Below are 72,089 nucleotides of genomic sequence, written 5' to 3'. Positions count from 1 at the left end.
CTCGTGGTTTTCCTCTTATCTCTCCCAACACTCATTCACTGTCTCCTTTTCTAATGATACCTCCTCCCCTCGTCCTGTCTCGGTTGGAGTCCCCCAAGGCTCTTTCCTTGGTCCCCTTCCATTTTCTCTTTATACTGCATCTCTTGGCAAACTTATTACCTCATTTGGATTCCACTACCACCTGTACGCTGATGACACCCAGATATATCTCTCCTCCTCGGACCTCTCCCCTGCCGTCCTGCAACATGTCACTGCTTATCTTTCTTCCATCTCTGACTGGATGTCCTCCTGCTTTTTGAAATTCAATCTCTCTAAAACTGAGCTCCTTGTCTTTCCTCCTCCTAATACTGATCCTCCTCTTTCGCTCTCCCTTCAAATTAGTGGTATCCTCATAATTCTATCCTTGCAAGTGCGCTGTCTTGGCGTCATACTTGATTCTGGCCTCACCTTTGAGCCTCACATCCAGTATGTTACCAAATCCTGTAGATTCCATCTTAAAAACAAAGCCTGCATCCGCCCCTTTCTTACACAAGATGCTAACAAGGAGCTTGTCCATGCTCTAGTAATTTCCCGCATGGATTATTGTAACCCTGTCTTCCCAAAAGCTGTATTGCCCCGCTACAGTCTTGTAACATATTCCTCTTCACCTTGCAGCATCTGCACCCAGCGGCCGTGCGTCTGTATAACTGACTCTTGTAACATGTTGATGGACGCTGGCCACTGTGGATCAATGCCAAATTATCCGCCCATGTTAATGGTGATGTCGGAGTGCGCATGATGGCACGCGAGAGACGCGTGCGCACGTTTTGGGGACAAAGGCCGTTTTTGGCCAATCAGAACTGTAAAGCACTTATTTAAACTCAAATTGACTTTTCTTCATTGCCCTGTCGTGGTTTCCCTAGTGGTTGTCCGAGAGTGTGTTCCTGAGCATTTATTTCTGGTTTTTGTCTTTGGCTTTGTTTGACTTCCCTGTATTCTGTTATCCCTGACTTCTGGCTTTCCCTTATCATTGTGTCCCATTCTGTGCTATTCAACCTCGGCAAGTATCCTGACTATTCTTTGGTATGTTAAGTCCGGCCATTCTAAGGCCCAGTAAGACATTACCTTTTAGTCCTAGGTGTGATATAAATTCTACGTGCTGGATCAATCAGTAATCCTGACATGTCTGTAATGAATGCTGCCACCAGACTGATTTTCCTCTCTAGTCGGTCCTCTCACACCTCACCTCTCTGTCAGTCCTTACATTGGCTTCCCGTATCCTACAGGAGTTAATTCAAAGTGCTAACCCATACATATAAAGCACTGAGCAATTCTAGCCCCTCTTATATCTCTTCTCAGATCCATAGGTATGCTCCTTTTCAGTCTCTCCGCTCTGCCTGTGACCTTCTCCTGTCCGATGCTCGCACCCGTACGGCCAACTCACGCTTGCAGGACTTCTCGCGGGCGGCTCCTTTCCTATGGAATAGCCTGTCTACCGCCATCGGACTCTCCCCTAGTCTTCAATGATTTAAGAAGTGCCTTAAACTCATCACTTTAGGAAAGTCTATGGCCTCAGAGTAACCTATATCTCACATACCTGTCTCTTGCTCTCTCCTAAGGGCAGCACTTTCTCTCTCCTCCAGCTCTGCTTCACTCCCACCTTATTTGATTGCTATTTCCTGTCCTAATGTGTTTTATACCCCACCTCCTATAGACTTTAAGCTCGTTTGAGCAGGGTCCTCTTCAACCTATCGTTCCTGTAAGATTTCTTGTCATTGTCCTATTTATAGTTAAATACCCCCTCTCATAATATTGTAAAGAGCTACGGAATCTGTTGGCGCTATATAAATGGCAATAATAATAATGTGTTGAGCTATTTCAATTGCTTTTGTTTGATATGTTTATTTCAAACAGCCAAACATCTGTAGATTATAACAATAAACCTGATTTTCAATGGGGGTTGAATAATTTTGATTACAACTGTATTCCTGGCACTAGCATAGTTAAACTAGGCTATTTCAGTCAGATGTTCTCATAGAGACCATTAAATTTACATAGCACAGTGTTTTGTGCACTAGCCTTTCAATTGTTTCCTGTGGGAAGTATTGGATTGCCACCTGGCCATGGAGGGAGCTCTGCATGTTAGGTCCCACCCCATCGGTTTACATAGGTGGAGGAGAGCACCATCCAATGCACTGTAATCAAGGAAGTGAATTTTTTTTTTAACCCTTTATTTTCCACTGGGTGGGGGTGGGGGGCGAGGGGAGAAATGAGGGTGCCAGGGAGCACTATAGTGTTAGGAATATTTAGATGATGATAATGCCACACATCCTTTATCTATTTCGGACAATACCTGTCTCATTACCCAAAAACCTATTAAAAAGATTTCAGATGGACTTAAATGCTCATATCTGGAAAAAGAAGCCCCGATGGTCGCGCAGCATTGCGGGAGGCCTTGGCATCCCAAGTGCTCGCGGTTACTACAGAGCAACAATCCTTGTACAGGACATGGACATACTGACAAAATAAACAAATAAAACCCATTTGGTTTGCTTTGGAAAACTCATATATTTCTTGACTCTCTGGCAGATTAGCTCTAGATGAATGCCAAACCCAAATCCCCCAAAAGTCTATTTTGTACTAAATTCCTAATTACATCATGGAGAGCATGGAGCACAGGTATTAAGCAATTCCCAACTTTACAAAATTAATTCTCCCTAACTCCCACGTTCACGTACCTAAGGATAAAAAATATCCTTCACTCTAAGCGCATACCACATGAGGCTCATGCTCTCTTTTTGAGAAGCATTGTTTCCTACAATACAATTGGAAACCTCAATGAGGAGGTCAAGCTGCCTTATATGCTCAACTGGGAAAAAGTGAATTGCCAAAATGCCGAATTTCGGAAGTGCCGAAGTGCTTCGGATTTCTGAAAAGTGGCAAAACAGAAGAGGGTTGGGGTAGGGTTAGGGGGTTGGGGTAGAGATAGAGTTAGGGTTAAGGGTTGGGGTAGGGTTAGTGGTTGGGGTAGGGTTAGGGTTAAGGGTTGGGGTAGGGGTTGGGGTAGGGGTTGAGGTAGGGTTAGGGGCTACCTCTAACCCTACCCTAATCCTAAACCAATCCTAACCCTAACTATAACCCTACCCCTAACCCTAAACCAACCCTAACCCTACATTTACCCGAAGTCCCGAAGTGTTGAAGTGCCAAAGTTCCGAATTTCAGAATCCCGAAATGAATATTTTTCCCATGCACATCCCTAATCGGTTCCTTCTGACATGTTCTGGGACTGCTCGTGCCTGACTTAGTTCTGGCAAATCAGACGTAGTAGATATGGCAGTAGGAATATCCATTCCACGTCTTCCAGAATACATTTTACTGCATTTGTCCCAGACCTGGAACACCTCCCCAACAGAGCACTGGTACTTGACCTCCTCATAGCAGCGAAGATCTGCATTGCTTTTCACTGGAAAATTGTTTTTATCCCCCCCCCCCCACCACCACTCACCCTTCCCCACCAGCTCCCAGCCCTCAGCCCCCACCCTTCCATAAAGAAGCAATAATAAGAACTGATTCAGGGCAATGCTGCAGGTCAAGCAAGAAAATGGAGAAGATGGCATGCTACAAGGGATCAATACTTATAAGACTTCTTCTCCTCAATTCACCAACTAACCCCTCCACATCCCAACTAGGCTTTCTACCTCACTTACAAAAATTTCACTTAAAAAAGAAAAAGGGTGTTGAAGTTCTGTGTGTGTATCCTCTCAATCCTTTCAAAATGAATTCCAGAGCTACATGTGGGAGATAAACTGGCTTCTTCAAAATTGCAGGTGCAGTGCGACACAAAATAAACTCTGTAGAATATTACTATGTTTCTATTTATATTCTTAGTAGGCATGGATGTCTAATGGGTTAAAAAGAACAGACGGTACTTTGCTATGCCTTACCATTAGAACTCTGGAATGTGGTAATTGGGGGTCTTGTCCTTATATGGCTAGGGTTATACTCTGATGTCATTATGGTCATATCCATATAGAATAATGAACAAAAGGACCACAAGGTTGTTCTTCTTGTCCAGCTGTCTAACTATGTAGACCAAGCATGTCAAACTCAAAGGCTAGACTGGCCAAATAAACAAGGTTTATGTTTATGTGGGCTGCAAAAAACAAACTTCAGTTTCCATAGGTTTATTTAGAAAAGTACAGTGTAAAAAAAGTTGTCTAACTGACACTGGATGTCCTCGTGCTCGTAGGGCTTCAAAATAAACAAAAGAGCCAATTTATTTTAACCCCTTAAGACCGGAGGGCGTACAATTACGCCCTTTTTTAAGCGGCTCTAAAAGCCGCCGGGCGTAATTGTACACCCTCCGTTTTTTTTTTACTTACCCGGTCGCCGGCGATCGCGGTTGGGGGGACTCCCAGGGAGCCTCCCGCGGCACGTCCGCCCTCTTCAGCCCCCCCGGGCCATGTGAGAGTGAGGTCCTTGCGAGGACCTCACAATTACATGGCCGGTATAGCTGGCTGCAGCAATGCCAGCAGGGGGACTGCCTGTAATGACAGGTAGTCCCCCTGCTGGCTGGAAATAAAATAAAAATAATTAAAATAAGTGTAAAAAAAATAAATGATATACTTAGATCATATATATATTATATATATATATATATATATATATATATATGATCTAAGTATATATATACACAAATACATACACACACATACACCGTCTAGGTGTATTTTACTATTAATATATATGTATAATTATATATATATATATTAATATCAAATTACATGTAGACTGATACTGATTAAATATATATATAATTAGTGTTATATATATATTTATATATAATATAAAAAAAATATGTAAATACGTAAAAAAATAAAATTAAAAAAATAATTACAAATAAATGATTAAAAAATATATAGATGTGTGTTATTTCGTTCTAACTGTATTGTGATATTAATATATATATATATTTATATAAAAATACACGTAGAACGAAATAATATATATATCTATATACATAAATATATACGTATATATCATTATATATATACCTATATATAAATAAAAATATGTAAAAAATTATATATATATATATACGTATATATACACATATGTATATATATACATATATTAATTCTACACATATATTTATGTAATATTTTTACATAATTAGATATCCTAATTAATTACAATTAGCGGGACCTGCCTGACAACCCATGCCGAAAGTATAGGGAATTTAATTTGCTAGCACTATATATATATATATATTTTTTTTTAATTCTTTATTTTTGTTTGTGCAAGATTTGAACAGTTTGGCTTGCTACGCCACAACAGCTGTAGGAAGCCTTTCAATAGCAAAACATTACATGGCATGAGAAAAAACTGTGCACATTTTTTAAAGGTTAGAGGAAACAAGATTTTCTTAGATTACACGTTAACCCCTTAATGACCAAACTTCTGGAATAAAAGGGAATCATGACATGTCACACATGTAATGTGTCCTTAAGGGGTTAAACAGATTAACATTTCTATATGAATAAGCTTATTCGTGGGTTGATGCTAGCAGGGTCATTTCTTACAGAGGTACTACGCTGTTGTTTTGATCGTGTTAGAGAGGGAGATGAATGGGATTCTTAACTACGCTTTATGAAGGAACAGGGGAAACAAATTGGCAGTAGCTTGATAAGTTCTGGATCCGTGTAGCCTGTTTGCTAAACTGGCAGCCTGTCGTGCCAGTAATATGCAGGGCCGATTTAGGGTGCTCGGGTATGTTGTAGAATTCTAAACATGCTGAAGGGTATTATGAGTGTAAAAGCTCAACACTATGGGGACCTTCACCTAGTAGGTGGGCACAGGTTAAAGACAGTTCGCTTAAACAATACTAGCAATGCTAGAGCTAGAAAAATAACAACATTTCTTATTTTCTCCCATTTTTTTCATATTAAATAATGTTTCATAGCTAAATATTTGATATTAAATGAAAGCCCTGTTTCCCCTGAATAAAATGATAGGGGCGCTACGAGGGTGAGGATAGTGGTGGCCACACTTAGTGGACTGCTGTAATGGGGGAGGCATACGGATCTCGGGCCGGTGTTAGCTGTTTTCCGTGGCCGCTGGTAGTGAGACTTGAGGAAGTCGTTCTCCGAGCGGGGACACTACGAGGTTGAGGGAGGTGGCTTTGGTCACATGAGTAAAGGAAAGGGATTACTGTTGAATTTATTTGAACTGTGATGCATGCACTGTATTTTAATTGAATTGTTGTTTTAATTGGGAGTCATTCAAACTCCTGTGTCTGTCTCTACTTTCACTTTACTTTTACTTTTTACTCTACTTCCTGTGTTATTTACACTTTCCACTCCTATTTCTCTTGTGAGAGAAGTGATTGGTCACACACTTCTCACCTCGCTCCAATCCGTGGCTACCTCGGGTAGGCGGAATTAGTGACTAGTCTACGTTTTGGGAAGACGCACTTGGGGGGACCCACCCTCTCAAGTGGCAGTCGAGCATTGTAGACACTCTGTTTCATTTTCCTTCCTCTATATCTGGGACGCCTTTTATAGGGGGAATGGGACAGGAATTAGGAAAGCCCAGTAAGGGCTGGTTAGCGTGTGATCTAGTTGAAGACAGAGAGGGAGAAGAAATGGTTAAGGGAATTGAAAAGATTGCTAAAGTGTGTAAAATTGCTGTGCCTTCATGTGGTAGATTACAGCCAGAAAGCTGGCGTAGATTACTGACAGAGAAGAAAGGCAAGCTTGCAGATAATGATTTACTACGTACTGCAGAAACCTGGTACAAAGAAGCAAGAGCTATTCAACAGGAAGGTTAGGTTGAGGAAGAAATAGATCACAAAGGTGTAAAATTGTATGTATATCATAATAATTATGTTGCTGGGGCATTCCCTCAGCCAGCGCCCCAAAATGGCGCCCAGAGGATGTTTATCCCCAAGGTTCAGTCAGCAACGAGTGACAGCCAGCTGACCATGTTCCCCACTCCCAATCCTCCCATAACCCATCCCGTCATCGCCCCTGTTTGTCCGGTCCTGAATTCTGATGGATCTTTATTCTCCCCCCCATCATCCCTAACATCCCCATCATCCTCATCCATCCCTACACTACATTCTCTGTCTAAACCCAACATTTCATCCGCCATTCCTTCTCTACGCTCTCTCTCCGTCAATAATCTTACCCTCCCACTTGCATCCACCCAGTTCCCTAACCCCTCCTCACCCGCTACTGTCAATCCCACTACACCCACTCCGGCTCCTCCTACTACACCCCCCTCTGCTAATCTCTCTCCGACCTCTCTCCTGCCTATTCCTCCCACCGCCCAAGTTCCCACCCCTTCAGCTTCATTTCCATACCCCGGATATTCCTCCTCCTTTCCTAATCCCTGCCCAACTAACCCGCCCTCCCCAGGTTCCACCTCAGCCCCTGCCCAGATGACCTGGCCATACCCCTTCCCTTACCACATGGCCCTGCCCTATCCAAACCAAGCCTACTTCCTTTCCCAAGCCACTCCCCAGACCCCGTTCACTCCCAATCCAGTACAATCTACCCCGGATGTGCCCACATCCAACATGGCCGCCACTACCTCCCTTAACCCTAACGCAGCTTCCTTTCACGCCTCCAATATGGCGGCCCCCAGTTATCCAGCTCCCCTAATGCCGGTACTTCCCGGTGACTACTTATCCCAAGCTCATAATCCACTGGCCACCCCGGCATCCGGGATTCCCGCATTCCCCCCGGTTCTGACACCTCAAGCGGCCCCAATGCCCAGAGGAGTCCAGGTCACAGACGAAGATGAGTATGAGGAGGCCGACTCTCATGGATACCGGGGCTCACCGGATGCTACGGGGCCTCCGCCTCGCTGTTCCCTGGATGATCCTTTCGGACATACGGGCCGGGGGGATCAGGCCCCTCCTAAATATGTTTCTTTTAATCCTACTCAGGCTAGTGCTCTGATGAAATCACTCCCTGACCCAGAAAAGCAACCTGTGCCTTTTTACCGAGGGGTAGTTCAAATTCAAAAGACTTATTCCGCCGCATGGCGTGATTTACTGAGCATTTGTGCAATCAAAGCTGATTGCATACTGGCCCAGCATTGCCCGCCACCTCAGCACAGATTTGCTTATAAGTGACATTGATTACCCCTCCGGAGTAGCATTCTGCAACCAGCTAAAGGAATGGGCTAAGGACAAACTTGCAGATCAGGCTGCTGGCCTTACTGATATTGTACAGGAAAAAGGAGAATCAGTGGAAAAGTTTCATGCAAGACTGTTTCAACTGTTTACAGATTTGGGATTTGATCTCACAGACAAGATCCATTCTCAAATGCTGTCTGGTTCATTTGTCCAAGGTGTCAAAGACTCCATACGCAAGGGAATCATTGCTGCACGCCCTGAATATAAAGTAGTCCCTCTGGATACCTTACTCCTAGTTGCTAGGGGTCTGGAATCTGCCCAGACTCCTAGAAGGCCCAATTCAGCTCCTCTCATGGTGTCCCGCCCCGGGCCTGTCCCAAATGGCACCAAACCCGAGGATGGATTTTGCTTTAATTGCAAAGCTAAAGGACACTTCAAAAATGATTGCCCAGAACCCAAGAAGGTGTTCAAGCCTGCTCCTGGCCCCAAGGCCACAAAAACAGTTCCAATAATTGAGGAACCAGATGATTAGGAAATTGGCAAGCCTGTGTCATCAACCCCTGTCATGGCAGTGTCTTCAGGGGATAAGGGGGGGGCACTTGCCACTGTGACTCTACCCATTGAAGGACAACCTACTACATTTCTTGTTGACACAGGTGCAGCCCGAAGTGTTCTACGAGAACAAGATCTGCCAGACCCATCATTTCTGTCAAATATTGATGTCTCTTGTGTAGGAGTGGATGGCCTACCAAGACACAGTCCTTTAACAACTCCATTACGAGTTGGCAACTACCCTAGCTTGCTTGCTCGTTTTGTGGTATCCTCCACATGCCCCATTAACCTGTTAGGCGCTGATGTCCTCTCACGCCTGCAGGCATCTATCATCTTCACTCCAGATGGACAGGTAGAGCTATCTACCCCTCTATCTGTGTCAGACACCTCAGCCTTGTGCTCCCTGCCTCTGATGCTCCATTTAGAAAATCCCCATGAAGATGCAAAGGAACTGAGGTCCAATTTCCCGGATTCACTAAAGACACAAGTACCTGCAAAACTGTGGTCCTCAGGCCCAGAGGACATAGGGCACCTAAAAGTTCCACCTGTGGTGGTAAAACTCATTCCAGGAGCAAAGCTACCAAGGAAACCACAATACCCTTTAAAACCAGCTCAAGCTGCAGCTATCTCAATTCAAATCAAAGTGCTCTTGGAGAAGGGTGCTCTTGTCAAGTGTGAATCAAAATGCAACACCCCATTGTTTCCTGTGAAGAAAAAGACTCCAAAAGGTGAACCAGAGAAGTATAGAATGGTCCAGGATCTCCGTGCAGTGAATGAAGCAACAGTCCTGGACACCCCTATTGTACCAAACCCACACACTCTGCTCTCTGGGGTCCCACCTTCTGCAAAATACTTCACAGTCATTGATCTGGCCAATGCCTTCTTCAGTGTACCCCTGGATCCAATTTGCCAATACCTGTTTGCCTTCACACATGAAAAGCAACAGTATACATGGACTGTCATGCCCCAAGGGGCACAAAACTCTCCAAGTCAATTTGCAAAGGCCATGTGCTCTATCCTTGATCCGTGGCAATCAGACCATCCAAAAGTTGTCCTACTCCAGTATGTGGATGATTTGCTGCTCTGTGGAGATGACATACCTGTCACGAACGCACCCTACTCCAAGAGTGTGCGTGACGTAGTTGTGGTGGTGAAAGGGTTGAAGTACACTATTTGTCTGCACTAGACCGGAAATAATGACAAAATCCCCCTTTTTAACACCACCCACACTTAAACATAATAATATAACTATTACTATCTTAACGCTGCCACCACCAAGACAATTTATAAATGGGGTGCCTTGGTCCCCCAGGTAAATCAACAATAAAAACCCACCAAATATTACTTAGCACAGTATCTATGTAATTACAAAAATACTAACTAGTCTCTTCAGGTAACGTGATTCTTAACCAGACAAAGGTAGAACTTAATAAATGAATGTTTATTATGAGCAAAAATAGTCACAGTGCATATACAAATATATGGTAAACAAATTATTTACACCAATAACAGATAAAAACAAAAAGGATAAAATACAGAAGTCCTTATTACTCACTTAGGTTTTTCAAAGTACAACTTCTGTCCAGGGGGTCTCTGGCAAGGAAAGATGGTGACTCACTCAAAATTAGATCTTGGCCCCAAGCAAGTACACCACCACCCTTCAGGATCACAGGAGATATACCCTGTGGAATTATCACACCCCACCCAGGGGCGTACCTATAGTGATTCCTAGTGACCACCTCCTTTGTTCCAGAAACAGCAAGCCAAATATAAACTTTTTGGTTTTATCTCCTCTACTGTACCTGCCACAGAAATAATAATTGCCTCTATGAATTTGTTATTGTTTTCCCATTCCATAGACATGTTGCACGCCCCACCTGCGATCCAATAGGACAGACATCACAATTCCTGTCACACGGTTTAAGTTGTGCAACTCATGTTTAGGCTTAATTAAAAGACTGGGCTTGTCCCATTCCAAATATAATAAAAATTAGGCTTTATTATTATTCTGTGGGGTAAATATGAATGTTTTTGTCCTTCCTTTGGGTATGATACTGGAGCAAAGCTAAAATGGTATTTACATTTCAAAGAGTTTTACTCAGCACTTAATGGTACAGGCCAAATGGATGAAGAGACATTCAGACTTTTCCCAAGTGTAGAACCTCACACCTTGCAGAGCCTTGATTACTTCACATCCATATTAGTAAAACCCTTTGAACCTTGCCATGCCATCCACACTTCCCCTTCTGTCATCCAACCTCTGTGGGGGTTCCAGCTTCAAAATATGTAACCCCTGTTGACCTCAGCAATAGCATCCTTTTGTGCCATTTACTACACAAATGGCATTAAAGGATTATATTTCATAATGTAATACTAAATTATGCACCCTTGCCGTGACAATACCCACAACAGAAGAATGTTCAATTAGTCTCCTTTGCTATTTAGCAGACCAAGGATGCAAAGCTTCACTTCTCAAGCTTCAATTCTGTCAACCTACTGTCATCTTCCTTGGCCATTGTCTACCCCCGGGTACTAGACATCTCACTCGTGACCGAGTTAGAGCAGTACTGGATATTCCACCTCCAAGGACTTCAAAATCTCTACATGCCTTCTTAGGCCTCATTTCCTACTGCCGAGCATGGATCCCAGAAGCCTCTCTGCTCATGCAACCACTCTATGATGCACTCAAGTCAGACCCATTCTGCCTGACCATTGAAGCACAAGATAACTTCTGTACATTAAAACGTGCCATTGCATCTGCTCCTGCTCTAGGCCTATCAGACTATACCAAACCCTTCAAGTTATTTGTCTCTGAAAGACAAGGCCACACTACAGGAGTCCTTACTCAAACAAATGAATTAAGAGGCCGTCAAAGGCCTATTGGATTTTTCTCCTGCCAGCTGGATATTGTGGCCAGAGGGACCCCTTCTTGCCTTCGGGCCGTTTTTGCAGCAAGAGAACTCATTGAAAGAACTGCAGACCTGGTCCTTGGCCACCCTCTAGTTGTCTTGGCCCCTCATGACATCTCTGCCATCATCAACCAAGTACAACTCAAGCATGTGTCTCCTGCAAGACACCTACGTCTTCAATGTCATCTGTTACCTGACAACATTACCATACAAAGATGTCAAGTTCTCAATCCGTCCACTCTTCTCCCACTTCCTGAGGGAGGTATCCACTATGGGTTTATCATGGATGAAACCTACATCTACCTTCTTACTGGTACCATCAAGAGAATGCATCCTGATTTATCCTTTCATGATGGACAAACACCTCTCTGCGAGGGAGCAGGATATGCCTTCTGTACTATGTGGTACAAGTCAAACATCACTCCTGAACCTTGCTATGAAGATGAGCTCTATCATCTGGTGGAGGTGAAACTCACTGCACAAGACTTCTACTGTGACTCTGAAGGCAACAGCATGGTCCTGATTCTTCTACCTTCAGAACTCAAATACTTGTATCGTCATTGGGACATTGCCGTCCCACATGTCCCTGTCACCAAGCTGAAAACAAGATCATGGAATGATCTTGGACCCATGGCAAAATTATGGGCCACCATGAATGAATCACAGCTACAGGAAAATGGCATTGTCAGATACCCAACAATTGACCATCTTGAAGCATGGCCACGCCACTTCCTGGAAAATTAATTTCAAGATCTGGTCATAGTGAATGACTATGACCCAGAGACACCTCATGACTGTTTTGAACAGATGAAAATGGAGACAATACACCTACCAACTGTACATGAGGATCCATTAGCAGATCCTGATCTCACTCTGTTTGTGGACGGTTCAAGGTATGCTGATGAAGAAGGAAAATACCACACAGGATATGCCGTAAGCACAACAAATGAAGTTATCAAGTCATCATCTTTACCGCCAACAATGTCTGCACAAGAAGCTGAATTGCAAGCCCTGACTTCAGCATGCAAGATCTCCGAAGGAAAACGTGCCAACATCTACACAGATTCAAGATACGCTCTGGGTGTGGCACATGACTTCGGACTAATTTGGAAAACAAGAGGATTTCTTACCACTGCCGGTACACCAGTCAAACACAGTTCTGCAATCAAGGAACTAATGGATGCCCTCCTACTCCCGGAAGAAGTGGACATTTTGAAAGTAAAGGCACATGGGAAATTGGATACAGATGAAGCAAAGGGCAACCACTTAGCTGATCAGGCTGCTAAGCAAGCAGCAAGAAAATTGCAGGAAGTGGATGAAGAAGTGTCCGGACACGAAGAAACTCCTATTTTTACCTTGCAGACTCTTCCTACTGACCTAAGAATTCTACGGGAACAGCAAGCTACAACTGCCCCTGAAGAAATACAGAAATGGAAGAAGAAAGGAGCAGTCCTAAAGGATGGAGTATATTACAACAACTTTAGATTCTGCCTTCCTAAAAATCTTTATCCAGCAGTTGTCCAATGGGCACATGGACCTGCACATCTATCAAAAGACTTAATGGCTGCCCTCATACAGAAGTATTATGAAGCACCTGGAATCACAACATTGATCAACAGCTTCTGTAGGGCCTGTGTCATTTGCGCGAAATGCAACCCAGGAAAACCAATCAAAGTGCCCTTGAAACACCTGGCTAAGCCTATGTACCCATTCCAGAGAATTCAGATTGACCACATACAAATGCCCAAGAGTGGGCCTCATGAATATGCACTAGTAATAGTGGACATGTTTTCAGGCTGGCCTGAAGCCTACCCAGTAACCAATATCACTGCAAAAACAACAGCAAGACGTCTGCTTACAGATATTGTATATAGATTTGGACTTCCAGAAGTCATTGAAAGTGACCAGGGCCCAGCCTTTACAGCAACAGTGACTAAAGAAATTTGGACTGCTCTGGGAGTGACCCTAGCTTTTCACACCCCTTACCACCCACAAAGTAGTGGCAAAGTGGAACGCATGAATGGCACCCTAAAAGCCAGAATGTTAAAAATGTCACAAGAAACAAAGATGCCCTGGCCAGAAAGCTTGTCAATAGCTTTATTCAGCGTTAGGCACACACCTAGAGGGAAGCACTCACTATCCCCATATGAGATTCTATTTGGGACTGCACCCAGACTAGGTTGTTATTACCCTCAACAGTTACAGCTTCAAACTGATGTTTTAGTAGATTATGTAACTGAACTTGCAAGTGCCTTGAACAAAATACATGCCCAAGTTTTCTCTTCAATTCCAGATCCCGAATTTGATACCCACAACCTGCTTCCCGGAGATTGGGTTCTGGTCAAGAAATTTGTGCGGAAACATACCCTGGAACCAAGATTTGACAGACCATTCCAAGTTCTCCTGATCACTTCAACCTCCGTCAAGTTGGCCGGCAGGCCACATTGGATCCACGCTTCCCATTGCAAGAAGACTCCTGCAACCGGGGGAAGCAGATACCGCACAACCATGTACCTCTGGTACATCATCTCCTTAATTAGCCTAATTAAGGCTCAACAAGTAGCCATTACTAAAGATGCCAGTGGGTATACCTTCTGGTACAATTCCTCATGTACCCGTGTGGCTACATACACTTTTGATTACTGTGACATTGTAGACTGCCCATTTCCTACGTCACAAATTCAAACTATCTATAGAGATATCCCACATGTAAAGGACCCCTATGTTTGTGTAGTTGACAAACAATGGGGGCATAACTGTAACCATTGGGGGGCTGCAGGGTGGAATGCTGGGCCTGCCTGGGGTTACAAACCCAAAAGTGCCTTATCTAAGGTAGATGACCATGGTAGATCCCTCCTCCAAAGAATGACCCTAAGGAAGCCTGGAGGAGGTACACCCATGAAATGAATCCTAAACATAGAGCATCCCAGCCCAACGGATGCAGATCAGTATGTAATGGGAATGTATTGGAAGAAAGGTTCCTATAACAAATTGGGGCACTTCTACCTAAAAGATATGTGCCACTCTCCAGAGTGGCAAGGGGCCACCCACATGGTCCCAAATCCATTAAAACCACACATCCAGTCCTTTAAAGACATGATGGCCATCGCTAACCCTACCTTTGAAGATACTATGGCCGCTGAAACAGGTTTTAATGATGTTAATTTATGGTTAGAATGGATGAAATATAATGCCAACAAACATAACAGAACCGCATGCTATGTGTGTGGTGGTGCCCGGCCTCACCTTGGCACCGTACCTTTGACTTTGCCAGTAGATATAGAAGAATGTGTTTTGAGTCTTTTTGCCTACCACTATAACTTTAATAGGTCCCTCTGCGAAGCATGGACAGTAGAATACCCTCTCCTAACCAAGGATGTCAAACCCCCAGATGGTGTTACAGTTTACAAATGAAACTACACCTGTTATGCCAATTATGATGGAATTGGTAAGTTCTTGGGTAACTTCTCCAAAGGGTATTGTGCCACCTACAGAACTGTCCCTATGTACCTGTTACAATTCCATACTAGGTCATTAGGGGATATTTACTGGTTGTGTGGGGATTTACAGTTAAGATCCAGGATGGACAAGGAATGGTGGGGGAGTGTACTCTGGCTAAAGCCATCATGCCTATACATATTATCTCTGACACACACCCTGACATACATGAGTCCATACACACACCAGCCAAGGTTAAGCGTGAAGCCCCAGTAAGAGGCAGTTTTGACCCTCACATTTACATTGATGCCATTGGGGTGCCTAGGGGGGTGCCTAATGAATTTAAAGCAAGAGATGAAGTTGCTGCGGGGTTTGAATCACTTTTTACCATAGTTACTGCAAACAAGAATTTAAATTGGATAAATTACATTTATTACAACCAACAACGCTTTGTTAACTACACCAGAGATGCCCTCCAGGGTTTAGCCGAACAGCTGCATGCTACATCTCAAATGTCCTTCCAGAATAGAATGGCCTTAGACATGATTCTAGCTGAAAAAGGGGGCGTATGTAAAATATTGCCCGACACCATGACCTGTTGTACGTACATCCCAGAAAACACAGGTCCCAATGGTAAAGTTACCTTGGCCATAGAGAAATTAAATAAGCTCTCTGAAGAGTTAAAAAGGAATTCTGGGATAAAAGATCCCTGGGAAAGATGGTTTGGTTGGATGACAGGATGGCAAAAAGCTTTAATGCATATTGGTATGGCTCTTCTCGTTTGTTGTGTCCTCCCTTGTCTAAGAAAATTTCTGCAGAAGACTGTAGACCAAGCGGCACCAACTTTTGCACACCTGACAGTTGATGACCAAGATTTCCAAGATTTCAACTCACCCTGTATACCGCTGCAAACTATCCCTTTTACTGATAAAGTGCAAGAGTTCTAGGTAGGGAACCAGCTTAGGGACAGCGTCCGTCTCTATGGAACTGACTGCCATGCGGAGATGTGGTGGACAAGCCACCGCGGGTTACCAGCGGAGTGAAGAGATTTCCTGACCGTATTGACGGATGTGCTGCAGCCTGTTAGGGAAAGGAAGGGACAGAATTGCACTTTGCAATAACACCTAGCTAGCGGTCACTGGGTTTCTGTGCCTTTGGGCTAACACATCTTCTGATATTAACAAATAAAGTTTATCTTTTTTAGAATCTAACATTTCATAGGGGGGACTGATGTAGAATTATTAAAAACCTTTATTGATCCTGTATTGAATTTTTGTACTAACTCCATTTTAACTACATTACATGACAGATTTTCCTAACAGCATTTAGAATAGAGAATGTATTTTCTAGAAGGACATGACTAACACCGGAATTATCAAGTTCCTGTAATATGAAACAAAGTATACTATAGCTAGGCCATGAGAAAACTGCTCTAATGAAATGTTCTTTCATAAAAAAGACCCTGAACCTGACCCCGAGTCTGACATCACTAACTACCCAAAATGACGCCCAAGCCCCCCTTCCCACCGAGTAAGCCTCGTGCTGGGTAAAATGGCGCTTGAGCCATCCGTCCACACCCGTGTCCAGAATGACGCCACCTCCCAGTGGGAGGACACCTAGTCAGCCACTTAGTACTTGAGCCAATTGATAATATTGATGGGTGGACATTGACATAGCCACTTAACACCTAATCCAATTAATGATGTTTATTTGTTGTTATCTTGATATTCAATGATGATGTAACTTTGCTCTTATAAGGGTCTGCGAGCCCGCTTTTAACCAGATGCCATTAAATTTTCTCGAAGTGCTTTTAACCTGAACTCTGTGTGTCAGTGTGAATTTACTTCTGCGTATACGCAATTTAATCATCTCAGATTTGGACAGGAACAGATAGACATTTGAACATATTTGTTTATTTTTTTAAAATAATCTACATCAATTGTATAGTTTCGCCAAAAGGCGCAGTAATAGTTATTTAGTGACTGGTGTAACAGCTGCTGTGTGTACGGGAATTCCCTGAGTGTTTTGTTTTGTGCGTTTCACTTAGTAACTGTACCACGTGGCGCTGTTGCCAAGGGGAACGGGTGTGACCGTTGGAAGTGTGTTTGTTTTGCTTCTGTTGGAGACGACGCTCCGTTGTTAAGTATGGGTGCGTCGGATTCAAAGATTAATAATCCCTTAGAATGTATGCTAAATAACTTTAAAAAGGGATATAATGTGTGTGATTTTGGGGTTAAATTGGCTCCAAATCACCTGACTACCTTATGTAGTAGAGAATGGCCTCTGTGGTAATCTGTCTTGATTTAAATCTAGTGGAGCGTGTACATGTGGCTGTATCTATTGTGCTTGAATTCTATGACCAGTTTCCATATTTTGACTGTTAAACAGTTTGTGTTACTAGATGGTTACCAAAACTGGTTTGTCCATCCCCAATGGAATCTGACCCATCTGACCATCCCTCAACTAAATTCTTTAGCAAGAACTGGTGCAGCTGGTATGTCCACCTGTGCTCTATTGTCCCTGGCTCTCAGATGCCTGTCCCCTTGCTTTAAGCCCTCCTATTTCTGTGCCTACCTACCCCCCCCCCCTCTCCAACTGGTTCTTTGTACCCTGAGGCCCTTTTTGGTGGAAGGGTATTTTAGTGTTTTTTTTTTATTATTGTTCAGTTTTATTATTAGCAGTCAAAATTGTGAGGAGAATTCTTAATAACAGTAACTGAGTCCACTGAATCAGATAATTCTCAGCAATTACACAATACCATAACCATTGACTATACCATAACCACTGACAATACCATAACCACTGATAATACCATAACCACTGAAAACACCATAACCACTGACAATACCATAATCACTGAAAACACCATAACCACTGATAACACCATAACCACTGATAATACCATAACCACTGAAAACACCATAACCACTGACATAACACTATAATTACTGAGCCTTGTGTGCCTTTAGTAACAGTAAATTAGTTTTGAAATACAACTGGATGAAATGGTCAATGGTATAGGACGCTGGAATACACTTTTACCATTTTTGGTTACTGGTCAGGCTCCTCCTAGCCCTGTCCGAAACATTTTGTTAACCGAGTTACTGACCAGTAAAATTAATTTATCCATTTCCACCTACCTCACCACTCCCCGACCGGAACCTATGACTAAACAACCCTATCTAAGTCCCACCCTAACCTGACAAATGACCGGTGCCCTCCAACTTTGACATTTACAAATGCCACTGCAGCTTACCCCTGGTCCACCACACATTGATATTAATGGTCAATTACAGTTGGCAGACCCTGTATTTGTTTATGTCCCTTTCACCATGACTGATCTGTTTAATTGGAAGACCCATAATTCCTTTACGAAAGCCGACGAGTCACCTAGTGCTTTCTATGAGAGATTGCTGGAGTCATATAGATTATATACTCCTTTTAATCCAGAGGCCCCTGAGAACTCTCGAATGAACAACTCAGCATTTGTCAGCCAGATCCAAGGTGATATCAAAAGAAAATTGCTAAAGTTAAAGGGATTTGTAGGAATGTCCAAATCACGGTTAATGGAAATTGCAAGTCAGGTGTATATGAACAGGGAGATTGAAACAAAGCAGGAGGAAGAACGTAAAATGAGGATGAAGGCAGATATGCTAGCTGTAGCTATCATAAGTGTAGATAGACAGGGAAGGGAGGTGAATAGAGGAAGGAATCACTGTGTGTATTGTAGAGAGGAAGGATATTGGAAAAGTGACTGCCCACAGAGGGAATATAAAGCAAGTTATAGATAAGACAACAGAGAAGGTTACGAGATGGTTACAGAGGTGGCTATAGAGAAAGTCTTGGAGGGAGTGACAGTAGTAACAGAGGAGGTGTTCAGGGAAGTAGATACTATTCCCCTACCCAGAGATTAAGGGATAGAGAAGATAGAGATTTTGCCGGTCTGGCTGACACTGTCATGGAAGACTATTGATACCGACTGGGCTCCATCCCCCTTTAGCCGAGTGCAGCCTATGGTCGATGTATCAATAGAGGGAAAGAGGAGCTCTTTCATGATTGACACTGGTGCTGAGTACTCTGTGGTAACTAACCTAGTTGCTCCTCCTTCAGGAAGACTATAACTATGATAGGAGCTACTGGGAAAAGCGTCGCTAGACCAATTCTCAGGAGTCATACTTGTATTCTAGGAGGCCATTTTGTTAAGCACCAGTTCCTTTATATGCTGGAGTGTCCAGTTCAGCTTCTAGGACGAGATCTATTATCAAAGCTTCAAGCCCAGATAACTTTTAAACCCAACGGATCAACGTCTCTGAAGTTTAATAGATCACCAGGCATAATATCAGTATCGGTGCAAAGGGAAGAAGAATGGCACTTCTACTCTATAATAACAAATACAGACCCTAAGAGTGATGAATCCTTATTTGACATTTCAAGAATATGGACAGAGAATAATCCTCCAGGACTTGCTCGCAATATTCCACCAATACACATTGAATTAAAGATTGGAGCGTATCCTGTAAGCCTTAGTTAGTACCATATATTATAGAGCGCTAAGAAAAATATACAAACCTATGTGGATAAGTGTGTAAAGTATGACATCCTAAAATTTTGTACCTCCCCTTGGAACACTCCATTATTACCTGTTCAGAAGCCGGGATCAGATGAGTATCATCCTGTACAAGATCTAAAAGCAGTTAATAATGCAATAGTCAATATACACCCAGTGGTACCCATCCCCTATAATCTGCTTGCTTTAATACCAGGTGGGGCAACCTACTATACCTTCCTAGACCTCAAAGATGCTTTCTTTTGTTTCTGGGTTACTGCTGAAAAATTATGTATGGGCATCTACCTTCCATACTCAGTAATTTAGGAGGAGATTTATGTCAGTTTGATGATGGAATTACTCGGCTGTAGGTGGCTGAGTTGAGTAAAACTATGATGAAGGTACAGAAATAGGTGCAAGATAGGTTACCTGTGAACATATATCCACCTGTTCATTCTTACCATCCAGGGGATCAAGTGTGGATAAAATAATGGAACACTGTTCCATTAGGTTCCAAGTGAAGAGGTCCCTATGTTGTTCTTTTATCTACCCCAACAGTTGTAAAGGTTGTAGAAGTGACTCCGTGGATTCATCACTCTAGGGTAAAAACAGTGGCAGATTCCTGACAAGCTACCATAGATCCAGAGAATCCTTGCAAGATCCGGTTGAAGTGTGTGACCCAGTTGGATTAAAAGTGTTTTTTGCAAAGAGAATATTGTTAAAAGGGAACATCAACAAAGATCTACAAGTAGGTGTTTTGATGGCCACAATAAAGCCTGACCACCTACCAACGTTAAGCCAGAGGAAAAACCTATGTGAAGAAAAGTGAGGATCAGGAAGGACTCCATTCCCTGCAGCCCTTACCCCCTGGAAGCTGAGGTGCCATCGCACGGTCGAAGAGTCAGGACAAAGATGTCAGGAGTGATGTGTTTGATAATGTGTATATTTGTGTTTTTTAATTATTCAGGAAGGTAGAGGTACCGACACACCAGGCTGTGAGGTTTGCATTAAGACTACGAAAACAGGCAATCATATTTCCCAGACCCTTATTTGGCATTCACAATATGAGTGTTAAGGACATGTATCTAAGTGTAGATACTTGAGTATAGATTATAGTGTATGCCATCTAAGAGCAGGAGAACCTAGGTGTTTTAGTCCAGAGTATCAACCCCGTACAATTTGGTTGACTATTCGGAATGGAGACTCACAGGGGACCCTGATAAATAAGACCATACTAGAAACCGTACATTCTTCAGGTGTTCTGCTATTTGATGCATGTAAGGCGATATCAGGTGGTAGGAAACCGTGGAATGTATGTGGTGATCTTAAATGGGAAAGAACGTATGGGTCTAATGATAAATATATTTGCCCCAGTAGTAAGTACAAATATATGGATCCAAAGTGCCCAAACAAAGATATAATTATTGTCCGTATTGGTCCTGTGTAGGGTGGGCAACCTGGGGACAGACAGTAGATAAGGATATGATCGTCACTAAGTTGCCTACCAAGCCATATTGTAAGTCTAGGGAGTGTAACCCAGTCCATATACTTATCAATGACCCAGAACGATTCATAGATAGGTTTGGGAACTTATTTGGGTTCCAGATATATGGAACAGGTTTGGATCCTGGGACAATATTATTTATATGAATAGAGACCGATACTGTAGCAACCCAGACTCATCAGGTCTTTCATTCCTTCTATGAGGAGATGAGTGTGGAAAATAAGATCCCCCATAATGCGAAAAACTTATTTATAGATCTAGCCGAAAGCATTGCTGGTAGTCTTAATGTAACCAACTGCTATGTGTGTGGAGGTACTAACATGGGAGACCAATGGCCATGGGAAGCAAAGGAGGTAATGTATTCCGGTTCTGAGACAGTTGAACAGTTAATATTTTCTCAGACTGATTATCAAGTGAGTGTTAGAGGTAAATCTGAGTGGCGATTAAAGACCTCCATTATAGGTTATGTTTGCATAGCAAGGAAAGGAATAATGTTTAATACATCTGTAGGAGAATTGACTTGTCTAGGGCAAAAAGCTTATAATGATAGTACAAAAGATACAACTTGGTGGTCAGCTTCAAATGTCTCAGAACCACCGAATCCGTTTACAATTTATACCAATTTAAAGGATGTGTGGTTTGACCTATCTGCTACATCTAGTTGGAAAGCCCCAGCAAATTTGTACTGGATCTGTGCTAAGAAAGCCTATTCGGTGTTACCACAGGACTGGGGAGGGGCATGTGTATTAGGCATGCTCAAACCATCCTTCTTCTTGTTGCCAATTGAAACAGGAGAGACCTTGGGAGTTAACGTTTATGATGTGAATCATAAAAAGAAGCTAGCATCCTTGAATGTAGGTAGCTGGGAAGATAATGAGTGGCACTGGCTACCTTAGCGCACTTCATTGCCAATAGGAGGGATGTAATATGTGAGGGAACTGGTTAACAGCCAAACTGTATGCCCATGAAGTGTTATTGTATTCTAATACAGGGATTCAAGCCTCATTCTACCATTAGGCAATTATGGATTCCTCTATAAAGCACATAGCCTTCTTACCAGGTAAACCAGTTGGGCTGTTGATAAAGTCCTCCATTCACTTCCAGTGCAAATAGAAGGAGGTGTATGTGGAAAGTTCAATCTCAGCAACTGTTGTCTGCACATAGATGATGAAGGGCAGGCAGTGGCTGATCTCACAAGCCACATGGCTAAACTGACGCATGTACCGACTTAAGCCTGGAACGGGTACAATTCTAGTAGTTGATTTGGAAGGAAAACAGCTGTGCATGTAATGGCTGTTTGCAAGTATGAACACTTAGCCCAGAGAGAATATATTCAGGATGAGGAGTGCTGAAGGAATTTGTAATGATTCTAAGATGCTTACGAGGTCTGTTCTGATTCATGGCAACTTGAGGTGTAAGTAAGCGATGATTAGGTGATGCATCTGGAATTATTATATATATCAGAAGCATCAAAGGGGGGAATGTGGTGGAAGCTCGGTAGAAATTAAATTTAGTAGGCCGAGATTTCCATGTGGCATATGTGTATGTTGGTGTATCAGTTAGTCAGTTACACGTAGCTAAGATACAATCAACAGTGTACTGAGCAAGTGCAGGAATGCAGGAACTGAAAACACTTCCCCTCCTCCATTGTTCTGGGTGAGCCATGTGGTCTAACAGGTAAGGGAAGTTAGGCTTTGTTCAGCTGATTGGGTAAAGAGTATATGTGGGTAGAGTTAACTATAGGAGGAGCTATATGTCTATATCATGCATTTACACAGTCAGTTCTTGGCTCAGACTGTTTGTTGTGGTGACGCTAGTCCATCTGAGCCCCGGTCGGTGAATCGAATAAAGAATCTCTTCCTTCCTGAAGAAACCTGTGTCCACTTCTCTGTTCTTGGCTTCTGTCAGTTTCTCCGGTATCAATAAGGGGGGGTGCATTTAATATGAAAGAGGTGAATTACGGTTGGACAGACATATAGCGCAAATGCCAGGTTTTGTTTACGTTTTGTTTTGTTCACAACTTGTACATTTGGCTCAGTCCTTAAGGGGTTAAGGAGGCATTTGCATATAAACAACGTTTCAGTCCAACTACCTCGACATATTAAGAAATTTTGGTAATGGGACTGAAATGGTGAATGTATGCTGTTGCACAGCTGTAAAAAACGAATTATGTTATCTTGTTGATTTTGAAGTTCTATGAGTTTGTTCTTCACTTTGGCTGAGATCATCAAACTTGATGATCTCAGCCAATCCAATGCTTTCCCATTGGAAAGCATTGTTAGGCTATTGTGCATGTGTGGCAAAAAGTTGCACGGCCAATTAGCATCTCCATGGGGAGCGTTCAGCGCCTCCACGCAGACCCAATCTAATACACTGCCCACAAATCCAATACATTGCCCACAAATCCAACACACTGCCCCTCCTCCCTCCACTCATCCACTCCACCATACACTGCCCCTTCACCCAATCTAAAACACTGCCCCTCCTCCCTCTACTCTAATTGAATAGACTGCCCCACTCCCACCACTCTACTTTAATACACTGACACCCTCCCTCCCTCAAATAAATATACTTAATAGTGCCCCCTCACTCCCTCCCTCAAATTAACAGAGTTCCCACTCTCTCCCTCAAATTAATACAATGCCCCCCCCCCAAATTATTAGAGTGCCCCCTCCTTCCCTCAAATTAATACAGTGCCCCTCCCTCCCCCAAATTAATAGAGTGCCCCCTCCATCACTCAAATTAATGCACTGCCCCCACTTCCCCAAGCCCCTCTTCTCCTACCTTACGATTTGCTGTCCTTCCTCCAGCTCCAGCCCTGCGCAAGCAGGTCAGACGCTCCCTTGGCACTGCGGCCAGGAGGGAAGATGGAGTGGTTGCATTGGTCTGCTCTGCAGACAGACAGCCACACTGCCCTCTTGTGGCCAGGAGATCAAGAATTAGGAAATATTTTTCCTGTCTTGCTGGTCGCAGCCACAGCTGAAAGTGGCCCCAGGGCAGGCGGGCCGCAAAAATATTCACTGTGGGCAGCGACATGCTTAATGTAGACTAACTCTCCCTTCATGAGTCCAGCAATTACCATCTGCTGATGGACAATTATCATCCTGTAACATCCTTTGTTTTTTTTATTATGTATCCGTAACTCTAAAAATAAACCTGAAGAAACCGTAAGTCAGATTGCGTATTAGTATTTTTGGTTAATATAGACTTATATTAACATGGCAAACCTTTTACCCAAGAAGAAATATACATAAAAGACTGATTTCAATCATCCTGGAAATAGACACAGAAGAAACAAATTTATTACAATATCCCACCCTTTTATTCCTCATCTATACCTCTTATGCCATTTTGTTTTTTGGGGGATTTCACTTTATCTTTATTTACTCTTGACTTGTTTCTGTCACAGTAAATTAAACTGCATATTAGAGACAAAGAGCAAGCATGTTATATTGAGCACTATGGCTACAGCCTGTTGTAGTAACTTTGGAGCTATTGCACCCAAACCTTAGAATGTACCCAACAATATGTCACATGCTATGTCAATGCATGTCAAATTTCTCTGTTCTAATCTGTGTTTATGTAATCTACTCATTGTATGTTTGTGCATATTGTCTCTCCATGTCCAGCTCGCTACTTAATGTGCCTTGAAATGCTGTAATCCTTATGTTTCATAACTTGATATATGAAATCAATAAAGACCTTATATTGAAGGGAAAAAAATGTAATATGTGTTGGTGCAAGAAATTAGTAAGATGTAAATTGCAGTTGAACATACACATAGTAATAATGCAGATATTGCTTTGGTCCTTAAGTGAAACACAAACAAATGAAGCCTGGTCATTAAAGGGATACTATAGACATCAAAATAACTTTAGCTTACGTAAGAAGTTTTGGTGTATAGATCATGCCCCACCAGGCTTACTGCTCATTCTTTGCCATTTAGGAGTTAAATTACTTTTGTTTTCCACAACGTTTAGTGGGCATGCACCACCTTCCTTTAAACCTTTGCTGAAAACAAGGTGGGGAAATTGGCTATTTCCTTCATTGTTGGTGGAAATGACCAAAAATAAAACCACTATGGTCTACAATAGCACCCGTACTTTCTTAAGTACTTGGTGAACCATATCCACTAGACCCATGGACAAAGTTACTCTTTAAACCTATAAATTAATTTGCTAGAGAATAAGCTAGCAGTGAGGATGGCACTAGCCACACGCAGAGCAATAGGAGAAGCCTGGGCTACCATAAAGATTCCTTCTTTAACCATAATAGAGAAATAGATCTGCGAGAGCATTGACATGAATAGATTTACATCACAAAGTCCTTCCACAAAATGTGGGATCCTTGGATGGACAGAGACACTTCTTTCCCCTGGTAAATAACAATCCCTAACTATTACATACCCATTTCTACTCCTTTTATGATTTTGAAAACAAGGACCCACTTTGGTATCACTTAGTCAGTTTTCTTCTTTCTGCTTCTTTTCTCGTCTCCTCTCTTCTCTTCTTTCACTCAGACAGGTGTGGAATCACAGGCGTCTGATCCCACTATTACCCTCAGCTCATTATTTAATCTTCTCTTTTCCCACCTTTAATACCTTACCTATTGAAACTACATACAAACCCCTACTTGTCTCTATCCCCTTTTCTCAGTCCCATCCTGACAATCATAACATATGTCAACACTTTATGGTAAGGACATCAACATCGATTTAATGAGGGTGGTTTCCTATCAACAAGACTCTTAACGACACCACTTTATCGTACTCACCTGGGATGGAGCTGGGAACCAAAACCCTACTAATTTACCATGTAACATATTACTCTTCTTCCCATGAAGGGCACAAACTTCCAGAAGACGTCCCCAAAAATCTTTTCTATAACCCAACAACTGTTTTACTATTGTAGATGTAATACGCTGTATTAGAGAGTATGAATACCTTATTTGATGTTATTATTATGTATAACATGACAATCACTGGGAGTACATTCATTTTTGCATATATGTATTTCACTACTTGATGTTCATTATGAATGAAATGTATATTTATTTTACTGTAAAAACAAAACATGACTTTTGTTTCTGTTTATACAGCCCAGCCACATCTCCCCAGGCTGTGACTAGCACACCATGCATGTAAAAAGTGTTTTGTTTTCAATCAGATGTTACCTTGCTTTAGAAGTTTTTATCTCCTGCTCCGTAAATTGAACTTAATCACACACACAAAGTTCCTGCAGGCTCTAGACTGCTATTAACAGGCCAGGATATAAGACATTTTAGATTAAACAGAATGTGCATTAAAAGACCTAAAATATCTAGGTTTCTTTTCAAGAAGTGTTTGGGAAGACTGTGCAAGTCACATGCAGGGAGATGTGCCTAAGGCTGTATAAAATAAGTGATTTAACTACTAAATGGCAGAGAATTTACTAGTGAGACTGCAGTTACATGATCTACATCCCGAAACTGTTTATGTAATGAACACTATAGGGTCAGGGATACAAATGTGTAATCCTGACCCTGTAGTGTTAAAACCACCATTTAGGTGACCTGCCCCCCTTGCCCTTTAAATATAAAACTCACCTTTTCTCCAACACCACACAGGGCTGCTGGTGCTGGCACTGCCCCGGATCTGCCTCCTTGGCTGAGATCATCAGAATTGATGATTTCAGCCAATCCTTTCCCATAGGAAAGTATTGGATTGGCTGAAATAGTAAATTCTGATGATGGGGTGGGACAGAGCCAAACACCACACTGGCCAATCAGCATCTCCTCATAGAGATGCACTGAATCAATGCATCTCTATGAAGAAAGTTCAGCATCTCCATGCAGAATGTTGTATAGCACTGACCCAAGAAGCACCTCTAGTAGCCAACTTGTCCCTAGCCAGTGATGTAAACACTGCCTTTTCTATAAAAAGGCAATGCTTACATGAAAATTTCTGTAGGGATATACTATTCTCACCAGAACAACTACATTAAGCTGTAGTTGTTGTGGTGACTAGAGTGTCCATTTAAGCCAAAGTTGTTTTGGTGCCTATAGTGTCCCTTTATTGGTATTTTGTGTAAAAAATAATAAAAAGTAATAATAGTAAGTGTATAGGTTGCTTATTGTTCTCTTCTTTTTGTATGGGGTGGATCGTTCCTCCTTTAGGATTAGGACTACATTTTATTTAATTTCTTGCTTAGTCAACAAATTCAGTTTGTTTAATTGTAATTTTATTTGAACATTACACCCTCACTGTTCATAATGTATATTCACCGTTACATTCTTTTAATGAGTCATAGGAAATTACAAATATAAAAATAAAGAATTTTATTGGCATAGGAAAAATCATATGTATTTTATGTACAGCATTACAATATTTTAATAAGCACAAAAACAAACACACAATGAAAGCAAAGGCACAATAAAATGTATAGAAAATAAAACTATGGGATTGTTTTCATTGCTGTCATAAAAAAATCTGCTTTAAACTGAAATGGCCTTTAGATATTAGCGGCTACAAATTATGAACAAGTTTCCAACTTTAAACCCTGACTTAATCTCTGCTCACTAGTAATGTATTCCACAACTAATACTGGTCAACAAATAGAATGCGCTGCAGCACTAAAAGAGACATAAAAAAGCATAATTAAATTAAAAATACAAAGTATATTACTGTTTGGCCCTTACCCTATCACACATTATGTGCAGTGGGGAGAAGGGAAATAAACATTGCATGCAGCATACACAATATATATATTACAGCCATTTGGGGTAAACTGTAAGGGTAACCCCAAATATAGATATAATATGCCTCCTGATCCTTTTATATGAACCAGTATTGGAGCCCAGGAGTTGAAAAGTTTCCTGTAACCTTAAAATGGCCCTTTGATCTAAGCCCCAAAGTGCCTCAGTGGCTAGGGCTTTCCAAGTCTGTATATGTCTGTTTTCGGTTGAAGATTGATGAAACGAGATCTGCCATCAAGACTTAGTGTGAGGGGGTGGTAGGAACATTCTTTGGGGGTGGTTTGGTGCTCAACCTCTAGCTAGGGACATTTATTGGCCAGGAGGCTGTGCCTGAAAATAAGGCCCTTTATGGGCCCTGGTCCCTGATCACCACATCCAGATTACTGGCCCAAGAGAATGATGTAAGGCATGGTGCAAGGGGCCAATCATAGGACCCATACCTGATAAAATTGGTGACCTGGGACCCCACATTTATAATGTGATTTCTTTTTAAAATGTGTATGAAAACGGAGGGCTAATGGCCTCTGTGTCTTTGAGACAATCTGTTCTCTCTGTTGGATGTATTGGAGAGATAACTTGATGTTGAAGATTTCCATCAGGAAGAGGCAGGTATTAAAGGTATAAATTTAGAAACTAGTTATACGGTATGAGAGCAGGTAAGAGTAACATCAGGTGATAATAACCAGTCAATAGTGGTGAGATTTTCCAGTTGGGATACAGCTGCGAGTAATGACTGTTCAGTGAAGCGTAATGACAACACTGGAAACAATGAGTTGTAATACTTATTTAGATGAATATAAATGTATATAGACATCTACAAATTAAATTAGAGTATAGCCTATATTTACAAGAATAAATATTAAGGCTTCACTTTCTGTTGGTTATTATATTCAGAGATTGGTAAATTCTTCCTAGGTCAGCAATGTTGTACACCATTAAGGGTGAACTGTCCCCAGGATATTTACTTACAGGGGCGGACTGAGAACCCTCAGGGCCCCCGGGCAAAATAAATCAAGGGCCCCCTTACAGGCCCCACCCATACTCCGCAGCAAGCGCCACCCATGTCCCGCCTCCATGCACCGCCTCCAGCCACACCCTACACAATCTTTAGACACAAGGAACAAAAGTGCAATAATCCCTTCAAGGCCCCAGTAGAGACTACAATTGAGGGCTAATGGGCCATGGAGGGGGGTCTTTCTAGCAGAGGCTATCTCAGTGTCCTTTAGAGAGTGTGTTAGAAAGAATCCCCTCCAGGCCCTATTAGAGACTACAATGGAGTCTAACAGGCTTGGAAGGGGGTCTTTCTAACAGAGGCCATCTCAGTGTCCCTGCTGGAAACAGTCGCCTCCAGGCCCCAGTAGAGACTACAATTGAGGGCTAATGGGCCATGGAGGGGGGGAGCATTCTAGCAGAGGCTATCTCAGTGTCCTTTAGAGAGTGTGTTAGAAAGAATTTCCTCCAGGTCCCATTAGAGACTACAATGGAGTCTAATGGGGCCTGGAGGGGGGTCTCTCCAACACTCTGGTTCCTATTCACAATATAGCAACACAACATAGCTGATACCTAGGCCAAGTTGGCTCCTCTTACCTTAATTACTGTTGCTGGCTGGCAGTCTGTGGGCTTGCTGGAAGGCTGTGGGCTTACTGGCTGCGGCTGGCAGGCTGTGGGCTTGCTGGCTACTGCCGGCAGGCTGTGGGCTTGCTGGCTACTGCCGGCAGGCTGTGGGCTTGCTGGCTGCGGCTGGCAGGCTGTGGGCTTGCTGGAAGGCTGTGGGCTTACTGGCTGCGGCTGGCAGGCTGTGGGCTTGCTGGCAGGCTGTGGGCTTACTGGCTACTGCCGGCAGGCTGTGGGCTTGCTGGCTGCGGCTGGCAGGCTGTGGGCTTGCTGGCTGCGGCTGGCAGGCTGTGGCTTGCTGGCTGGCAGGCTGTGGCTTGCTGGCTGCGGTTGGCAGGCTGTGGGGTTGCTGGCTTTAAGCCTAACTGGTGGCCTGTAGGCTGGCTGGCTGTCTACTGGCCAGCCTGTGGGCTGGCTGGCCTGTGGGTTGGCTGGCTTGCTGGCTACTGGGGCACTCGTAGATTATTTAAAGAAATAATCCATGCACAATAACCACTACTACTCTGTGTAGTCGTTATGGTGCCAGGAGGGCCGGGCCCCCCTCCCAGAGTAAGTAGTCAAACCGTTTAAGAACAGTTTGACAACATACCTGGGGTCTGCTGGGATATGAGGCTGTAGTAGGGTATAGGAGCAGTGGTGCAATGTGTAAGGGGTGCAGTCTGTGTGAAAGGTTCAGTGTGTGTGAGGGGGTGTAGTGTGTGAATGTGTAGGGTGTGTGGGGCAATGTGTGTACGAGGGGGCTGTGTATGTGTGTGGCAATGTTAGTATGGGGGGCTGTGTGTGTATGGGTGGGCAGTGTATGTGTGTGTGTGTGAGGCAATGTGTGTAAATGTGTATGGTGTGTGGGGGCAGTGTGTGTGTATGGTGTGTGTGGGGGCAGTGTGTGTGTATGGGGGGCAGTGTGTGAATGTGTATGGTGTGGGGGCAGTGTGTTTATGGGGCTAAAGTTCACTCTCACCACTGCGACCACCAGGAATACCTGGTGGTCACAGTGTTGAGAGTGAACTCTAGCCCGTAGCTCCAGGGCTAGAGTTTACTCTTGCAAGAGCCGTAACGTTGCCGTGGTAACCGCGGCAACGATCTGTGCTCGCGCAAGAAGGACCCAGAGGAGCTGCAGGCTGAGCTCCCGGGTCCTCTCTTCCTCCCTCCCCTGCCGGCTGCCCGCACGGTGCCTGCGGACAGGGGAGGGGGCAATTGCCCTCCTCTTACTCCCCCCTCCCCCTCTTCTTACCCCCCCTCCCCCTCTTCTTACCCCCATTCTTACTCTCCCCTCTTCTTACTCCCCCCTCCCCCTCTCCTTACTCCCCCTTCTTACTCTCCCCATCTTCTTACTCCCCCTCCCCCTCTTCTTACTCCCACCTCTTCTTACTCCTCCCTCTTCTTACTCCCCCCTCTTCTTACTCCCCCCTCTTCTTACTCCCCCTTCCTCTTTTTACTCCCCCCTCCCCTCTTCTTACCCCCTTTACTCCCCCCTCTCTTCTTAATCTCCCCTCTTCTTACTCCCTCCCCCCTCTTCTTACTCTCCCCTCCCCCTCTTCTTACTCCCCCTTCCTCTTTTACTCCCCCTCCCCCTCTTCTTACTCCCCCTCCCTTCTTACCCCCTCTCTCTCTTCTTACCCCCTCCCTCTTCTTACCCCCCCTCCCTCTTCTTACCCCCCTCTCTTCTTACCCCCTCCCTCTCTCTTCTTACCCCCCTCCCTCTCTTTTTACCCCCCTCCCTCTCTCTTTTTACCCCCCTCCCTCTCTCTTTTTACCCCCCTCCCTCTCTCTTTTAACCCCCTCTCTCTTTTAACCTCCCCTCTCTCTTTTAACCTCCCCTCCCTCTCTCTTTTAACCCCTCCTCTCTCTTTTAACCCCCCTCCCCCTCTCTTTTAACCCCCCTCCCTCTTTTAAACCCCCCTCCCTCTCTCTTTTAACCCATCTCTTTTAACAACCCCCCTCTCTTAACCCCCCCTCCCTTTTAACCCCCCTCCCTCTCTCTTTTAACCCCCCTCCCTCTCTCTTTTTACCCCCCCTCTGTCTCTTTTAACCCCCCTCCCTCTCTCTTTTAACCCCCCTCCCTCTCTCTTTTTACCCCCCCTCCCTCTCTTTTTACCCCCCCTCTCTCTTTTAACCCCCCTCTCTCTTTTAACCCCCCTCCCTCTCTCTTTTAACCCCCCTCCCTCTCTCTTTTAACCCCCCCTCTCCCTCTCTCTTTTAACTCCCCCCCTCTCTCTTTTTACCCCCTCCCTCTCTCTTTTTACCCCCCTCCCTCTCTCTTTTAACCCCCCCTCCCTCTCTCTTTTAACCCCCCCTCCCTCTCTTTTAAATTTGATGAGAAGTGTCCTTTAAATGAAACAAGTAAAAGAAAAAGAGAAAGAAAGAAAAAATAAATAAAAAAAAGGTGAACACAAGTAATAGGTGATTTTCAATGTTTTATTCATTGGTGTTCATTCTATAGTGGTGGCAGTTCCCATTTAAGTCCACCGAGGACAAGGTAACTGTAAATGAAGGTTCCATGTATTTAGAGATGGAGTTCTTCCAGACTGTTATTACAGGAAGAGATACCTTATCCATGGCATTGGCTGGAATATTGTTGTCATAAACATGCCTATAGTAATTTCTGACATACAATTAACCAGTTGAAGAGTAGCCTCTAGTGATCTATAATCCATTAGTCAGTGCCACGATTGCAAAATAGGGAATAGAAAAAAAAATGTTCAACACTACCATAAAATGACAAAGTATAAAAATAATTTCTTCTTAATTTGGTAACTCTAGTAGTTTTGACACACATCAGTTTTCAGCCTTTGATGTAGAAGTAAGAAAAATGTTAGAGTCAGCAGCCACATGACTTTTGTAGAAGGCATCAAACTAAAAGCATACATTTATATATATATATATTAAGACTGGATAGTGCAGAGGTCCTTTTAACTATATTCTGATGTTTGGCAAGATGTTCGATCACAGAGATTGGTATTAGTAAGCATCTACAACTGCCCACATAAAGAAACATGCACAAGAGAACTTTCATGTGTAATTGCTATATTTATTAATAAATAGATATTTTGTTTCTATTGATCTGTGGATCTGGGGTTTATGATAATACTATTAGGATAAGATGTGAAAATATGCAAAGTATCAGGCAAATAAGTTCTTGCAGAGCCCAAAGTTGTTTCTTTTTTCTTCAGAATGAGAAAAAAAAATGCTTAAACCATCCCAGGGGTGTAGATTTAGTAAATCACTGTGTGCTTTCCTGATTTTTCATGGTTCTTCAGAGCCAGGGCCTTAATCTTTAAAGTTCAGATAACGTCCTATAAATAAGACATGGATGTGAGGGTTCATTTTGACCTTGAGAATGCGGGCACAAAACATCACACATGTACATGTTTGTCTATTCACATACCTCTTTTTTTTCTGTTCATCTGTTCTTGGGAATGTCTTCTTCCTGCACAACTTCTGCTACTCTCTATGGTGAAATAGAATAAGGCTATGTCAGCTGATATTATATTCACATATAACAGCATAGCGGGGTATACAGAGAATAAGTTGGTTGAAAGTGGAATAACAGACATTAATTAACCTATGTAGTCTATAAAAGGGGCATTGGAAATTACAGGAGAAGACAGACACAAGCTGTAAAATATTATATAGACTACAATGCAAACTTAGACAAGAGTAATACGATTAAGACATTGTATAAGGTTTAACTAATACCATACCTGGTCAACAGGCACCTCCACCCGTGTGTGCTTATCCTCCTTTACTTCCTTGGCTCCTTCCAGCTCACTACGCGTTTTTGTCACTTTAAAAACTCCTTCCCCTTCTGGAAGGAATTGGCACCAGTGTAAACTTTATTACATTAAATAGATTAAACTAGTTACTATGGACCAACTGCAACTTCCATACTACCTATGACTAACACAGTACTATCATAAAACAAAAGTCAAGTAGAGGTCTCACCATTTGTCTCCTGGTCAGTTTTTTTCTTCTGAGTGGGACGCACTCTTACTGGTTTAGAATAAAAGATTGATTCTTCCTCTTTAGCATCTTCGCCAGTGGACCAGACCCTGCGGCCATGCCCCTTAATCAAAATGTGATAAATATATATTACATTAACCTGAATGGACCAAATCTATTTTTAAAGCAAAATAAGTAAAATAACATGGTATGTTTCACAGTAAAAAAAACTATTTTAAGGAAGAAGGAAATGGGCAGAGGTATGCTACAATAATTAATAAAGGGATTTGTTACAAAGAGAGACTAAAAACCCTTCTCAGAAGGCATAGGATAACAATCTGCAAATATGTACAGGGCAGTACAAACAGTTCTCTGGTGGCATGTTAATTAATAAGACTCTACAAAGACAATAAATCATCCATTTGGACATCAAGAAAGGCGGTTCCACCTATGGTAGAGGAAAGAGTTCTAGAATGTCACTTTCCTCTAATGCAGTAAATTTACTTACTTGGTCAGTGAGTGCACAGTGCATATATGGGCAAGACAAAGCTGGCAACAGAACCAATTTCCAAGGTATTTATAAAACAATTTAAATTCATTTTTGTACCTCCGTCTATGTGTGTGTGATTGGGAATGGTGTACACAAACACAACTAGAAGACATTATTCCTATATTCTCAGTAGTACACAATACCACATAATCTGCTTTTATGTGCCAGGGTTGTACCCTAATTTTCAAATAAAGGTCACATTATTTTAATGAAAATAACTTGGTAGTGAAGAAGTTAAAATGCATTGCTGACTGATGCTCTATTTACCTGATTTACCTGTTCTGGAGGACCAATGAGAGCAGAGTCACTGGCTCCTTCCTGGGATACACTGTAAACTTTTCCAACCTTGTAAGTGAGAAAAAGAATAGTTTATCAAACAACAAATACAACTAACTGAAATACAGGTAAAGCAATTGGCAAACAATATAACTTTGATAATTATTTATAAGTGGCTATTTTACTATAATTACTTATTACTGTTAATTAAGGTTATTCTTAATAAAAAGGTGTTTAGTTTGTAAAAGTGGTCAACCTGAGGTTTAGTTGTATAGAGATCTATTTTGCTGAAAGAAAGCATACGTTTATGTACAACTACATCGGGTCTAAAACGGGCAACCTTGGCTTTTACTCCACATTTTGAATGTTACATTTTTCAATATTTTTTAAATAAATTGAATACGCTAATTACCTTGTTTTCTATGTAATCATATACCCATTACAGAGGAAGTTTTATATAGAAAGATCACAATTATACAGAATATTAAAATGTACCATCATATTGGCACAATAAAACTTTCTATTATGCCACATATTGGCAATCAAATTTCTCATTGAATTAGCAACTTGTTCTGTTTTTGAACCCACCGCAGTGTAAGGGTTAATAAAACCATCAGATTCCAGTGCCGAAGTCCTTCGGCGTTCCGCCTCCTCAGACTTCACCTGATGAGGGGGCGCTAATGCGCATGCATGGCGAGTGCCGCAAGCACATTAGGTCCACCCGATAGGAAAGTATTGCTACAATGCTTTCATATGGGGAAATAGTTGATGAGGGATGTCTTCATGCAAAGCATGAGGATGTCCAGCGTCAGGCTACCAAAAGTCACCTAACATGCAGCAAGTGCCGCTAGTGGCTGTCTGATTGACAGCAACTAGAGACAGTCTTAGTCCTGCACTGTAATTATTGCAGTTTCTTAAAAAACTACAATGATTTACATTTCAGGACTAAGTGGGACTGGGACACTGCACCAAGACCACTTAAATGAATTGAAGAGGTCTGGGTGCCATTAGTATCCCTTTAACTCTTGAGTAATGTAAAATCACCATAGAAAATTGCACATTTTTCAAAATAGACCTATACCTATGAGCAGTTTTACACTTTTCATGCAAACATTTTGTATGAAAGGTTTTCATTTTGTATGTGTTTTCACCCCTCATTGCATTTTATATGTGTAACACAAAGCAGTACCAAATAATCTGTTACATCACCAGTTGCTGCAGAGGTTTGAGGTATTTTATCTTTTTTTTATTCACTAAAATGCAAAAGACTGTAAATGTCAGTAAATTGAAAACCAAATTGCAAAATATAGGCTAGAAAAGCTGATTTGGACAAAGTGTCAAAGCCATCTATAGCTACAGGTTAGCAGGGTATTTCAGACTAAATTTGACCTTTCTGATTTTAATACACTGCAATTTAGATTTTAGAGAAATAAACTCAGTTTGAGCTTAACTATAAACCCTGAGAGCAGCAATGGTCCACCTGCCTAAATGGGGGGAAAAAAACAGGAATGGCAATGTTTCGACACAAAATTGTATCTTTGTCATGCTTGACAAAGACCCAATTTTGGGTCGAAACGTTGCAGTGCTCTTTTTCTTCCAATAAATGTGCCTAAAGCTATTGGAGAGCCTGGACATTTTCTCTACCTTCTACATTACAGGTGTCACTGACATATGAATGAAAATGATATCTAAAATCTTATTTGACGACTAGAAGGATGTCATATTTGTACATTTCACATTTATTTACACTGAAGCACTCGCAGATATTGAATTGATTATACAGACCATACTACTACTATTGGGAAACCACATTTTAAATGTGGCATAATTTGTCGACCCATTCTAAAAATGTAATATAATGAACATTAAAATTAAATTTGCAAGACAGTTTTATTAGACTCTTCCTAAACAATGTATCACGAGCAGTTGTCTGGAGCTCTTTGAATCTGATGTACCTGGTTTAAACAATGGGGGACATCTAAAATTACACTGGGGCTCATTTCTGGCAAAATAAATAAATAAAGCCGCAGAATGTTTCAACAGTGTAGAAACACTGCTCAGAAAATAAAAAGGTTAAACAGTACTTAAGACATATTACCTACCCCTGCTTTAGGTATTCTTCTCTTGACAGTTTTGCGAGTCCTGTAAACAATACAGAAAGAAGACACATTGGCTGGAAAGATAATACAGAAAAGGAAACGAGAGATTGCTATTGGTAGTAAGCAGGTTAATATATTGACCCGCCTGCTTTATTACAAGAGTGCGTGCATTGATGTGTAGTGGTATACTGACACCCGCTGCATGTTTGTAGGCAGTCCACTGAAGGAGAAGAAAGACAAAGTATGTGATAGACTCTCACTTCACCTGCTTCCCCATCACTAGAGACCATGGATTGCAGGGTTACTGTAATCTCCGTACTCCCCAGAGCGGAGTCTGTAGACAGAGCTAAACTGCAGGGAATTTAATCATTATGTGTATATTAGTATTACTAATCCATGCATGTGTGTGACTGTGTATGTAAGTGTATGGGATTGTGTGTGTGACTGTATGTCTAATGTCTATGTATGTGAATGCATGTCACAGTAATGCATATAGAAAGGGAAAGAACATTGAGAAGTTGCAACAATAGCCAGCTGAGGTACTGTACTTGTCTCCATGAAGCGTCAGGAGTTCCTCATATGGTAGACATTTGTATTTCTCTGATCCAACTGCAACGTAATATTCCCCAGAGACTAGCTCACTTCCACTAGAGAGTGATACTCCATCTAGAGTGCAGAGCCTACAGGGACAGACAATTATTAAAAGGTACATTTTATTGAGAAATCACATGAAAATGGAGAAAAAGTGTAGGTGTTTGCACTGACCTTCTTACAGCTCCACTGTATAAGTTGGCCTTTTCTGTGAGTAATGTCAAGACCAGTTCCCACTCCCTCAGAATACTTGTGGCAATGATCAGACGAAATGGAGGTGTCCTAAGGTCCCCATTACGGAAAACACTAGGAGATGAAGTGAGGAATGGGGAAAATTGGCAACAGGGTAAAAAAAAGATGGAGAAGTTAAAAGTACACGTTGAGAAAGGATACCTTTCACACTGTTCTAGGCTCACCTACAGTTTGTGATTATTCTACAGACTTGTCAAATCACACAATTCCTTTACAATCACCCGATAGATTATCTTTGTCACACAATCAGAACAAATGTTTGTAACACAACATTTAAATCCAGAAAACCACCTTACTGATTCACATTGTGAGATCTCCTACTAGTTTGGACACTGTAGCCACACAACAGCTACTGCAGCAATGTAAAAGCAATCTGTGATTGGTTTCACAGTGAAATGTATTGTGAACAGTGTGGCCAATGACTCCTCTGAATGTTAATGAACAGAGAACAACGAACAGCACTCTATGAGAAGCCTCACGTCTTCTTTGATTGACATCCCAGAGGGTGCAACCTAGGAGCTTTATAAAAGTATTATAAAGTGAGAAAAAGGTTGTGCTCTGTTAGCTCTTAAAGCACTTCAAGAAGTTCAGATCTAACTAATACAACATATAAAGCAGGGTATAGATGCCAAAAAGTAACCTGTAATAGACTGCATTTTTGCTCCTTACTAGGCTAGTCACCCTTTTCTATGTTCCAGTATCTTATTTGAGGTGCAATTTGCTATAAATAAGAATGAAATTAATTTTAAAAGAGTTCCTAACCTGGTTTTTATCTAAAATGTTTGAGACCAATACAGTAAGTTAACTTTCTGTACTGCAACCCTTTTGTTGGGCATCATGACTTAGCCAGTTAGTACATTTTAACTAACATCACTTCCCATGATGTCACCATATATGCAAATTAGTGCACACTATGAAATAGTTGAATTTGGTGAAACCACTTGAAGCATTCATTGTGTTGAGTTATTTCAATTGCTTTTGTTTGATTTATTCATTAGAAACATCTGAAAGTCGGGGGTCGTAGCCTGGACTGCAAGCAGGCAATGAGCTCCTGCTGCCAATGCCAATTACCCGGTGATATCCCAGGTTGGCAACTTGGAGACCTCTACTCAAGGTGACTCCCATGCTGAGAGCACCTTAATCTACTTGTGGATACCTTAATTGACACTCTGAGGCACAGAGAACCACGGCGGCAGGTTAAGGCCCTCCCCCCCGCTGAACTAAGCTACTCTAAACACGACTCTCCAACCCCCCTCCTCCCTCTGACTGGTGGGGGTTATCCCGCTCCCCCCTGGAGAGCAGTCAGCTACACCAGAGTTACCTTTCTAGTCCGCTGAGCAGATCACGCAGTGCATCCAAAGATCCCAAGATGGCAGACGCAGTCTGCACAAATGCACATGGCACGACTGCAACCAAGAGGGCACTCAAGGACACTTATGCCTACTCACTGAGGTGGCTGGATCAAATCTTCTGGGCCTTTTGGCTCAAGATACAAGCTCGTCTACATGACACCACTACCCACAACTCAGTGCTGAGGAAGGGAAACAGTAGAACAGGGCACTCAGGCAATGTGCAGCCTCCTCAGAGCATAAAAACCAAAACGAAGCTCCCACGACCTCACTACTGCTCACCCAGGCAGAGAGCCACACATGGCAAGACCTCCAAGCATCGCCCACCCAGGCGGAGAACAGCATACCAGCAGAGAAGATGCCTCACCACCTTCGTCTCCCCTGTGATGGGGATAGTCTTGGTCCCTCGACGAACCCAAGTCTGTGGTTTACAGATGCCGGCCCTCCTGCAGGCCTGGGGCCAAGGAGGCACCATGCTCCAGGGTACCACCGGCCTAAGAGACGTAGCAACCCAGCCACCTAGAGGAATCGGCTAAGCTAGCTTCTGGGACTGATACCTGGACATATTTTCTCCTTAACAACCAGATAAGCTATTTTTGCGGTTTACATGCCATGCACCAAGCCTTGCGTATTATGCTTTTTGTTATGATTTGCTTTCATTTCTGTTACCTCTCCATAAACTGCCAAATATGAACCACTGACACTGCAACCAGGGGTGCATTAACAGCGATCTTAATAGCATGTTTACCTAACGTAACACTTTGTTGTACCATCATGTCTGACTAGATATATAGGTTATCAAAATATAATGAGCATATCTAGTTTAATTCACTGTACTAGGTAATATTAGGACCCTCCTTCGTTTACTCTCGTAGTTAGACATGATTAATTAGCTTGATGTTTTTCTTGTTTCTATTCTATTCTAAAATAGTGCAAGTCCTTTCTAAATACCCCAATTGTAACATGAAATGCTATGCTTGAGGAATGCCGTTGGGGTACCTCTAGCTTGTCTGTACTCAGCTTAGGCACTGCAAAAAAATAATTTTAAAAAAACAACTGAAAGTCCATTCATGTGTCCCGATTTGTCTCATTCCACCAAGCTCCTCCATTCATGCGTCTCATTCCTCAGGTGTATCCATCTGTCTAATTTTCCCCCAGCACCTCCATTCATGTGTATTATTCCCCCAATGTCCCCATGTGTCTCATTCCCACTCAGCACCTCCATTCATGCATCTCATTCCTCTTGTGCCCTCATGTGTCTCATTCCTTCAGCCTCCCCATGTGTCTCATTCCCCAACCCTCCATGTGCTAGCTTACTTCCTCCTTATAGTGTGGCCGAGCCACAGACCGAGGTAGAGGAGCTTGATTCCATCTACCCAGTCTAACAGGAAACAATTTGTCTCAGTCCGTACACATTTCTAGTCACACCTGGTAGAGAGAACAAGCTCCTCTACCCCTGTCCACAGCACACCACTCTACATACAGAGACCGTTTCATGTGTCTCAACCCTCCCCCCCTTCTCCCCCAGCACCTGCATTCATGTTTCTCATTCCCCCAGCCTCCCCATGTTTTGCATTCTCCCAGCCCATGTGTATTACCACCTCACCACACCTCCATTCATGCATCTCATTCCCACCATGCCTCCATGTGTCTCATTCTCCCCCCCAGCACCTCCATTCATGTGTCTCATTCTTTCAACCCCCCCATGTTTCTCATTCCCCCCAGTGTCCCATGTGTCTCATTCCCCAGTGTCCCCATGTGTCTTACCCCCCTCTCCTCATGTACCAGCTTACCTCCTCCTTATAGCATAGCCAAGCCACAGACCGGGGTAGAGTAGCTGGTTTCCATCCACCCGGTCTGACCGGAAGAAATTCGTGGCTATCTCAGTCCGTGCACTTCCAGTTAGACCTGGTAGAGAGAAACAAACTCCTCTACCCTGGTCACCCCCTCCCCCCCCCAGCACCTCCATTCATGTTTTTCATTCCCCCATTGTCCTCATGTGTCGCATTAACCCAGTCCATGTGTATCATTCCACCCCAGCATCTCCATTCACGTGTCTCCTATTTCAGCCCCCATGTTTCTCATTCTCCCCAGTGTCCCATGTGTCTTATTCCCCAGTGTACCCATGTGTATCATTCCTCCAGTGTACCCATGTGTATCATTCCTCCAGTGTACCCATGTGTATCATTCCTCCAGTGTACCCATGTGTATCATTCCTCCAGTTTCCCCATGTGTCTTATCCTCTGTCCCCCATGTGCCAGCTTACCTCCTCTCTATAGTGTGGCCGGGGTAGAGGAGATTGTTTCTCTCCACCCAGTCGGCCAGGAAGCAGTTCGGCTCTCTCAGGGCGTGCACCACCTGTCAGACCTGGTAGAGGGAAACAAGACCTGGTAGAGGGAAACAAGATCCGGTACCCTGGTCCGCGACTCTACATACAGGGGATCAAAATATATATGTGTGGGTGCACTTAAAGAGAAACCGGTACATTATGATGGAATAGACACAGAGTGGAAGATTTTGTTTTGGCTCAGAAGTTGGACAACATCCATCCTTTGTGGGTTAAGGAGTTTATTGATTTATTAGACAGAAATGGCATAGCTGCCTTAACAATACTCACTGGATGATACATGGCAAGTGGTTGTCCTCCCTCCAGCGAGAAGGAATCTCTGCTTGACGAGGAACCTGGGAAACCATAGGTGGTTTATGAATTTGTCATAGTGACTTTTATATTGTGCAGTTCCTTTCAGTCATACTTTGTATTTCCACCACCCAATATCCCAAGTTTACATTTATTCAAATTGTCTGACATTGGGAAAAATAAAGATTAATAAACTAATGCTTTGCAGACTCATATTCATAGAGCGTGTTAAGTTCAAAAGCATACATAATGTAAGACAGAAAAGACAAGAGAAAAGCATTGATTTTAGCAAAACTAGTATATGAAAATCATAAAAAAAAAACCATCATCCCACTATTCTACGAAGATACATATTTGGTTAGAATTCATTGGATATGCTGAGATGCATTCAGAAAAATGCTTGGGATTGACTTTGAAAACAAGTTTTGGTCATATATCAGATCAATAATAAAAATATACGGTCTTCTCCACTATACACTATAAAAGAAGGTGAAAACCTCCAACTTTGCACAGTATCTTGACTGTAAATGCAGCTAAAGCTGACATCAAAAGAGCACATACTTTATTTCATTGTCTGTCTAGTATGAAGACTAACAAACATGGATCCCTGTAGTTAGAAGAATGAGAATCACTGTTAGACGTATATAGTTTTCTGAGACTATTTTGAAGAAATACAGTCTTCAAAACAAAATATCAGTGGGTTACCTCTGCCAGATACTGTGCAGACATCAGCAGGCTGTAAAACTAAAGAGAATGCATTTATGTGTCTAGAAAAACAGGTGAGAAGCAAGATGTGGAAGCAACAGAACTGAACTCACCTGCTGAGTGTCTCTGCTTTTGGGGACAGCGGGAGGCTTAACCTCAGTGTGAAGATAGCTGTGAGAAAACAGTGATTTAATGAGATTCTGTGCACATTATACAGTGGCAGAACAGGAAGGGGTCTAGAATGCAGATATTAATAATGGGTTTATTTTCATATGTATACAGACAACACACAGCATGGGGTCTGACTTGGGAATACTTTAATAATAGATTGACTGAAAAGAAATCTCTAAGTGTGTGATTGTTGTAAAGGACAAATTGTAATACAAGGAATATGTATTTTTCAGTATTACTCATTGCTCGGAATATAGAGGTTCCTAAATAATAGAGCTGGACCAATCAACACTCCAGATATCACAACCCAGTATAGGGAGGCTATTTTCACAGCTACCCATTTACATTGTCATTTCTAATGTTAGTTATATTAAAGGAACACTATAGTCACCTAAAAAACTTTAGCTTAACCCCGTAAGGGCTGAGCCAAATGTACTCGTTGAATAGAAACAAAGAACTAGTGGCCAGTGTTTGTGACTAAGTGGCTACTAAAAAAGACTGGGCATACACCATTTGCAATACCTTGGGTTGTATACTATTGCAAATGGCGTGCCATCATGGGGGTAATTTTCATTCCTGAGCCACCATACGGTCTCAAAGGCAACGTAACCAATCTGGCGAATTTCAATATGAAAAAAATGAAACACAAGCCTTATATTTGACTCTGTAACTTTTGAAAACACCATAAAACCTGTACATGAGGGGTACTGTTATACTCGGGAGACTTTGTTAAACACAAATATTTGTGTTTCAAAACAGTAAAAAGTATTACAGCAATAATATTGTCAGTGTAAGTGCTGTTTGTGTGTGAAAAAAATGCAAAAAAGTAACTTTCACTGACAATATCATCATTGTAATACATTTTACTTGGAAAGTTATAGGGTTTAATATAGTGCTAGCAAATTAAATTCCCTATACTTTCGGCCTGGGTTGTCAGGCAGGTCCCGCAAATTGTAATAAATAAATTGACCTAATTATGTAAAATTATTATATATATATACATATATATATATAGTTTTTATTTATATATAGGTATACATATGGTGATATATAGAAGGCTTATGCCTGAAATTGTGGGAGGGATTTATAGCCCTATATAAGCCTAACAAATCCCCACTTACCTGTCTTCGTCGATCCGGAAGTTCCCCTGCTTTCATTCCGCCTCGCAGACTTCTGACGTCATTCGTCCGCGACGTGCACTACACTGCTCGCCGGTTCCTGGCTGTCCCACGCGCACTTAGCATTTCGATTCGCAAACCGTAAGTCTTTTTCGGCCCGTTCGTTGTCTCTCTCATTTTGACTCACCCTTACAATCACTATTCAAATTCGTCACGCTCCGGTCCTGTTGTCCAGTTTTCACCGCAGTTTTCTCGTTCACATCGTATGCCTTTTTCAGCCTGCGGGCTTCACGTGCACACGCCGGTTCAGCTGTTTCTTCCCTAGTTTTGTTAAGGGGGCCATACATAATAAAATGGGGCAATATATATATGTTCATGAACAGTTCTTTCACCACTATGGCATTTATAACTGTATGCGGATTTCTATTAACTGTGTTCAGGAACTGTCTCTTGTCACTCAATTTTTAACCCCTGTGTTGATGCAGTCTTTCGTGTATATACAGTACAAGTGTGGGAAGCATGGGGAACACTGCAGAGATACCTGATAATGTTTATATGCCTGCCATTGATTTCCATAGTTATTAAATGGTCATTTAACTGGGTTCCCTTATGGCTAGCCTGAGGAATTTTAATGTGTTAAGTGGTTACTAAATTCGTGGGTCTCCTCTGCTTTCTCTCCTTTACGTTCCCTGGGGTTATTCTGCCATTACTGGTTGCGGTTCGCTAGTATTATTCCCTCTCCTGCCCTACGTTTTTCCCTCTGCTTCACTCATTACATGTGTGAATCAGTCAACTCACTTGTCTACATAATATAAAAAAGAAATAAATAAATAAATATATATATATGGGGGGTTTATAAACTGAAATTTGCTTGTTTTTTTGTTTTTTTTTTTCCTATTTTTTATATTTTCTAACGTCACCTGGACCCATTCTCTGCAATTCGGGGCATCTGCAGTGCGAAGCCAACAGAGTGTCATTAACTCTTTGGGTCGTCTTGGCTACTACTTGTCGCTAAATCATTAGTTCAGGTAAGGATAGCGATTTTCTGTACGCATACGTTCAGTCCCGTGGCTATTTTCTCCACCCAGTTTAGTCGTGGCTGGTTTCAGGGTTTTAGGAGCCCAATAGCGGTAGTTTTCTCCCGGCTTCTTCGCCTTAGGCTAGTGGTCCCGCGAGGCCATCACCCATCCTCAATTTGGAGGTACTACGCCCCTCGGGCCAAATCATAGTTAGCCGCCTCGTATTGTGGCATAGAGAGGGCCTCACCTGTCACCCCCAGTCTGTCTTATGATTACATTTCACCGAGAGGCCAAAACCCCGCCACTACGCTCAGTGGCCACGAAATCCCCTCACGCCAACTCATAGATAGAGCCTCTCAAGCCGCTTGGCACTTAGTAGGGCCTCACCTCTCATCTACCTAGTTTAATTGCTTCACCACAACGGCACTAGCTAGCCAACCAGCCCACGCAAATATTATTTTAAAAAAAAAATATATATATATATATATAAAAATAAAATAAAAAATATATTTCATAAAGTTTTTTTTTTTTCTTCTCTCTCTTTCCTCTGTCGCTACTTTTTCTCTCATGCCCATAGCATGTCCACCGCTTCAGCGCAAGACGACGAACGGTCAATTGCAAGCACCCCGTCCAGGTCTAGCATCCAGCCAGGAGAGCCTGGTACCTCATCCAGCTACAGATCCTGGACTATTTCAAAGATCACGGCCGAGCTGAACAGAAGGAACATTCCCTTCCCGGCTACTGCCAGGAAAGCAGAACTCTTCCGTTTACTTAATCCCCAAATTGCGGAGGTTTTGCCAGGCCCTAGTTCTGACGGTACTATCCAGAGTAGTCTAGCAGAACTACGAGGCATGATGACCTCTTTGGTGGCTTCTGTAGCCAACATAAATGACAGGTTAGATACTCTGGAAGCCACTGGTCAGACCAACATTACTGAAGTTCAAGTTCCACTGGTACAACCTGAGCCCGGCTCCGGAGGTAACCCCGCTACTATTCCTGCCAGAAAATCTAACATAATTAATCCGGTGCATTTAATCCCTCAGAACCTTCAACGGGACATACTAGAAGGGAAAGATGTTAATTTAGCTTCCCTCCTCATCGCTTCACAGGATATTATCGAGAATAGGTCTTACACCTTTGATGATATCTCTGTAGTGATGAAAGCTAGAGACCCTAGGCTCAATAAAAAACTCAATATTCCCGAGTTCGTGTTAGCCTTTGGGTTATATAGGGACGTAATTTGCTCTTCTTTCCCACACCGTAGGGAAGAGCTGGACTTATACTTGCACAAACTGGTGGACCTTGCCTACAAGTACGGTGGTTATGCGTTCTATGACTACCATAAGTCTTTCTCAGCCAGATCAGCCGCGTCACTGGCACAGTTCAACACTCCCACCGATTGGAGTCAGTTGGACACCGAATAGTTTTGTAGGCATTTCGCCGGGCTTAGGACACCAGCATGTGCAATTTGTGCTTCGGCTTCTCACACATCCAATTTTTGTCCCACTACCGCAGTAGCTCCGTCTACTAGTTTCGCTAACTCGGACTACTCTAGTCAAAGGGATATTAAAGACAAATTAGGCAGACCTATAGTGTTTCTCGGGAAAGTGCAAGTATGTAATAACTTTAATGACGGGGGGTGTAGTTATAGCGCCTGTAGATTGCTCCACGTTTGTTCTATCTGTTTCAGGGCCCACGCAAAAACTATGTGCCCGAACAAACTGTTTCCGAAAAAAGCAAGTACACCAATAAACGTACCTAATTTGCAACGTTACCTGGCTGCACATCCTTTTTCACACTTAGCGGACTTTCTCATCTCCGGTTTCACCAAAGGCTTTCACACAGGTTTTGTAGCACTCCCTTCAGGCACACTAGAATGCCTCAAGCTGCATTCAGCGATGTCCGACCCAGCCACCCTAAAGGATCTCCTCGATAACGAGGTGGAAAGCGGATTCATGATAGGTCCTTTTACCACCCCTTCTTTCACGTCCTGGAGAACGAGTCCTTTAGGTATAGCCACGGGTAAATTTAACGACAAGAAGAGGTTAGTTATTGACTTCTCAGCACCGCACTCTTCCACCTCCCCAAGTTTAAATTCCCTTATTCCATCGGAGGAATTCTCACTTCATTACGCTAGGATAGACGATGCCATTCAGGCCATCATCAACCTCGGTAAGGCAGCCTGGTTAAGCAAAACGGACATCTCGAATGCTTTTAAATTGCTACCTATTAAGCAATCGCTCTGGCACCTACACGGAGTTAAGTGGCAAGGGGAATACTATTTTGCAACCAGGCTCACCTTTGGCTCCAAAAGTAGCCCAAAACTTTTCGACATGTTCGCGGAGACCCTGAATTGGCTATTACTCAACGAGTGCAGGTGCCCAGTAGTAATCCACTACCTCGACGATTTTCTGTATGTCGAACCTCACTACTGCACGCCACTCAGCCTGCAAAAAGCGCTCTCCTTATTTAAGGAACTAGGTGTTCCGGTAGCCTCTAATAAGACAGAAGGTCCTAAAACCGAAATCACCTTCTTAGGTATCACGATCAATTCGGTAACCATGCAAGCCAGCCTCCCTCAAGTCAAAGTAGATAGGATTCTAGATTGCATTCACACCTGCACCAACCTTGGGTCATGCACCAGGAAAGAGTTACAGTCTCTCTTGGGCTCTCTTAACTTTGCCATGAGTATTATCCCGCAAGGCAGATCTTTCATCTCCAGGTTGCTCTCGCTACTCCACGGCCTCCCTGACGATGACACTAAGATCATTTTAGACAGTTCGGCAAGGGCTGACCTAGCAATGTGGGAACTGTTCTTATCCTCGTGGAACGGCAGGTCGTTATTCATTCCTCCCATCTCCGACGATTCTCCAGTCATATGGACAGACGCTGCTGCTTCAGTTGGGTATGCGGCGATATTTGGGGACGAATGGGTATATGATAGTTGGCCACCTGAGACTAGTTCACTAGATAACTTCGACAAAACCTCAGCGTAGTTCGAAATCTTTCCCATAGTGGCAGCAGCACACATTTGGGGTGAGGTTTGGAGGGGTAAAGCAGTTAGGTGTTATTCGGATAACTTAGCAGCCTGCAATATAATTAACAAAGGCCGATCTCAGTCCCTGTCTATAATGAACTTGGTAAGAAAGCTCACTTGGTTGGCAGCGAACTTGCAGTTTTTCATTTGTTGTATACGTGTTCCCGGTATGTTCAACAATGCAGCTGACGCTTTGTCACATTTCCATTTGCAGGAATTTTTCCGACTTCACCCTACGGCGAACAGACAACCCAAAACTCCCCCGCAGTTCAGAGATCTAGTCATGCTTTAGATCAATTATTGGCCCACAGTAGAATTCTAGCTCAGGCCGGGTTATCAGCTAACACCAAAAAGGCATACAATAGGGCATTTGAGATGTTTAATAACTTTGTACGCAACTTCAACATAATAAATCGATTTTCTGTTGAAACTATGGTGGCATTTTCAACTTTTTGCCACATCTCATTAAAACTTGCATATAATACCATCCAACTATACTTAACAGGCATACAACACTTCATGCTTACTCTCTATCCAGACAAGACCCCTTTCTTGTCCACATACCCAATTAAAAACATTCTTAAGGGTATCCAGAGACTAAATAACCATAAAACCCTCGTAAGATTCCCAATAGATGGTAACATCTTCGAAAGAATCTCTAAGCTGTTAGATAAAAATCCCTTTGAAAATTCTACTAATCTGATAATTAAATCCGCAGCTTACTTGGCCTTTTTCGGGTTCCTACGGCCCAAGGAGTTTTCAGTAGAAAAGATAACTGACACAGACACTTGCCTTAAACAGAGAAATTTGAACAAAATAAATGATCATTATATATTAGCAATTCCCAGTACAAAAACTAATCAAACAGGCCCCCCCGTGGAGATCAAGTATTTCCCCACGGGTTCTAAATTTTGCCCAGTTCAGGTGCTGGATAAATTGTTAAGTCAGCAGACTAGGAATCCAGAACTGCCGCTTTTGTCCCTACGAGGAAAACCACTCACTACAAAACACTTTATGCTATACATACGTGCATTACTACTTAGACTTGGCCTCAATCCTAATTCCTTCTCAGGACATTCTTTTCGGATCGGAGCAGCCACCACGGCTTCAAGTAGCCATGTCCCGTCACATATAATAAAGAGAATGGGACGCTGGAAATCTGCAGTGTATAACCGGTACATTCCAAACCCAGAGAAAGAGATCAGACTCGCTTTCCACAGAATGACTAAATAATGTTATAATTGTGATGTTAATAAAGACATAATCGTTACATACTTTTTGGCCTCTTTTTTGCAGGCCTAGCCTCTCGTCGGTTTCGGCACACCTCAACCGACTATTATTTGTTAAAACTAAACCTATTGGGAATGTACGCCCCTTTTCATAATCCCGTACACAAATAGAAGGCTTATGCCTGAAATTGTGGGAGGGATTTATAGCCCTATATAAGCCTAACAAATCCCCACTTACCTGTCTTCGTCGATCCGGAAGTTCCCCTCCCACCACACCCTCTTATCAGTTCACCATAACCAGGCGGGCCCTCTTTTTTGCAGGCCTAGCCTCTCGTCGGTTTCGGCACACCTCAACCGACTATTATTTGTTAAAACTAAACCTATTGGGAATGTACGCCCCTTTTCATAATCCCGTACACAAATATACGTATATACTTATGTATATAGATATATATATTATTTCATTCTACGTGTATTTTGATATCGATATATATTAATATCAAAATACAGTTAGAACGGAAATCTTGAGCTCCGCGCATCAAACGGCGAAAAACCGACTAAAACACCCAAAATAATACCCACGGACCCCCAAACAACAACGGCGGAGATCCTCCTAAAGCACAGCACAATGGGGAAGAAAAATAAAAAAAACGGGACCAGACAAACATACCTCTGAGCGGACGATCGGCGACATGTGGAGGCAAGCACGAGGCACGATGGAGCCTAACATGGCGGCCCTCCATGGCAGCTGTTCCGATTTATCGGATGATTTTTCTGGAGACGCTGAGGATGATTACATGACAGCCCCGGCCATCACACGAAAGGCCAAGCCAACGGGTACCGACGGTGAGTTGGTAACCACAGGGGTCATGAAGGCACTACTGGCAGATCTCCAGAAGAATATATTGTCGGACGTAACTGCCCTCAGGGGAGAATTGCAGGGCCTAACAGGCCGCATCAGCACACTAGAGAAAACGTTTCAAGGACACCAGCAGGACCTATCGACAATGCAACAGGCGGACCTACAAAAACAGAACCAGATACATGAACGCCGCTATGCGGCTCAAGAAGATAGCAGAAGAAGGCAGAATCTAAAGGTCAGAGGGCTCCCAGATGAGATACCTGAGACCGACCTGCCGCAGGTGGTACGGCGTATGATAGCAGCCATATTGCCACACGAACAGGTTATGACTATCACCCCAGCTGACCAATTTCGAACCCTTAAACCTCCCAGAGCACCACCTACGGCCACGAGAGACACTATAATCACTTTCCGAAGCGTCAAGGAAAAAGCGACGATTCTCTCGCCCCTCCGAGGTAAAACCCCTATGCAGTTTGAAAACAGGGGTCTGACCTTTTTTGCTGACCTGTCCGGCAGCACCCTGGCCTGGCGCAGAACGCTTCAGCCGCTCACCTCTCTGCTCCAATGGCACGGCGTTACCTACCGCTGGCGGAACTCCAGAGCCCTCAGTGTACAGAAAGGTACGGCCTCTCATCTGGTACACGACATTGAGGAAGCCCCTGACCTCCTGCGGACCCTGGGCATACAACAGACCTTGCTCAGTCAGGAACGACTTCTTCACCCAACCACCCCAGCACAGACCTGGGACCCGGCAAAAACCAACCCCTTTGTCCTGAGAGGTTCGACCCCTGAATCCTACGCTGCGGTCACCACCTAAACACGGCACCCCAGGGACTATACACTCTTTGGACGCTGCATGTAAGTCACCCCGGCAGACCCTTCTGAGGCACTTGACTTTTCCCACACATTATTTGTAAGCCCGGATTGCAGCGACTCACGCTCACCAATACAGCCAGTCTACATGGCAACCATCCTTTACAGCATGACTGACTCTCACTGAAACACGCTGGCGGTCTAGTCAGTAGTCTCCATGCGGATCTCTAACTTACAATGCCGGCTTGACAGCGTGTGCTGGGCCCCGGTGGCTTAACCCCTATGCTCAATAGTTGCCCTTACCTAACATGTAATGCAATTGTTTGCTTTCATCTATACTACTCGCAAGGTCGGACAGCATAGCCCGATCCTTCTGATCTGAAGTTTTGTCTCTCCACTGACTCTCTCTCCTATTATTATATAGGTAAAATGTACAGATAAAAGGCATCCTATAGAGTCTGGCTAGATATTGACTGCCCTAAGAACATATGCTGTGATCTCCACTTATAATAGTGATGTCAAACATGTATCTACTCTTGCCTTTGTGACTCCAAAATTGTGCATGACCTATTACTGCTATGTTTTAATTTATTTTTTCTTAACTTATACGTTGACTTAGCTATTTTGTCTAAAGAGTTAATAAGTTAGGACCTTAAACGCACTGGACTTGTGCTTTCCGGCATTGGGAGAGGGCTGACGAAACACTCACCTACCAGGGAAGACCCACCATCTACAAGTTGGGACTTACTCACCTACAGATCTTTCCCTTGTTCTTTAAGTTGCCCTCTTGACCGATATAGCTGAGCGATACATATACCTGTTTGTCCAACTTAAGTTAATAGTTAAAGCACGTATCTTCCCATGCAACTAGCTAGACACAGCCATGCAGCATTTGCCAGTGGTTTAACTGCATATCCTGATCAGCACATGTTTAGTTAAATGTCTGCAAGCATGCTCTTTACCTTTACTTTGTTTACTAATGTTTCTTTTATGCAGATTATCTTAATGTTTTTCATATCCTGTGGCACTCCTACAATGACTCCAGTAAATTGTCTTCTCGAGATCTACCACTGTCATAACATATATGACTTCTCCTTAATGATCCCTTAGCCATGGTGTCTAATGCGGCCATTGAAATGCGGGTCTGACAGGATAATAGTTACCTAATGAGATGGTGTTGCCTGCCATTACCTGCACGACCAGGGACAATTTACCACATAGTTTACATGCCAGTCTAATTAGTATGATACACTAGTTGATTGATTATATATGTTAACACCTTTTTTTTTATTTTTTAAACAATGCCTGTTTATATATATGAAACTGCCGGTGTTAAATCCTACCTGACATACGACAGGTGGGATAGGTTATCTCCCTTAGCGCGAGTGGTTGTATACAGCCGTTGTGGCAGGGCAAGCCTTGATGCTATTCTTATTTGTATGGAGCTGACACTAACGTAATTAGCCCCAAACTGTTAAGCAGTGACTGTGCACACTTGTTTTACTCTTGTTTTAGCCTGATACTGCAACCGTTAAATTGAACTGCATAATTCTGTAAAATGTGCGAATGCTCGCGCCACTTCCTCATGTATGATACCCTTGCAGTACGCCATTATAGCGCATGTTTATATCTTGTAGCTACCAGCACATTAGAAATCAAGCAAGAATCTACACTGTCGAAATACTAATCCTAACAACCTAAAATTGTGCCTGAATAACCTATGTCACAACCTGTATTGAAAATTTATTTTTTACACTTCTCCTGATGTCGTTGTTGTGGCGCACCAGAGCCATTTGTTACTATTGTGCACAACAAAAATAAAGAATTGAAAATAAAAATACAGTTAGAACGAAATTACACACATGTATTTTTTAATTATTTTGTATTTTTTAACGTATTTACATATTTTTTTCCATTATATATAAATATAAATATATATATTATATATATAAATTATATATATATATATATATTTAATCAATATCATTCTACATGTATTTTGATATTAATATATATAATTTTACATATATATATATATATATATAAATATTAAAATACACTTAGACAGTGTATTTGTGTGTATGTGTAAAGGTATATATATATATATATATATAAAAAAAAAAATAGTAATGCACTCCACCTTCCTTGATGTACTTGCCCGGTGCTTATCAGCAAACAGATACAGCCAAAAGTACAAGATAGCACTCCAGGGACTTCCAAGTTGAATGAATAAAACTTAGTTTTTATTAGCTCAAAATAAAAATCAACGTTTCAGTCTGTATCACAGACTTTCATCAGGATCAAACATATATATAACATATATAAATGATCTAAGTATATTTTATTTTTAATTGTAATCAACCTAAAGGGGTTAAGAGGGGAGGAGAGGGGCAGAGACAGTGTCAGCCAGTCATTTTAGATCATTGGCTGACACATAGGAACAGTGATCACAGTGACAGGCTGTCACTGTGATCACGCTAATTGGCCACAGGGGGAGTGCCTGGGTGGCCAGGAATGTCCCCCACCGCGATCTGCAGGGGGATCATGCCTGCAGTTACATGTGTCAGCCAATATGCGGACACATAGTAACACTGATCGCAGTGACAGGCTGTCTCTGAAATCAGATCGCAGTGACAGCTTGTCACTGCGATCAGATTATGCAGATCGCGGTCACTGACCACAGGGGGACTGCCTGGGGGGCCAGGCATGTCCCCCGACCGCGATCTGCAGCGGGAGAATGCCGCGGCCGCGTGTGTCAGCCGATTTTAAAATCGTCTGACACATAGTAAATACTGATGGCAGTGACAGCCCGTCACTGCGATCAGAGGCTGCAGACCGCGGTCACTGGGCACAGGGGGGCTGCCTCGGTGGCCAGGCATGCCCCCTGTCCGCAATCTGCAGCGGGCTCATGGCACGGCCACGTGGGCAGCAAGAACGGCTAGGACGTTCTATTCCGCCCACCGCCGTTTAGAGCCAGCCCCTTAAGGACGGCATAGAACGTTAGCCGTCCTTAAGGGGTTAATGAAGCCGTTTTTGTGAGCAGATCATGCTTCTCGGGTTTCACCGCTCAATTCACTGCCATTTAGGAGTTAAATCACTTTTTTTTATTATTATGGAGCCCTTGTCACACCTCCCCTGGCTATGATTGACAGAGCCTGCATGAAAAAAATAAACTGGTTTTACTTTCAATCAGATGTAATTTACCTTAAACAATTGTATCTCTTTCTCTGTAAATTGAACTTTAATCACACACAGGAGGAGGCTCTTGCAGGCTCTAGCAAACTATTAACATAGCAAGGGATAAGAAAATCTAAATTAAACAGAACTTGCAAGAAAGGAAGGATAAACTTTAGATGACTACAGGAAGTGTTTAGGAAGGCTGTGCAAGTCAGATGCAGAGAGGTGTGACCAGTGTTCATAAACAAAGTGATATAACTCCTAAATGGCAGAGAATTGAGCAGTGAGACTGCAGGGGCATTATCTATACACCAAAACTGCCTCATTAAGCTAAAGTTGTTTTGGTGACTATAGTGTCCCTTTAAACAACTATAAATAGTAAAATTACATTGGTACAGAGCCATCTTGATGGGTGGTTACTTTTTAAACTAGTTTTGGTATAAATTCAAGTATTCTTGTATTTTAAACATGTTCGTTTCTATAAGTAGATGTTGAGCATACAATACGCCTAATCTGACAAAGATGAATTGGGTAACTGAAATATTTTGAGTATAAGAAAGTACTGTGAAAACTCCCAGATTGTCAAGAATTCAAAGTGAAGTTCAGATTTTAGACCAAAGCAGCTGACCTGGAAGTATAGCGGACTTAGACAAATTCTCCAATTCAGCTATTTTGGTCTTAAATTTTAAATTCACTTTGAATTCCCAACAGATATCGGTTTAGTAAATAGCCCTGCTATTCTAATCCTGATGGCTTTTATAAAACCCCACAATTATATTAACCCTACATACAACAAGGTAAAGGAAAAAGCAGGGGTATCTGCACTAGCACACATATATTTATGTACCCAAACACTGACCACAGTATTCACCTGGTTAGGTTCACAAACATTTTATTTTTTTACATCACCCCACTCCCACACCCACACATTTACCTCCAAGTTAATTGGATGTCTTGTGTTGCTATTCAACTACCATGATATGTTTTTAATATAATGTTCAATACATCAGATGTGCTCACCCTGAAATAATCACTTAAACTAACCCAGTCTTTTTTTTTTTTTTTTCATTTGGATAGATGCTTGTGGATAGCCGACATGCTACACTTGTACCATTTCAAAAATATCCAATGAGAACTGGATTGTCAGGATGGGCCAGTTCCACATGTGTAACTTTCCAAACAGCTCACAATTGATCATTGTAGATAAATTCTAAGTCACACCACAGCATTTTTTCCTGAATCTTTTCAAAATTACTTAATCTTGAAAAGTCGCTTAAAAGCCAAGCCTCGGTGAATTTTGTTTTTACAATTATACATGTGTGTAAATAACAGATAAATACATGCACATAAGTCATGTATATGTAAGCACACAGGCAGTGAGAGTTAGACAGGAGAGCTGAAGGGAGCTGCTGGAAAGGTAAGTAAGAGCTTGCTGTGGGCCCTCCACTGCACAGTTCTTGCCACCGGACCACCAGGGAATGCTATATATATATATATATATATATATATATATACACACACACACACACACACACACACACACACAACATACATTAAGACCTAGTCCATAAATGTACTCACTCAAGCTTTCTGAACTTCTCTGTCCCGCCAGCCACATACTGTCCTTTGTTTAGCAGGTCATTGATGCTGCCGACACGGTGCCCATTGAGAGGGGTGTAAATGTTGCGCACTGCTGCTGGAGCCTGGATAGAGCTGGTAACATCATTCAGGAAAGTATCAAATGTCACATACTGCTTTTCATTCACCACCATCCGGCGTCCCTTGTGAAAAGGATCCCCATTCCGGAACACCACAACATTCTTGGCATGGGGCAGTACCTGCATCCCCGAAGGGGAACTCATCATCCAGGTAAAGAATCACCCTCTTTGTGAAATGAAGGCAGAGTCTGCTCTGTCCAGCACCCTCTATAGCTAGTTTCTAAAACTACTGAATGCACCGCTTCCAGTTATATATATGAATTTTAAATACACGTGTGTGGATATATTATACATAAGCACACACAAGGCACCTGTTACCCAGTAATTGTGCCACAACCTGTATAAACACACAACTCTGTCCTGCCTATCATTTGGTTGCTGTGACTCTTTTTGTTGCCAGGTGACAATCACCAGTAGTCACAGTGTACAGGGAGGCGGTGCTCAGTTACAGGATTAGACACGTCTTTTGTTTAGCAGCCTGTACTGCTTGACAAAAGCACACTTGCATGTTATGACAGACACCTTTGTTTCCACAAACTTTTAATTTTTACTTCTGTTGCAGATGTTCTTCAACTGGTCTAGTTTCTGCATTTTATTACTTAGTGTAAATCAAAAATTAGCAAATAATTAAAAACACTGGTTGCAATAATTATGTCCTGGTTTTAGTCCAGACAATATTTATTCAGCCCTTTTAAAGAGATATTCGACATATACATTGACAGATCAGGAGAAGTCTGTAGTAATAACTGGGTATCTCTACAATATTCACATATTTTAGTCAAAAATAACAGATGCGCTTTCCCACATGCTCAGTGTTAGATGGAAAGGGAATGTGGTATGCACAGCAGCACTCCTTGTGAATTTCTTCTTCTCTTTCAATCAAAAGACATTTCAGATTCAATGAGGCATCCCGAGTTTATGTCGGACCATAAGATACTAGAAAGAAAGGAACAGAGAATAGAATTGATACTTTTCAATTATACCCATTAAGTGTAATAGGACTACACAATGAGGACAGCACATTAAGAAGCAGGGCTAGACTGGAACAAAAATTCAGGCTGGGAATTTAAATGCAGAGCAGCCTAATATTAAAGGGGTTTTGTGTCAACACCAATGACATACACACACTTCCCAAAGTGGGCATGTCAGTTTGATTCTTCTCCAGGGCAGCCAGCTCATGGTTTGTGGCTATGCAGCCCATATTAAGCAAACTGCGATGAAATGTGTGTTCTATATATAAATAACTAAAAATACTTGTGTCTGCACTTAGTCAATATAACCCTTATCCCCATATAGGAACTCTTACATAAAATCTGTGTGGTACAGATTTATGTGGGGATAAGTGTTTTTGAATACATTTACAGTACTATACTATATTCCTTTTTGTATCTTTTAAGGTGGCTCCATTGTATATATCCATCAGTCAGAGGATACTTTGTGGCTCTGGACAGTGGGACGCAAATTAAAACCCTGCCATTTATTTTACCATTTTGAATATCCTTTTTATTGGCAAACTACAGAACTGACACATGCTTGTTCTTTTAATTGGTTTATGGTTTTATTTTTATCTATTGCCACCTATTTTGCACTCTCTTATATCTACAATTTACCTTTCTATCATGGCCAGCATTAAGTTTTTCAGAAATTTGAGCTGTGTTAACTCTTCTGTGTAATCAGACCAAACGGCTCCTATGTGCTTCAAGAGTTGTGGGCGCCCATGACCCTGTCGCTGGTTCACCAGTTGTCCTTCCTTGCACTACTTTTAGTAGGTATTAACCACTGCACACCGGGATCATGATTTGTCGTTTTGGAGCTGCTCCGACTCAGTCGTCTAGACATCACTATTTGGCCCTTGTCAAAGTCACTCAGATCTTTTCGCTTGCCCATTTTTCCTGCTTCCAAAACATGAAATTCAAGAACTGACTGTTCACTTGCTGCCTAATATATCCCAACCCATTGACAGGTGCCAGTGTAAGGATTAAATCACCGGTCAGTGGTTTTAATGTTGTGGCTGATCAGTGTAAAGCATTTGAGCATGCTAGGGATCCAGACTGTCCATTTAAGATTAGTGAAAAGGGGTAGGGGGGGTCTTGACTGCCAAGACTTGAGCCCTGTGCCAAAATCACTTAAATTGTTACCTTGGAAGCTCATTGCTTTATAATCCTTGGCACGGGTGCCTTCGTGAACCCACCAAGCTTGAACAGTGTTCTTTTCACCCATCGTGGCAAGCTTGTTTGGCAGTGAGTTGTCTATCTAGGGGCTGGGGTATGGAGGAAGTAGACGATCCTCGGGTCCTGTGTTCCCTGGGAGAAGGCTACATCTGATTGGCCTCGCCCCCCCACTTCCTGATGGCAGATGCGGGTCGTTCGGCAGTGGCATGTGGCGGGCAGCGGGTCAATGGGATGTTCTTGAAGCCTTCGACTCTTTAGGTGCAAACATTTGCTTGATGCTCAAATCCCGACAGAAGTCTGCAAAACGAGCGCTTCTATCCCAGCAGGCTATGCGGACACCTCACCCAGTTGGTCAGGGCCCTACTACAGCAGTGGATGAATTACCAAAGCTTCAAAAGTATACACCACTGACCGTCTCTAGGAGAGCTCTCAAAGGGTTAATCCCCTTGGACCACCTCCACTTTACAGAAGCCTACATTTGGGAAATGTGCTTGGAAGGTACTGTGCCCTAGTTCACCTATTATCCTGGTGACTGGTTAGTGGCAGTTTCCTGACCCGTTTATCCTCTGTGGGAACCTGGGACTCTGGAGGCCTTCTTGGGGACTGAAAGGGACTCGCCAAACGTTTGGGAATTGGCGAATTCCTAGTATCTACTTCAGCCTGGATACATACAAGAAGGGCACTCACTGGTCACCAAGGTTCGGTAACTTTACAGTATCACCGATTCAGTCCTCATCCGGCCTTTCATCAGTCTGGATATGGATATCTATCTATATATCTATATCTATATCTATATCTATATCTATATATATCTATATATATATATATATATATATATATATATATATATATATTTATTTTTTTCCCATGTATGCGGCTTTATATTCTTGACACTGGTTTATTTTTGGTATGCATTATACTGTTTTATCGATTCTATATGTATGTTGATTCTACACATGTAGTGTTTTTAATGTTAATCCCCCTAGTTTTTTCCGATTGCAGCCCAGTTGGGCTTACAACAACAAATCACGTATTAGTATCACTTTCCCTATTACAGACAGAGGAGGAAGGGAAACTGCACACATTCCATTCGGTAGCTTTAAAATCCTTCTTGAGCTCGGAACATAACATCGGTAAAAAGGCTCTCAAGTATAGAAATAAAGGTGATAAATAGGAAGAAGAATATTTGTGGGCATGCCCAATAAATAAATATATGCTGCTTATGCGAAGGCACAGAGTTTTGTTGGACGTATATGAAATGGCTGAAAGAGAGTGGCCGGATTATAAAAGGAGAGAATCTAAGGCATTAGAAGATTTAGCAAGAAAAAATAAAATAACTCACATTTTTTCGGCTTGTAATAGCTTGTTGCACCCACAACATCTCCATGGCAAGGTGGCTCCGATGTTGTCTCAGCTCATGCAGATTATTTAATGGTATTCCTTTAAAGATATTGGAAAATATTTTACTCTATTTGCTACAAAGACAGGAGAATGAAAAAAATATATGTCCACGTTTTCCCTATTGCTATGAAAACCATGGAAACCTTTAGACTACATAAACAACAACTGCAATTATGCTTGTAGACTTAAGCGTCAGATTTAGTCACAAAATGTCAAGTTAACCTGGGTTTTGATGAGTAGGTACTAGAAATAACTAAGCAGGTTTGCTCAGAACCTGCAAACATTCATAGGTCAATATCTACTCGTTACAATTATGGTGGAAGCTGTGTCCTGCAGCTTCGAGGTAGAATTGAGAAGCCTGCTGAGTTTAGATGAGGCAACTAATTAAATGATGCATGTGCAATTACGTATAAGTAGAATGAGGAAGGCCTTGGCCCCCAAGATCATAGAAGAGCATTTGGAATCTGATTAAAACATATGTGGTGACCCTGTGCACGCATCCAACCTTCCCCACAGGAAAGCATTGACTCAGTGCTTTCCTATGGTGGTTTCTATGTCACAAAATCGTGTTTAACTGCATCAGAAGTGTCTCTGGTGGCTGTCAGAAAGAGCCATTGAACATGGACTTAACCCTGCAATGTAAACATTATAGTTTCTAAAAAACCTGCAATGTTGTATATTGCAGGGTTAAACCTAAAGAAACACTGCACCCAGGTCACTTCATTGAGTGGCCTGGGTGACTTTAGTGGTTCTTTAATGAAGTGGTCTGAGTTCTGTGTACCTGTCATTTTAGCCATTTATGTTTACATTGCAGTCCATTGCAATGTTTCCATTACACCTATAGTGGCTGCCTCCATGAGCAGCATTGGACTGGATGAGAAGAGAAAGAAGTCATGCCGGAGGGATGTCATGGGAGGAGGAGTGGGTGGCTGGAACAAGTGAGTCAAAGCACCAAGAAAAAGGGTAGTAAAAACTCTTTTCCTTTTTTAGACCCCTAAACCTAAATTGAGATGAGACCACTAAAGCATTAAGAACACATGTTTGTATTCCTAAGAATGTAGTGTTCCTTTAATTGAAAGGGAAGAGCATGAATTCTTAAAAATGAACTATATTTTAATTACATTATTTTATCTTCATAAGCTTTATGCTAATGATACAATGATTCCTACTAGTGCTCTGCTTTGATGCAACCCCTGCCACAACACTTGCTGCAAATGCACAAATCTGATTGGCCAATGCTTCCCTATGAGAAAATTAATTACAAGAGAACTATAATTGCCTCATACTGAGAGAGGAAGCTTGACCGACATGGAGGCGTCCCAATCCTATATTAAAGTGCATTCTCATGAAATAGACACGTCATAGGGACACTATAGTCACCACAAACACTACAGCTTAATGTAGTGGTTCTGGTGTATGTAGCCTGTCTCTGCAGGCTTTTCAAAGTAAATGCTGCCTTTTCAGAGAAAAGGTAGTGTTTACATTGCTGCCTAGTAACACTTCTAGTGGCAATCACTCAGACGGCCACTAGTGAGCTTCCTAGTCCAGTGCTGTACAGTGTGCAGCATTGACGCTCAGCATCTCCACAATCTGCATGGATACATTAAATGTTTTTTTTCCTAGGGATAAAAATGTACAGACATTTTACATTTACATTTGGATTTTTAATGTACAATTGCCATTGGTGTAATCATCAACAATTTGTACCTCTCTTTATCCATTCAATGCTAGAGAACATTAATAAAATAACATATATAACATCAATGCTAGAGAACATTAATAAAATAACATATGATATAGATCTGAAAGTTAGCATTGAAATACTAACAAGCAATTCACAGTGTAAATAAGGTAATGGAGAGTAAGGCACACAGGTCACCCTAGATTTATAACAATATCACAAAAATAAATCTTTGTTCTCAACTGTTCTCACTTGGAATGTTACCAATCTTTTTTTTTTTTTTGCATCTTAATAGAAAGAAGATTAAAGGACCACTATATAGTCCTTAGGTCACCCCCATCCCCAACCCATTCAGCCACTTACCTTTATCCAGCACTAGAGTCTGGATTAACCCTGCAATGTAAACATAGCAGTTTCTCTAAAACTTGGGGGACCTGGCACGCAGACCACTTCATTGAGCTGAAGTGGTCTGGGTGACTATAGTGGTCCTTTAAATAAAGTGAACTAGCTAGGAATAATTACATGTACTTAGAAAATACAAGTACAATACACAACAGTAGCCAAGTTCTTTAACGTTGTCCTTCTCACCTGTTTCCAGCACTTTTCCATTCTGAATAGTTTGTCTGCTCCAATTCAGGAATCCTTGCCTTTGGTTAAGCGACACTTTAGCTTTTGAGCTTTGACTTCTATCATTTGACACTTCAAGTTTGGTGTCATCCAGGTACGCTAAATTCTCAGGACCAATCCAATCCAGGCAGCGGTCCTTCTCTTGGGTACTCCCAGTCATGCATATACTATTCACTTGGTCAGAAGCCAATAGGAAGCTGTCACACTCACCATTAGTTTCAAACATGTACTTATCCCTCTCTTCATTAGCCAGGTGTCTCTCTTTGCCTTTATCAGCCTCTAGGCTACATCCTGTTCTCCAAGTTAGGTCTCTTTCCGGCCCAGCTAGTTCCCTCTCCAGTCCAGGTCTAGCTAGGTCTTTCTCTTGTCCTGCTATGTTTTGCTCTGATTGATTACAAGAATGGCCACCCTCTGAGTTTTTGTTCTGTAGATACTTGTGGTCTATAAATGCATCAGTGGAAGACGGATGTCTTAGATTTATGTTCTCAATGTTTTCTGAAGACTCATGTATACATGCATCATTGTGAATATTGTGCATGTTTCGACAGTTCAGTTCCTTCTTGGTAATTCCCTAATAGAAAGACAATAATTCAGAGTCTGTCAAGTAAGACACTAAAAGCTCTAGATGTACGTCACCTTCTTAGTAAGTTAAGACAATACTAACCGGTTGGATGAACTGTGGTATGGAGACTGGACCTTTCTCCCAAAGCAGGGTTCTCTCTTCTCCCTCAATCTCTCTTGCAATTGCTGCATATTCCTTCTGCACAATATGCATCTTCTGACGCACTAGAAAACCACGCACATAGGCCTGTGAGCATCAATCACATAGAAAATTAAAAATAAATAGTTATGTAAGTGAAAGCACAACTAAACCATGAATCAGAAGGCAACATGCCTTCTCCTAGCTTACCAAATACCTTAATTTGTGTTTTATCATAAATTAAGCTATTAATGGTCGCATGACAGGCTATCTCACAAAAAGCTCTGTTCACAAAAGATCCCTCCAATCCTTAAACAAATACCAAGTATAAATTCCCTATACAATTACAGTTTCAACTCTAAACTAGCTTTCTTTATATCTCAGGCAAAGGAACTTGCTCAAAACCTGAACCTCTTCAATATGGCTTATGTTCTTGTTTCTAAACTGAAACTACTGTGACTGCATGGACACATCTTTAAAACTTGCTAAATTCAGTTCTCTACACAAGTTTATCTTCAGTTCTGTGCACTAATTCACCTTGAGCTTTCTGCTGCTTATGACAGTGTGGACCACTGCCATCTTCTCAACCTTCATAACTCGGTGTTTCGTTACATATTGGTTTTAGTTTCATCTCACCCACTGTCCTCTGTAGTACCTCTTTCAATGGCAATAAAATAACTTCATCACCTGTAATCTTTTAACATCCCAATATAATTCTCTTACTCTGAGAATTGTTTCTGACCCTAACTAGTTCACTCACTTCCTTAATGTAACTTAATGTAACTAACTTGTACACTTGTGCATCCTTACAACACATGCACATCAGGAGAGAGACCGTGAAAAATGCTAGTTATGATAAAAGGATGTAGGTGAAAGTGAGACCGACAGGGTAATTTACTAAAGTGAGAATTCAAAGTGAATTTCAAATTTAAGGTCAAAATAACCAAACTAGAAAAAATCTCTAAGGCTGCAATACTTTCAGTTTGGCTGTTCTAGCCTTAAAGGGACTCTCCAGGCACCAAAACAACTTAATCTTAATTAATTTGTTAGGGTGTGAGGAGGCCATTGGAGGCACTCTTACCTCAAGGGATTAAACCACACTAGAACGGTTTAACTCCATAGTTGTCTCCAGCGGCGATGTACACTCCTCCCCTAGCGGCATCTGGCTTCTGAATTTTCAGATTCAGAAAGTGCAGAGTGCCGCTGGGCCAGGGCGCCGCTGACTGACTTCAAGAACGGTTTAACCTCTTGAGGTAGGAATGCCTCCAGGGTCCTCCTGACACCAAAACAACTTCATTAACTTCAACATGAAGTTGTTTTGGTGCCTGGAGTGTCTCTTTAAGTTTTAAATTCACTTTGAATTATCACTTTACTAAATAACACTTGTAACGGCACCCCCAGGCATAAAAGGGGTTAAAGCCGTTTAGTAGATCTTCCCCTTCCAGAGATACAGGCAAAGCTACTGCAGAACACCAAACTCCCGAACTGGATACAAAATAGCACTCCACCTCCCGAACTGGAACCTCACAAATAGCTGCTAGCAGACGAACAGGAAAAGCAGACAATCAGCTTACACTCCTGGCAATCAGTCTCTAACAGCATACAGTAAATCTCCCCAAGAACGAGACAAGGCTCCGTGTTGAGGGTCAAGCAGTGGTCTGTCTGTTTTAATTAACACTCACAGACTTTTATGCAAGTCCCCATGCGAGGGGACATCCCACAGGGAGGGACAACATGTAACCAATGCTGTACAGTAAAACATAAAACACACCCAGAACAAACACATAAAATCCTCCCCTCTGCCTGTGATATAATTACTGAACACAATGGGTTAATGTAATTTATCACAGGCAGGAAAAATACAGTTTTTACAGCATATTCATAACTTCTAAAATATACATCACATTCACATAAAAATCCCTATAACACTGTATATAGGCTCCCTATAACACTGTATATAGCCTCCCTATAACACTGTATATAGGCTCCCTATAACACTGTATATAGGCTCCCTATAACACTGTATATAGCCTCCCTATAACACTGTATATAGCCTCCCTATAACACTGTTTATAGCCTCCCTATAACACTGTATATAGCCTCCCTATAACACTGCATATAGCCTCCCTATAACACTGCATATAGCCTCCCTATAACACTGCATATAGCCTCCCTATAACACTGCATATAGCCTCCCTATAACACTGCATATAGCCTCCCTATAACACTGCATATAGCCTCCCTATAACACTGCATATAGCCTCCCTATAACACTGCATATAGCCTCCCTATAACACTGCATATAGCCTCCCTATAACACTGCATATAGCCTCCCTATAACACTGTTTATAGCCTCCCTATAACACTGCATATAGGCTCCCTATAACACTGCATACAGGCTCCCTATAACACTGCATATAGCCTCCCTATAACACTGCATATAGCCTCCCTATAACACTGCATATAGCCTCCCTATAACACTGTATATAGGCTCCCTATAACACTGCATATAGGCTCCCTATAACACTGTATATAGCCTCCCTATAACACTGTATATAGCCTCCCTATAACACTGTTTATAGCCTCCCTATAACACTGTATATAGCCTCCCTATAACACTGTTTATAGCCATCCTATAACACTGTTTATAGCCTCCCTATAACACTGTATATAGCCTCCCTATAACACTGTATATAGCCTCCCTATAACACTGCATATAGCCTCCCTATAACACTGCATATAGCCTCCCTATAACACTGCATATAGGCTCCCTATAACACTGCATACAGCCTCCCTATAACACTGCATACAGCCTCCCTATAACACTGCATATAGCCTCCCTATAACACTGTATATAGCCTCCCTATAACACTGTATATAGCCTCCCTATAACACTGTTTATAGCCTCCCTATAACACTGTTTATAGCCTCCCTATAACACTGTATATAGCCTCCCTATAACACTGTATATAGCCTCCCTATAACACTGCATATAGCCTCCCTATAACACTGCATATAGCCTCCCTATAACACTGCATATAGCCTCCCTATAACACTGCATATAGGCTCCCTATAACACTGCATACAGGCTCCCTATAACACTGCATACAGCCTCCCTATAACACTGCATATAGCCTCCCTATAACACTGTATATAGCCTCCCTATAACACTGTATATAGCCTCCCTATAACACTGTATATAGCCTCCCTATAACACTGTTTATAGCCTCCCTATAACACTGTATATAGCCTCCCTATAACACTGCATATAGCCTCCCTATAACACTGCATATAGCCTCCCTATAACACTGCATATAGCCTCCCTATAACACTGCATACAGGCTCCCTATAACACTGCATATAGCCTCCCTATAACACTGTATATAGCCTCCCTATAACACTGTATATAGGCTCCCTATAACACTGTATATAGCCTCCCTATAACACTGTATATAGCCTCCCTATAGCACTGTATATAGCCTCCATATAACACTGTATATAGCCTCCCTATAACACTGCATATATTCTCCATATAATAGTCTGTATAGTCTCCGTGAATAACATAACTCGGGTTAGACTGAACAGACCCCATTTCTCTGAGCAGTGTGAGCATGGAGAGAGGAGCCTGGCCGGGTTACACAGGGTTATTATTATATTTGTGTGTGCCTCCCTCACTGTCCCTGTTTGTAATGTCTCCTGCTGACTCTCTTCTGTCCACAAGCAGTACATTAGCAATTCTCCCGGCTGACAATCTCACCTGCACTATTTTTACATAATGCACATTTCTCTCATCTTCCTCCATCTTTCAACCGTCGTTTCCTTAGCAACCCGGCGCCTTCCAGTGACGTATAAAACTAGGCGACATCTGTTCTACGTGTTTGTAAATCAATTCATTGAACGTCACGTCGCCACCTGCTGGCTGGCGCTAGCATTACAAGCTGGAACCCTTACATCCTGAAAATTACACACACAAGAAAACAACACCAATTATTAGAGAGTTTGTTATAAACCAATGAAAAGAGAGACTGGGCGTACAAAAGCTCCCTCCTCCTTCCATACATCAGTCTGGTTTTAAATCAATGGCAAAATATATGAGTGTGGAGTTTTTGCTGCCATAAAAAATAGCCAGGGAAAGAAATGTACAGGTATGTATGGAATACATTGTTCTTATTCCTGGCTAATCAGGACAACATCACTTATGGGTAATACCCAAGCTCAAATTAACCCCTTCAAGACTCCGTCATCCTGGGGATACCCTTAACGATGGGTGACGGACCTTGTCCGTCATGCGGTAAAATTAACCCACGATCGCTGGGTTAATGTTGCTCTGGTCTGCCTCTGTATTAGAGGCAGACCGGGAGCCCCCGATATTGCTGCCCCAGCACCTTTTACTCACTCTGACAGGCTGTCAGAGTGAGCACATGTGCTCCATATACTCACCTTCCGCCTCCCTGCACTTCCGGGTTCACTGTGAAGTGCAGGGAGACGGATCATCACTGATCTTGTCCGTGTTAGAAAAAAAAATAAAGTTAATTTAAAATCCCACCCCCAATTACCCCTTTTTTATTCTTTATTTATTTGTGCTTGGTATAACATGTCAACAGAAACATTTGGAGACGGTGTTGCAGTTTGGTTTCAAGCAGATCAATGGGTAGAGAACCACTACCCAGGCCAGACTAGTAGTAGAAAAACTCGCTGACACCGAAGACCTTAGGTCTGAACCTGCAAGACATGAACATCGCCCTGACATTCCCCAGCGTAGGGAAATACTACCCGCTAAATGCCTAGATACAGGACAGGAATCACACCCGCCACAATGGGTGTCCCAGAATAGCTATCACAATCACACGTAAGGGGGAACGGCCCGTCTACACACTTGTTATGGGACCTGCGAGTCCGACCTGAAACGTTTGCTGAAAGATGTTGGGTGACTTGCACGTCACGACTGTTGTTATCCGAATCTACTTCACGTTCGAGTAGTACTTGGAAAGTTTCATTAGCGGACCTGCGTGTCCATATTAACAACTGCATATAAATTTGAAAACCATGAATAAAAACGTAATTTACAAAAACCCCTTCAGTAACTTACCAGAGGCAGCGACGATGTCCCATGTTTTTAGAGGTATGATTCTTTAGACTCTCATCTTTAAAACTCTCTATTTTTTATTGTTTCTACAAAATGGTTTATTTTCTTATGTATTACAGATACGTCTAGTCTTGTCTAAAAGCCAGTTCCAAAGCTAAACATCTCTGTTGTAGTGAATGCTCTACTCCTTTACCAGATGGTTTTAAAAGGAAAGTCTGTAATGTTTGCTCTTCCTTGACGCTAGAAAAATCCAAGCAACAAGAAATTAAATCCTTTTTATTTTGGTTTCAGGATAATCTGGCCCAGACATTTGAGTCTTTTAAAGAGCTGGCTCAGACTTCTCCTGTAAAAGCTACTAAACATAAGTCTAAAAGGAAGAGAACTCCATCTAGTTCAGAACTATCCTCGGGTGAATGTTCTTTTTCTTATTCAGAATCCTCTAGCGATTCTTCTGTTACTGAGGTTGGATCTCCTCATGATGAGTTGAGAACATTTATTAAAGAGGTTAATGTTATCCTTTCTTATGAAACGGTAGATAAATCCAAGGGTAAAGCACTTCCAGTCCAACAAAAAATGCTGGATTTAATATTCAGAGAATGGAAGAACCCTGAGAAAAGGGCTTTTGTCTCCAGACATTTTAAAAGTATTGTTAAAATAGAGGAGGAAAATAAATGGGAAGAATTGCAGGTAGTTGATGTACAAGTGGCTCAATTGTCTAAAAAAACTACCATACCTATTGGTGAAGTTTCTGGTCTGAAAGACCCTATGGATAAGAGGGCTGAAACTTCCAGCAGAAGGGCTTATCAGGCTGCAGGTTTTCAGGCTAAAGCAGCATTAGCCGGGGCTTCAGTGGTGAGAGCTCAGAATCTTTGGCTTAACACTTTGGAAGATGGTCTGGGTGATAACCAAGACAAAGGTCTTTCCCTCCTGTTCCAGAATTTAAGGTTGTCTAATGAGTACCTTATGGATATTGTCACGGAGGTGATAAAGCTTTCGGCTCATGTCATGGGTTTGACATCTGTTGCCCGAAGGGCACTGTGGCTTGCCACTGTGCTTCTTCAAACCTACTGATGGGAACAGCTACGTCCATAGACGCAGCTGCCACCATCAGCCTTGGTTGAAGGGCATTACTAAGGGACAACTTACCCGAGTAAGAAGGAATTGCTCACACACTGGAGACTTTCAGATACAGGCTCAACATATTGCTGACAAGTTGGTTAAGAAAGGTTATAACCAAAAACAGATAAATAGAGAAATTCATATGATGTCTAAAAGAAATAAAAATGAACTCTTAGTGGACGGCCCTAGTAGAAAGAAAAAAGAGGAAGATTTCAAACAAGCTTTTTTCACACAATACAATGTGGACCATCCAAAAATCAAAAGGAGTCTACATAAATATTGGCCAATTTTGTTGGAAGATCCCATTTTGGGGGAACATCTATCCAAAAGGCCAAAAATCATCTATAGAAAAAAACAGAACCTTAAGAATCTATTAGCCCCAAGCTATGCTCTAAGAAATGTTTTTAAAAATAACACAAAAGGGTTTAAAGGTTTTAGGGGTTGCAAAAGTTGCAAAGCCTGTTCACAAGTGAATACGGATAAAGTCACAACATTCAGTAGTTTTGTGACAGGGAAACAGTTTTCTATCAAATCAGAGATTGGCTGCCGCTCGACCTGTGTGGTATATCTCCTTCAGTGTCCATGCGGTAGCCAATACATTGGCCGCACAAAAAGATGTTTGAAAATAAGATTTCTGGAACATATAAATAATATAAAGAAGAAATTGGACACCCATTCAGTTCCCCTTCATTGCAATGGTTGTCCATTATTCAGTTTAAAGGGATTACGTTGCATAGGGATAGAACAGATACAACCACATTGGAGAGGGGGTAACAAAGAGAAAAGGTTGGCCCAAAGAGAATCTTATTGGATCCATAGATTACGTACTCTTACACCAAGGGGTCTAAACGTGGATATGGATATTGTCTGTTTTTTGAATTAATGAATTGAGAAGATGTCTATGTCCCAGGAAAAACATATAGTATATTATAATTTAAATATTTAATAATAGGAACACTGGTTTAGAGGCTAAGGAGTGTTATAATTACAATTTCTATTTCACTGTTCAGGATGGAACAAATATCAAAAGTTCAATTAGTCATGTCACTTTATAAAATATGGATTGAACGAATATTAAATGTTCAATTAGTTATGCCACTTTATACAATATGGATTTGTAATTGAATATATAAATAAATATTCATGTCACTTTACACAAAATGATTTTGCAACTGATATGTGGTTTTCATGTCACTTTAATGGTTTGTTATGTTAAAATATGGTTATGAGTATATGCATCTCTTAATCATTAATTATTATTACTATTATTATTTTTGCAAAGTTATGATAGACATTATGAATGACCAACTTAGATAGGAAGTTGTGTGTCATTCATTTATTTCCTATTATGTCTTAAATTAACTATCATTATTATTATTTTTTTATATCTATATAGAGGACACATTATTACCATTTCTATTATGTTTTAGATGAAAAGATAGTTTCTAACAGTCTTATATCTTGCAGTTACGTATACATTAATATCTGGTATAAGAAAAGCTCTCCCCTAGGCTGTTTCTATGCTGTGGAACGCACAGCCATTTTTCCATTCCAAGCATGGAACGCATGATGATCACGTGATGATACACGTGACGCATGCGTCACAGATGACGAATGCGGAAGTGGACGAAAATTTGAACGGACCCGGCTTTTCATTGCGGCAAAGCGGTCACACCTGAAGGAGAATACCTTGACGAATTGGAACTGCAGGATTGGAAGACACCCACTATTCCACCAATGACTTTAAGGGACTAGCCCTATATAAGATGTTTCAATGTTAGTGTGTTTAGGATGCTGCTTTGATTTTATGTACCTGTTGAATATTAATCATTGAAAGAGGTCCCTGAGGAAGTCCTTTTGCACAAGGACGAAACGCGTAGGACCAGCATCTCTTTCTTAATTTGCTTTTATGATTTTTATCATATACCTTTCTACAAGTGAATAAATTGCCATTGAAGTATTCTGTTTGGTTTGCTGTCTGTGAAATTCCTGGCTGACCCGGATACCCCATTGGCTATCACTCGAGGAGGGAGTTTTTAAAGGACCATACCCCCCTTTTTCCATCAAGGGGAGGCACCCATAACACGCTTTATTTTTCCTGGAATATGTGAGTGCATTCTAATCATTGGAAGCTTTATTACAGTTTTTAAGCAATATTTGCACTATGTTTTGTCCTCTATTATAGGTACACTTACAGAATCCCCAAATACCCTATCTATCATACACTGTGGCTTAAGGCCTGGACAGCAGACACTGCATCAAAACCTGCATTATGTGAACTGCCTTTGGAGAAGAAAAAGTTGTTTGGTTCTCCTTTAGAAGAGTTAATCCGACAGATGTCGGAAACCAAGAAGGCCCTGCCTCAAGACAGGAAATATGCCTGGAAACCCAGGTATAGAAATTTCCAGTTCAAAAACCATAGGGGTTTTCAAGAAAAGAAAATGGTATAGGCTATATACCAACAAGTGGAGCGCTATTACAATATGAATAGTAAAGGGATACACTCACCCCATTCAGTACAGTGACAATCTGGAAGTATACGCTTGAGTATGCATAAAAAGGGAAATAAGGAAAAACAATATATAGTGCAGATGGTTTTCAAATGGAAATGAGTGATAGTAGAAAATTGTTGAACCACTCACATGGACTGGAGCCTATATAGTATTGGCTCCATAAATAAATCCTTTTTGCTTTTTGGGCAGCAACACACCCCCTGTCCCGAATGATATTCCTCCAGGGATATAAAACAAGAAAGAGACAAACCAGCTGAGTAGTACTGTATGAAGACGTAAATATAGTCTTGGTGGTAATGGTTATGCTCACCTTTAACAGAGCCCTGGATTCCCGGCTCTGAGGTTGATTGACAGTGTGCTACTTTTGTTTGGATAGCACTCCCCAAATTTGGTTCCTGATGGCTAGAAAGGACTTTTAGGACTGGGGTCTACTGTTCACAGCTCCCTGCCACACCTTTGCTCAGGAGAGATAACAGAAGCTTCTGTAAGAAGTAGTGGAGGTGTAGAGCTAGGTTTTTTCGTCAACAAAGAAAAAAATCCAAGATTTGACACACAAAAAGACCCAATGTCTGACAGAAACAAATGTTACTGACGCCATCAGAGTGGGCGGAAGGTTGCAAGGTTTTGTTCACAGATGGAGGGAGACCACTACAAATCCATGGATTCTGAATCTGGTGCAAAAAGGATACCAAATAAATTTTTTAGATGTTCCAAGACCAAGTTTCCTTGTCTCCTCCTACCGGTTAAAAACCAAGCCCTTTTTTTCTGCCACGGTCTCCCTATTAAGAAAGGTGTGGTAGAAAGGATTCCAACTTCCCAAGTATATCAAGGGGTATACTCCCAGTTGTTCCTAGTCCCAAAACCGGACATGTCTTTTCGTCCAATCTTGGATCTAAAAAACCTGAACAAACTCATTCCTTACCAACATTTCAGAATGGAGACTATAGCGTCTGTCACTCATATCCTTCAAAAAGGAGATTTCATGGCAACTTTAGATCTAAAGGATGCCTACCTGCATATTGCTATGGATGTGAAATCAAGAAAATACCTGATGTTTGCTATAAGGAAAGGGAAAAAGGTCCATCATTTCCAATTCAGAGACCTTCCATTCGGGCTAGCTTCAGCACCCAGGATTTTTACAAAGGTCCTCACACCTGTCACAGCTTTTTTAAGGATGCAAGGAATCACAGTAGGCAGACTGGTTAGTAAAGGCAGATTCAAGAGGCGCTCTAGAGTCAGATTTGGCCTATATGCTAGAAATCCTGGAAGAACATGGTTGGATTATCAACCTAGAAAAATCACACCTTACCCCTACGAGGTCTATCCTGTTTCTAGGGTTTTTGATCAAGTCAGAGACTCTGTTGGTTCATCTGACAAGAGGTCAAAGAAGGAGATGTCAGAATGTTCGGTGAGGAAAGCCATGCAGGTTTTAGGTCATCTGACCTCTACAATCCCGGCAGTAAAATGGGCCAAAGCAGAATCAAGGCCCTTACAGTGGAAAATTCTTGTCCAATGGTCAAAGAAGGAAGAAGACTTGGATGCATTAATGAGTATATCAGATCATACAAAAGAAAAGATCTCTTGGTGGCTAGAGGAAAAATTCATTACAGAAGGCCTGTCTTTTCGTCAAAAATCTTGGATCGTGATTTCTACAGATTCTTCAAATACAGGTTGGGGTGCTCACCTCCTGTATCACTTAAGACAAGGTCATAAAAGGAAACAAAGGAATCCTCAAATTTCAAAGAGTTGTTGGCAGTTCTCTATGCTCTTCAGCAGTTCAAGGATTTCATTGTAGGAAAAGCTGTAAAGATCCAGTCGGACAATCAGACTA

At 42.0% G+C, this 72,089-nt stretch overlaps 2 protein-coding genes across 2 annotated transcripts; both read right to left on the bottom strand.

Moving 5' to 3' along the window:
- Nucleotides 1-32,444: 32,444 nt before the first annotated feature.
- Nucleotides 32,445-55,328, bottom strand: DCDC2B (doublecortin domain containing 2B). Its single transcript, XM_063444545.1, has 11 exons — nucleotides 54,824-55,328; nucleotides 41,930-41,987; nucleotides 41,091-41,155; nucleotides 37,047-37,178; nucleotides 36,830-36,961; nucleotides 36,285-36,324; nucleotides 34,183-34,251; nucleotides 33,360-33,480; nucleotides 33,119-33,222; nucleotides 32,803-32,865; nucleotides 32,445-32,710 (listed from the first exon to the last, which is right to left on the bottom strand). Exons 1-10 carry the CDS (start codon nucleotides 55,105-55,107, stop codon nucleotides 32,818-32,820), a joined length of 1,053 nt encoding a protein of 350 aa, XP_063300615.1. The 5' UTR covers nucleotides 55,108-55,328; the 3' UTR covers nucleotides 32,445-32,710; nucleotides 32,803-32,817.
- Nucleotides 55,329-55,609: 281 nt separating this feature from the next.
- IQCC (IQ motif containing C) lies at nucleotides 55,610-65,375 on the bottom strand. The gene is made up of 5 exons (XM_063444544.1): nucleotides 65,298-65,375; nucleotides 61,505-61,648; nucleotides 60,802-61,411; nucleotides 58,474-58,571; nucleotides 55,610-55,896 (listed from the first exon to the last, which is right to left on the bottom strand). The coding sequence occupies exons 1-5, from the start codon at nucleotides 65,340-65,342 to the stop codon at nucleotides 55,858-55,860; spliced, it is 936 nt and encodes a 311-aa protein (XP_063300614.1). The 5' UTR covers nucleotides 65,343-65,375; the 3' UTR covers nucleotides 55,610-55,857.
- Between the last annotated feature and the right edge of the window lie 6,714 nt (nucleotides 65,376-72,089).

The sequence above is a fragment of the Pelobates fuscus genome, chromosome 1 (genome assembly GCF_036172605.1).
Source record: "Pelobates fuscus isolate aPelFus1 chromosome 1, aPelFus1.pri, whole genome shotgun sequence".
Lineage (NCBI taxonomy): Eukaryota > Metazoa > Chordata > Amphibia > Anura > Pelobatidae > Pelobates > Pelobates fuscus.
This window is presented reverse-complemented; position numbering and strand designations above follow the sequence as displayed.

Excerpts from the sequence above, each read along its gene's own strand:
- DCDC2B (XM_063444545.1), bottom strand. The coding sequence starts at position 55,107 with ATGATGAGTTCCCCTTCGGGGATGCAGGTACTGCCCCATGCCAAGAAT. Across the intron at positions 41,988-54,823 it reads GAGAAGTTCAGAAAGCTTGA|CTATCTTCACACTGAGGTTA; the intron begins GTGAGTACATTT and ends GTTTTCTCACAG. Across the intron at positions 33,223-33,359 it reads AACTGACCAGGAGACAAATG|AAGGGGAAGGAGTTTTTAAA; the intron begins GTGAGACCTCTA and ends AATTCCTTCCAG.
- IQCC (XM_063444544.1), bottom strand. The coding sequence starts at position 65,342 with ATGGAGGAAGATGAGAGAAATGTGCATTATGTAAAAATAGTGCAG. Across the intron at positions 61,649-65,297 it reads ATTATGTAAAAATAGTGCAG|GCCTATGTGCGTGGTTTTCT; the intron begins GTGAGATTGTCA and ends TGATGCTCACAG. Across the intron at positions 55,897-58,473 it reads CTATTACAAGCCGAAAAAAT|TATCTTATGGTCCGACATAA; the intron begins GTGAGTTATTTT and ends CTTTCTTTCTAG.